Source organism: Maylandia zebra, linkage group LG16 (genome assembly GCF_041146795.1).
Source record: "Maylandia zebra isolate NMK-2024a linkage group LG16, Mzebra_GT3a, whole genome shotgun sequence".
In the NCBI taxonomy this organism is placed as follows: domain Eukaryota; kingdom Metazoa; phylum Chordata; class Actinopteri; order Cichliformes; family Cichlidae; genus Maylandia; species Maylandia zebra.
In genome coordinates, this window is record NC_135182.1 from 35281188 (window position 1) to 35353276 (window position 72089).

General features: G+C 41.6%; 4 protein-coding genes across 4 annotated transcripts in view; 2 read left to right on the top strand and 2 right to left on the bottom strand.

Annotated features, from left to right (window-relative positions):
• Positions 1 to 540: 540 nt before the first annotated feature.
• Positions 541 to 3588, top strand: cryba2b (crystallin, beta A2b). The gene is made up of 5 exons (XM_004566021.3): positions 541 to 676; positions 1403 to 1590; positions 2207 to 2348; positions 2753 to 2895; positions 3211 to 3588. The coding sequence occupies exons 2-5, from the start codon at positions 1433 to 1435 to the stop codon at positions 3356 to 3358; spliced, it is 591 nt and encodes a 196-aa protein (XP_004566078.1). The 5' UTR covers positions 541 to 676; positions 1403 to 1432; the 3' UTR covers positions 3359 to 3588.
• Positions 3589 to 7112: 3524 nt separating this feature from the next.
• fev (FEV transcription factor, ETS family member) lies at positions 7113 to 10420 on the top strand. Its single transcript, XM_004566022.2, has 3 exons — positions 7113 to 7159; positions 7779 to 7850; positions 8912 to 10420. Exons 1-3 carry the CDS (start codon positions 7138 to 7140, stop codon positions 9451 to 9453), a joined length of 636 nt encoding a protein of 211 aa, XP_004566079.2. The 5' UTR covers positions 7113 to 7137; the 3' UTR covers positions 9454 to 10420.
• A 9031-nt stretch (positions 10421 to 19451) lies between these two features.
• Positions 19452 to 22444, bottom strand: LOC101473581 (cyclin-dependent kinase 5 activator 1). The gene has a single exon (XM_004566023.5). The coding sequence runs from the start codon at positions 22152 to 22154 to the stop codon at positions 21267 to 21269; it is 888 nt and encodes a 295-aa protein (XP_004566080.1). The 5' UTR covers positions 22155 to 22444; the 3' UTR covers positions 19452 to 21266.
• Positions 22445 to 68277: 45833 nt separating this feature from the next.
• wnt10a (wingless-type MMTV integration site family, member 10a) overlaps positions 68278 to 72089 on the bottom strand; it is a 23461-nt gene continuing 19649 nt past the window's right edge. The window contains exon 5 of the mRNA XM_012923221.3: positions 68278 to 70730. Coding sequence (XP_012778675.1) covers positions 70227 to 70730 — 504 coding nt within the window. The 3' untranslated portion in view covers positions 68278 to 70226. The remainder of the gene's footprint in view (positions 70731 to 72089) is intronic.

Below are 72089 nucleotides of genomic sequence, written 5' to 3' on the forward strand. Positions count from 1 at the left end.
CGTCAGAATGCTCATGTAGGTGGACTCATCAGCCTAAAGACAATTTCTTTATGTGTATGATGTGTATGATACACCTCTATGTGTGTTCTCATTTGTATAATTAAAACTGTGATTTGGTCTGATCCTAATCTGAAAAACAAAGCACTGCAGTTTTTACTACAGCACTTCACCCTCCAGTTCCTTCCAGAGCCGGAGGAAAAGAAAGAAAAACATGTCCTAGATGAAAGTGACACATGTCCTGGGCTCAGTGTGTGGCATTCCTTGGACCCTTTGCCACCTCGAGTTTAGGATCCAGTTTACCTACTGCAAAGAGTGAGGGGGAGGGGGAGGGGGAGGGGATCAGCTCCCAGAATGTGTCTATTGTCCCGCTACACCAATCAAACTGTTGTGTCAGTGCGTTGCCATTGTATAGTCCTGGGTCAGGTTGCCACTGACCGTGGCTGCCATATTGATGACTAAGTCAGTTTGGGGCTCTGAGGACAATGGTGCTCTGGAGCCTGCACAAAGCACGAGGCTAATGCTCCCCTTTCAGCCGGCCCGCTCAGCTGCTGAGTGTGCAAGGCTGCTGGGCAAATGGAGTGGCTCGGGTCCAGGGGGCCCAGCCCTATAAAAACACAGGCGAGGGTCTCTCCCCCGACATTGATTATACTGGATCTGTCCCACCTCAGTACCGTCTGTAAGTATCTCAGCACTGCCTCAGACTTAGCTGCAAGAAACAGTGACGGTGACAGCTTTGTGTACTAGGTGGAAGCGACAGGCAGCGAGACGCTCCTCACACTGTGGCTTTGGTAGTTAGTCTATTACAGACGCACTTTGTTAACATTAAAGAACTTTATCATGAGGACAGCTGTGTATTCCTATAATAAGCTGGCAAGATGATGCCTTTCGGGTGTGCTTGTGTGTGCCTTTTAAAGACAATGCAGGCGTTTATCTGAGTGCAGTGTTGTGTGCTTTTCCACCACAACAAAATCAAACGAGCCAGACTAGAAAGAGATGAAACTTCATAAGCTTTCACTCTGATTCTGGCTGGAAGTGGTTCTATCTGCCACGCTGGAGTCTCACGGTGCAGTTTATGAGCTGGAAACGTGGTTGCTGATTGAATCTCCATCTGATTGAATCTGTGCTTTAAGGAAATGGAAAAGCAAAGAATGAATGGAATTTTTCACTTGTGACACCTTTGGAGAGTGAGCTAAAAATAGATGCAACAAATGTTTTATTTTTCGCCAAGCTTCCAGATAAAGATTGCAGTTTTAGGATAATTTAGAGATGTGCCTGGCTCGCTGACGACCTCTACCCCACTGATTGCTCATGCTACCCGGGGCTTTAGTTGTGATTGTGTGATGGTGTTATTCCTAATCTGTTTTATGCTGAGGGTCTTTATTAAACTCTGTACGTTGTTCAGAGAGTAACCCCCGAGGGAGAAGCAGCAGCCATGAACACTCAACAGATGGAGCAGATGGGCCAGTTTAAGATCACAGTCTGGGAGGAAGAGAACTTCCAGGGAAAGCGCTGTGAGTTCATGCTGGAGTGCCAGAACATCATGGAGAGGGGCTTCAACAAGATCCGCTCCATCAAGGTGGAGAATGGACCGTAAGTGAAAGACACATTAAAGCTGTTTATACCTGTAAGCGCATTATGGATCAGCACTTTTTCTTTTTATATTTCAGTAGCAACATCTTGTACATTCATGTTTGTTCTCTTGAAATTTGAATCTCACTGACCTGAAAAGGTCGGACTAAAGCAGACAGGAGTCAAGAAGTGGAGCAGACAGAATAACAAAAACTCTAAATTATAACCTGCGCTGTTATTAGTTTGCTGCTTGGCATGTACTGCTTGCATGTGTGTGTGCGTGTGCATGCATCCAAGTGTGTCCCTGTTGTGATATGAGTTGGCTGCGTGCAGCTGCTGGCTGTGACTCGTGATCAGATAAAAAGGCCGGGGTGGGCACAGCCCGGCAGCGGCGGTGGAGGCAGGAGCAGTATCTAATGTTTGCTTTGTGCTCTGCAGTCACAAAAGGAGCTGCATGCTGCTTTTGTGAGCGCTGGACTCTATTGTTTAAGAAGGACGACAGTGTCAATATCATTGTGTTGTGTATTTAGTCGTCCATTAAAAGTTTTTATTGTTTAGTGTTCTTTTTTTTTTTATTTGGGGTTTATTCTGTCGTTTCCAGCACATTTAACCTCAGTGTTTCTGTCTCTTTTCTCAGCTGGGTGGGTTATGAGTACCCTGAGTTCCAGGGACAGCAGTTCATCCTGGAGAAGGGAGACTATCCTCGCTACGAGGCCTGGAGCGGAAATAGCAGCTACAGAACCGAGCACCTGCTTTCCTTCAGACCCATCAAGTGTGCTGTGAGTCCCTCCTCCTTTTCATTTATCTGTTTTCTCTTTTTATCAATCAGTCTTTGTAAGCGGTCTGTCTTCTCCACGCCTCCTGAGACATTAACCTCCCTCCTTCTTCTTGTGAATCCTGCAGATGTGTTTGCATATATTTATTTTAATGCATCACTTACAGGCTACTCATCCTGTGACGCTTCCTATCCTGTTAGCTTTAGAAATGTATTTTTTAAAGGTCTCTTTCCTTGTCTGTTGTTCCTTTAAAATAAATATGGAGCCATAGGTTCTATATGGTTTCTAATCAACCCTGAATAAAACCCTCATAGTTCTTAGCATTAACGTCCTCTTTATTTCTCTAATTACGTACCAACTATAATGTAATAAAACAGCTTCTAAATGAGTTGTTTGCTTCTCTGCAGAACCACAGTGACAGCAAGGTGACCATGTACGAGTGTGAAGACTTCCAGGGCCGTAAGTTTGAGCTGTGCGATGACTACCCATCCCTACAGGCCATGGGCTGGTGCAGCAAGGAGGTGCCCTCTATCAAAGTCAACTCAGGAGCGTAAGTTACACGTTTTTCTCTGTGTTCAACGTCTTTCCTTAAAATAAACAACACGTGCACGTGCTTTTACTTACATATTGTGCTCTTATTTTACTCAAGTTAGTTTTTAATTTAACACGCTGCTGCAAAATATAGCTTGACGAGCTGCACAGTCTCCTGACTTTGTGCAGTGTTATAAAATATATGAAGGCTCAACCTTGTAATTGCACTGAATTTACCAAAGTGCATTAAACTTTAAAGACTAGCAGAACCCAAAGATGCTTTACTGAATCCTTTGATGTGACCTCGACTCTAACCCTCCCTCCTTCTTTACAGCTGGGTTGCCTACCAGTTCCCTGGTTACCGTGGCTACCAGTACATCCTGGAGAGAGATAGACACCAAGGCGAGTACAGAAACTACAATGAGTACAGCACCCAGGCTCACACCAACCAGGTGCAGTCCATTCGTAGGATCCAGCACTAAGCCTCCACACTGCCGGCCTGACCCCACCTGAAAAAGAAACCCCTCCCCATAATCGCTCTCTCAACTTGAACCCTGGACAGATCGCTGTCACAGAACAGTAGATGGACAAACTCTTTCTATCACTCTGTGGCTCTGCATGTATGGATATCTAAGTACCTACTTCTACTATCATGCTGAAGCATGTTCTTGAAATTCTTGAAATAGGAAATAAAGGCTTTTCTTCAAAACTAGACACTGTTTGTCGGTATTCTTTTTCTTTTTTCTTTTTCTTTACATGAAAGTTTATCAACCCAAATAGAATAAATGGAAATGAAGAGCTCAGAGAAAGTGGCTGTAATACTCGACTTCTACTAAGCTATTAATCTGTACCTGCAGTTAGACTGCAGGTGTCCAAGCATTGCAAAACCTTTGTAGCTCTATGAAGACGTTGTTCTCAGAGGCAGGTTTTGCTTTGTGTTTATTTGAAGTGCATATTTGGCCTTTCAGTGAACATCCCTGGAAAGATTTGATTCTGTTAGGCTTCAGGATGTATAATGTTGTTCTTGTCATACTGTATTCTTATTTCCAATAAACAAGAGCACAAGATCACTTTGGTTTCTATTATTTGTTTTTCAACTGTTTGAGGCACAGTTTGGCAAACTGACCAATAAAGCAACGCTCCGTGAAAGCAACATGTGGCAGTTGGCCACTCAAAGCCGGCACCTTTAGACAGCTGACACTCCTTAACAGACATATGTAAATAAGAAAAAAACATGGGCATGAGTGGCTTTTTATTTCATTTCAACTGACTTCCTCTGCTATGATGGTGTTAAAGTGCTATTAAAGCTAACAAACTTAATAAAAAATCCAGCAGGAGTTCCCCGAGAGACAAAACATCATAAATGTTATGTTTTAGTTTCAGATAAAAGTTTAGATACATTTTAGGTTTCACAACTTAATCGATCAGTTTGATCCAAATGAAAACTGCAGCCTCTGCAGTATAAAATCAAGAGATATCCGAAAGCAGCCCTTAATAGTGTGAACAGCATACACAGCATTACACTCAACCTTGCATACCGTGAGTACTTCATTTGAAAGTCTAGTAGCTTAGCATTTGTTTGCTCACTCTGATGTGTCACTGTGATGTTGATCTTACAGTCGCACTCCGGGTTCCTGGAGTGTGTTTACCTCCACCTACACTCCTCCTGTTGGTCCAGGACATAGGATTCCGTGTTACACCCCCAAAAAAAGCTTTCACAGTCCCACACCCAAAAAACAGGATCTTTATATAAATGTGTAACCACGCGGCACACACCTTTCTCAAATATACATTCCTCTGCAGACTGATTAAAGCCGCTGCAGCGCTGATTACAGAGGAGTGACACTTGAGTAGACAAGAAAGTTACAGCTGCACAGCTCAGAGCACCAAGGTAAGCTCGAGACTTTACAGAGAAAACTTCATTGTTACAGCTTTTCGTAATGTTTGCAGGGTTGATTAGTCTGTGGTTTAGAATTACAGCTTTAAAATATGAAGTTACTTCATTCGATTTGAATATTTAAAGTTGTCAAGTAACAAATTGAGTCCGGTGGTTATTGTGGGGTTTGCTAACAGTGACACTTTTGACTCTTTAGGTTTACAAGTGAGAAATGACACCACCTGGCTACCGGCTGATGCTAACTTTGCTTTTTATATTATAGATTATGTGCTCTAGCTCAGATAAATGACTTTTTTTTACTCTTTTTTATTTTTACTTTTAAGTTTGAATGTTCCTCCAGTGGATTTCTGTCCTCAGACTGAGCACAGGTGGACGTTTATGCATCCATTTCTCTTCCTTTCACTTCTCCAGTGGATTCAGTCTGGCTTTCGAGGCTTGTTTTAAGTTGCCTGTGAATTTTATCTGTTACACAGGCAGCTAAAGCAAGCCTTGAACACCAAAGACACACCTACCAGGACATCTCCAAACTGAAGGGGGACAAAATATGCTGTGAAATATATGATTATGAGCTCCGAACCAGCCAGTTACAAAGCTTTTCCTGTGTGTGTGTGTGTGTGTGTGTGTGTGTGTGTGTGTGTGTGTGTGTGTGTGTGTGTGTGTGTGTGTGTGTGTGTGTGTGTGTGTGTGTGTGTGGTGCTGATATTTTATTCCAAGCTGTCTGCTTTGACTGTGATAACTCACCATATAAAAATAAACAGCTGTACACTTGATGCTCTGGTGCTTTTTAAAAAATAAAAAATAAACACGTGTGCATTTGTGCGTGTCTGACCTCAGTCATGTGACTCATTATAAAGATGATTAATGATAAGCAGATATTCACTTTCAGTTCAGTCAGCACAGAGGACTGATTATATGTTATGAACTAAGATGTCATCTTTACAAAGGCCAGATGTATTTTCAGCAAATTAAAGGAACTAGTTTATGCATCCATGTCCAGTTCAGGGTCATGGTGGGCGGGGCTTTGAACATATCGCAGGTTGCCAGTTTATGGGCGGTATGGCAAACTTAGAATCACCAGTTATTCTAACAGGCATGTGAGAGGAAGTCAAAGAGTGGATTTGTTGCTGTGAGGCAGCAGCGCGAAGCCTTTTTTAAAGCAATGTATCTGTTAAAATCTTTGTTCGAGGTGGCAAAGAGGATGGCTCAAATGTGCCAAGTGACAGAAGTGAAAGTGCTTTTGTGTTTATGACCATGTTATTAACAGACAGCAGGTATATGCTGCACTGTCAGGTTATGATGCATTGATGCTGTTGTTGCGGACGGAAAAAGACGAAGAAAACGTGTCAGAGTCTTTGCATTTGGTGTTTTTAATAAAATGGATTTTGTTGGATGATATAATGTACTGGAACCAAACCAGGGACACTGAACATTTCTAAAGACATTAAGTCACCAGAACCTAAATAAATATTAAAATATTAAATATTTTGGTACATTGTTACTGCGTCTTTGACACACTATTTAAAGAATGTTGAATTTTCAAACTATAAGCTCCCCAGCGGAGGATTTTCTTAATAAAGGTAATGTGTGTTATTAGTTGCATAAAGCTCTATCATCAGCCCGCGTTGCCCGTATGATGCCTTATTTACGCCTGAAGAAATGCGCAGACTCTAGCACATGGCCATAAAGCCCATGGGCTTTTCACTCCACTGCTTCTAAAAACACAGACGTATAAAATTATGAGTGGACACGATAACGTCAACGAGCATCACTAGGCATGGTTTTAAAGTTACGACCTCATTACCCCCAGATTGAGGCCATATAACCTTAAACCCACACAGAGCAGGTTAGGAGGGATGAAATGTTCTTGTTTTCTCGTGGCCACTGAAGCGTATTTTTTCAAGGTAAATATTCTTTTTCCAACATGAAATAGGTCTTTGTTGTTTGCCGAGAGGTAAAGAGGCGGAAAAGTGAGGAGGATCTGAACTGGTTTCCATGTCAAACACTTCAATTCACCATAGAAACTCAGATCTTAACGCGGAAACTTTATTAAACTGTGATGGTGGATTGATAAGGGCCGAATTTCTATTGGCCTCTTTTTATTGTGGGCGCCAGGCGGGCTGACAGAGGTAAATTGCTCTTTTAATTAAAGCAATGCACCAGGGGAAATTGCTGTCTGAATATTGTCTCAGAGATGGGGGCCAGTGACAGTTGCCTGGAAACTTCAATCTGTCTACCCGCATTTATTCCAGATCACAGTTATGAGATAAAGTTTAATAAAAATCTTTTCCTCCGCCACCAACGAAATGAAATCCAACCCTTTCTGAACAAGTGAACACAATGAGACAGGACTGCGGAGGAAACCTCATGTTCAACATGTATCTCTCAGGTTCGTCATTTGGTCCCATTAAGAATGAGAGAAACAGCCCGTTTTATATATCTATCGAGATTTTTTACATTTTTCTCCGGGTGTCGGTGTCCTGCCGGCGATGATGCTCCGTTTCCAGGCCAGAGCATTGTTCAGCCTTTTCAATCTGAAAGCCCGTCTGCTCTTTTGTCGGAAATCGGAAATCCTTTTTCCTGGACGCGTTTCCTGGCTTCTAGCAGAGACTGCAAAGGCGACATGCTCCAGGCATTAGACTGCAAATGGACCAGGATACAATTGGAATTTTGAAGCTCAGTGTTTGAATTTTTAAACCTTATTTTGTTTTATTTGTATTTTTTCCTTGCGCTCCAGTTTGCAACATTTTAGAAAAATCGGAGCATTTTTGAGCAGCTCTAATCTCAGTCCTCCGGTTCTTTCAATGCATTTTTCTACTTTCTTGAGATATTGCGCTTCTTGCTAGATTGTGCCTATAAAATCTGACCATGAAGAGATTTTTGTTCTTCTAAATAAATATTAAATCATAATATTTTGAAATACAAGTGATAAAAATCATCTGCATAAGAAATCCTCTTGTCGTAGTTTCTGGATGAAGATGCTGAAAATGTGTCTGTTTTCATTTCAGATCCAACAGAAAGTCTGTTGAAAGAAAGCAAAGGAACCTCCTGGGCTCCGATAAATACAGGAGTTCAAAAAGGTAAGAGGACAAACTCAGAGCCTCGTCCGCAGAGACGCTAAATACCGTCACTGCGGAGTGTCCAGCTCCTAATTAGCAGTTTACTTATTTTTAATGGAGAGCGTCTTCAAACGCAAAGATATATGAAAACATAAAAAATGATATCATAATAATAAAAATGATGTTAGAAAATAGTCCCACAGAAACCTCTCAAATTATATCGCAAACGGGTCGATACATAAAAATAGTTTCTGAAATAAAAAAATATTGATCACAATATCATAATAAATGTTAATAAAACAAAATATATGACAATAATAGCAGGATTTTAATGCGTTTACTCTGCGTTTCATGTATTTCCTATAGTCGCGTCTTTAGGTTTAATAGATCATTCAGCCGGTTCTGAAACGTATTCAGTTCTTTTTCTCATGTTTTTTTTTTTTTTTGCACCATCACATTATTTTTCTTTTCTCCTCTAAAACAGATAATTATCAAAGCATCTCCGGGATCATTTCGAAAGAAAATAAAAATCGTGTTTATTTTATGATTAAAAAAACACAACGGCCAAAATGAATTTGTCACATCTTGTGTTGGACGCTAATATTCACTCTTACTGCTCTCAGGACTTCCTGCAAAGATGTTTTAATTTATTTTAAATTTCTGATGATTATGAGCAGCGTGTTTTTTAAATATATGTTATAGAAAATATGGAGAAGCTAAATATAACCGGACCCATTTAAGCTGCTTTAGAGGAGTAAATAGAGATTTGTAAAATGATGTCATGATGGAGTTATTATCTTTAATTATATGTAATAAAATAACTGCGTATCTTTTGCGTGTCTTACATTATTTAATACCTGAATTTTCAAATATGATGAAATTCACAATATTATCTTTCATGAACTGATAATGCTGAATTATGTAAACCGTTATTTTGAGACCAGTTATCTATCTATCTATCTAGATATATCATTTTTTACTTTCTAGACAAAATTTTGTATTTTTTGGTTTGTTGTTGTTTTCGGGATTTATTTCAGATTATTTCCGGACCAGTTGTGATTTTCTTTTCTTCCTACACTCAGGGAGTGGGCAGATTCAGCTCTGGCAGTTCCTGCTGGAGCTCCTCTCTGACAGCACCAACATGTCATGCATCGCGTGGGAGGGCACCAACGGAGAGTTCAAGCTCATCGACCCTGATGAGGTGGCCCGGCGCTGGGGGGAGCGCAAAAGCAAACCCAACATGAACTACGACAAGCTGAGCCGGGCGCTGCGCTACTACTACGACAAAAACATCATGACCAAAGTCCACGGCAAAAGATACGCCTACAAGTTTGATTTCCACGGCTTGGCGCAGGTGTGCCAGCCGTCCACCACCGAGCAGGCCATCTACAAATTTCAGGGCAACTTCTCCCCGATCCCCTTCTCCGGGATTTCCAAACTGAACCTCGTGGCTCCTGGCGTGGGGCCTTCGGGGTTCTCCTACTGGGCTGGCTCCACACCAGCGGCTCTGTACCACAGCCACAACCTCCAGCCTCCGGGGCCGTTTGGCACCGTGTCCCCGTCCCACATCGGCTGCGTCAACAACATCAGCAGTCTGAGCACCATCAACAACCACTACAACTGACTCTCGATGCGTATTTTAGACACACCGGGAAACCGACACACTGCAGTGAGGGAGGACAGACAAACAGCACAAACACGCTGACTTTGGTGTTTGGCGGGGAAAATATGATTTAGGCTCAAAGTGGTTCAAAATTAGATGTTTTTAAAATGTCAAGTCAGGCTTTTTAAGCGGCGCAAAGTTGTGTTTAAACTCAAGATTATGACTAATGACACCGGACGTCTTCTTGCATGCAAGTAAGGCACGAAAACGTAGAAATTAAATATTTAATTTAATTTAATTTAATCCTTGTGGAGAAGCGATTACGATCAGATTACGCACAGTGCTTTGAACCTGAGCGCTTAATTTGATCCATAAATATTCCAAATATGAAATGTCCTTATTTAGGCCACTATCAGTGAGACGTAATCGGAAACCAAATAAAGGTTTACACGATGCTTGTTTTTGAAACAACAAACAAATAGTGTACATATATTTAAAAACGTTGAATAAATAATAAATTATCTTTCAGATCCATTTCCTATCAGACCTCGGCTCCCTCGCTCTCCCAGCCCTTTCCCTGAGTTCAGTGTTTGTTTTCACATCTTCAGGTGGATTTGCACCGACGTGGGCGCGAGCTGCCAAACTACCATCGGACTAGTGGCGCCATCTTGTGGTTATGGATGAAAACAGGCTTGTTGGACTGGAATGAGACTCGCTTGAATCATGCTGTCACGTCGATCACCGTTTGGTTATAAATCAGATCAGACGTAATGAAACTCTTTGTAGGAAAAACAAACCTCACGCAATAAAAAATGAAAGCAGCGCACAGACACGGGGAACAGGAACTTTGTGTGAAATAGGCTGAGTAGAAACCGAAACTGTGAATTCCCAAACTGCTCTGTAAATACTGTAGAGTAGAGACCGGCTCAGACTATAGAAGCTCTTCAGTGATTTTAAAGTGAATTCATTCACACTGTGACTAAAACAACTGTACCAATAAAAATACATAAATAAACTCTTCTGAATAAAAATGTTGTCAGTATTGTGGGATTCATTTATTTGAAAGCGTGATCTTTATGTTGACCCAAACGTGGGTGAGCCTGTAAATGTCCTCCATGCGCCAAACCGTCAGTGCTGTTTCTCAAAATGCAAACTTTTATTTGGATTTGTGGACTGACCGGCTGCAGCAGTCTCGGTAATCAGAGAAAAGTTTGCAGTATTTGTCTTGATGCATGCTCAATCATCCAGCTAAATCCCAAAGGTTGATTCTGTTCACCTGGACGCAGCGTGACTTCCTCAGTCTCAGCTGACTGCAGGTTTCTTATAAACAGTACATTTGCACAATGACTGAAACCAGCACCACTGAATGAACAACGGGCTGTGAGGTCAGTTTCATGATCATTAATATGCAGATTGTCATGACCATTGATCATCAACCACTGGTCTAAGACCATTGATCAATGCCACTCTAGCACAACAAAGAGAGCTACCTCGTCAGCCAGGACTCTGCAGTCTATTTACACCAGGGGTAGGCACCTCCAGGCCTCGAGTGCCGGTGTCCTGCAGGTTTTAGATGTGTCCATGATCCATCACAGCTGATTTAAAGGGCTAAATGACTCCTCAGCATTTCTTGAAGTTCCCAGGGTGGGATCTAAAACCTGCAGGACACCGGCACTTGAGGCCTGGAGTTGCCTACCCCTGATTTACACCAACAGGCCAGTGGACACTCTTTCAATGATGAGGATGTACACATCGTGCGGAGCACCGAGTCAAAGAGGCCATTTACGTGAAAAGGGAACGACCATCTCTGAATCGAGGAGGGGGCCTAAGGGTCCATCTGTCACCATCTTACAATGCTGTGATTGCAGCCATTCCCCAACTCTCTGTGAATGGGACTCATGGCCATGGATCAGTGGGCTTTGATCAATGTGCATGTTAATGATCAAGGAACTGACCTCCCAGCTCATTGTTCATTCAGTGGTGCTGGTTTCAGTCATTGTGCAAATGTGCTGTTTATAAGGTTTGAAACCTGCAGTCAGCTGAGACTGAAGACGTCACCTGGATCAGTGACGAAACGTTTCTCTCACTGACAACGTCCAGATGAACAGAATCAACTTTTTGGGAGTCTCGCACATTACATCAGCATGAGCTCTGGCATCAGCCACACTTTATATTACTGGTTTGTCAGCATGATGGTGTCTATGATGCTGTAACTGACAAAAACAACATATTTCAGCTCATAATGTGCTCCTGGTCCTGCAGTGACTCATCCTGTTGGTCCAAACAGACCCACAAACAACCAGCCATCTTTATCACTGTGAATTACAAACAACAAACAGACAAGCTTTATTTGTCACATTTATTATTACAGGTGAAATGCATGTGTGGCTTCTTTAAAAAGAAGAAAATATTTATTGTTCTTTCAGCTGTGGAAGTATAAAAATATACAGTAATGTGAAATTGAAGCGTTTCTAAACATACGACTGAAAAGTCCATCAAATGTGCTTATGCTGTTTCAAGTGTCAGCTGCTGCTCATCGTGAAAGTGACTCCAAATAAGAGACGTAAAATAAGGGCAGTAAATCTTTTCATCCATGTGGGGGCAGCACAACTCTTCCAACGTCAGGATCCAGCTTATGTAACCAGGTGATAACAGAGCTGCTCTAATATAGAACATGGAGCATTTGCAAATAGCAGATTAACCCCAAACCTCATTTTATGAAAGTGCGAGACTGCAGAGGTTTGCCTGGGTGAGCACGACCAGTGGAACAATGGGACGTTCACACGTTTTACTGGTTATATATAAATAATTAAAACAACATTCTTAGCAGATAATGTCCTTTATCAGTCAGACTGATCAGTGATTCAGAAGGAAGGGATGTGTGTGTGAGGGAGGGAGGGAGAGGAAATAGAGAATGGTCCGCTCATTCACAGCACTGTTTGTGTGTGTGTGTGTCCTGCATATCAATTGGAAAGACATGGAGTCGCTATTGACAACTGAATTTCTCTCATGCCTTGGTCCCTTACCAACAAAAGAGTCATGGCACACACACACACACACACACACACACACACACACACACACACACACACACACACACACACACACACACACACACACACAAAGAGAAGAAGGGGGTGAAAAGGTATGGATGCCTCTTGTGTTGTTTACCCCAAACTGTGCTTCTTGTAATACCAACCATGGAAACTCCACGGGGATTGAGTCACTTCCACAGCACCGCGATCGTCACTGTCTTCTCCGCCAGCAGCTCTGCCACTAATCTGCTGTGCCTATTGTTGCTGATCCTCATCCTCGCGCTTCTTGCATAACAAACTAGGTGGGTGTTTTCCTGCAAGCCACAGGATTAACAGTGTGAATGCAGACGACCGAGGAGCGAAAAGAAAACACACGAAGGAGGAGGAAGAGGAGGAAGCGAGAGAAAGAAGAGCTAACTGTGTTACTTGGTGGCACCCAGGTCATTAGTGAAGCTTCCTTAAAGGTCTTGTTTGTCACTTGAATACTCGAATTCAACAATTAATCGCGTCATATCTGGATGTGCTGGCAGTCATTTAGAGAGGAGAGCTTATGCAAGCTGTCCACCTCAAACGCTCCATCGATTCTGGGCAATATTAGTAAAGGTTTCATTTACATGAACTTGAACATAGGCTTCAGCTTCTGCTGTGTAAAAATGGATTTGTAGACGCTGAAAGCTCCAGAAATGATAACATGAGCTTATTTGAGCTGCAGACCAGCAGTTTAAGTGGTTGATGCATTCACTTGTCTTATCAGACCAACGGTAAACATGTAGTTTATCAAACTGCAGCAAAACAAAAAACTATTTCCTAAATATTTGCCTAAATCCGTCACATACTCGGTGAACAAAAGCAGGTCCCTCCATCACAGCTGTGCATTATTAGGACAGAGTAAGGCAGTCACTGGGACTGGGTTGCTGTGTGTGAAGTGTGAAGTGCAGTCAGTGAGTCATTCCTCCAGCAAGAGAAAGTGGTAAGAAGCCTCTTCTAATTTAGAACAGCACACCTACGTGGTGCTGAAATAGACTTGAGAATCACAGGGTGAGAGAAAGAGACTGGAGGATAGGAGAGGCTGAGAGAGGTGAGGGAAGGAGAAACAAGAGAGGTAAAAATCAGAAGGGAAGAACATTTAGACCAATGTGCTGCTGATTTATGTCCTTTTATCAGAGACACCTATATTTTTAGACGCTGACCTTGATTCTCTGAGTTAAAAAATAAAAACAAAAACACCCAGTACTTATTTGCCCCCATCTGGAGAAGAATGTCCAGAACACGAGTGCATGAACCCACTGAAGACACGTTTTTAGCTTTAACAGTGGACTAATTATTAGCTTTTATTTGAGGTTTGGTGTGTTGAATCCACCTGAAACCAGTGTAAACATGTAGTGGAAGGTGAGGCTCCCGTGCACTCTCTGCTCTCCCACACCTGTTCGATATCGGACTGCATTTCGAACAGTTTGATGTGGAAAATTAAATAAAACATATCAATGGTCAACGTTACACTGAATACAAAAGCTTCAGTATTTTGCTTGAAATGTTAATTTGTCAGTTTAGATAATGGTCTGGGATCAGAGCGACCTCTGCGCTTCAAAACCCTGTTTGGGATTTTGGCTGTTACATAAAACTAAATGGATGAATAATCATGCAAATTGATGCGGTGTGAAATGATTCACCGGCAGAGAAGACAAAATAACAATAAACCCTGTGTAGGTGTGTGATGAATGAAGGAATTAACATTACGTATTGTATAACTGGGTTAAATGTAAGAAAGCGTCATGCAAATGCAACAGCATCGCCTTACGTAACGCGGGTGTAAGGTGAAGGAAATAAAGTAAAACGAGCTGATCAGTGAAGCGATTGAAGATTTCTGGGATCCTCACCTTGCTATTTAACAGTGGTGACACAGTACCTCTCGCAGCAGCCCGTCGCTGCAGTAATCTAGTTAAAGAGATTAGCAGAGTGGTTATGTAGCAAGTCGACAGCAAAATAGACATAATCCCTGTAAGGTGTTGTCCTGGCTGGTCCCAGTTTGGTCCTTTTTCCTCCCATACGAATGAAGATGGCAAATGTTAGGTCAGAGGGAATCCCATTACATGGGAGAAAGAAATAAAGTACTCAAAATAGGAACTAAGGTTAACTAAGCCGCCTTTCTACTGGAAACATCCAGACTGATAAAATGCCTCCAAGCATGCAAATAAAGCATCTTTAAAATCTAAGTCACATAAAATAAAAACTATTATAATCACAAAGGTTAGAGTAGTAAATAAAATGACATATTGTAACAGTATGAACTGTTTTACACAAGGCTAGCTACAGATGGGTGACAAATTAAAGGGTCTTTGCAAATCAATGCAAAAGTTGTTCCAAGTAAATCATCTGTATCCAGTAGTGTAAAATGTTTATCTTGACTTGTATTTATTTGATTAGATTGGTGCAGATAATCGCTCTGAACCCAGAATTTAGTAATTTTGACATTTCTCGAGTCTTGTCCATAGTTCAGCTTTCAGGACCATAGTGACATTCCACCCATGCATATGGCTCGTGGGGGTCCCTGACAGGTAAATATGAAATTAAAGTGAACGGTTTGTTAGGGCCTTCACAGTCTTCAGATCCTTAATTCCGTTAAACCAAAAAGCTAAATCAGAAAATACAAAGTCTGTTTATGTAAAACTGAACAGAGAACAAGGAAGCATACAGGGAACGGTAACAATTCATGCAAAACAACGGAAACCAAAATATACACAAGGCCAGAGAAACACAGTGGGCTAATTCCACAATACAACACAGGTGGGAACAAGAAACATGCAAAAGCAATCAAATAGGCTACAGCTGGACAGGTCGTCAGTCTCTCGCAGGGCCAAGAGAGACAGGCACATACAACACCGAAAGAAGGAAAAGATCAGCAAATATAACTCATACACACATGAAAAACTAACCTTCAATGTAAAGCAGGAAATGAATGAGAGACAAATAACTAACATGAAACAAGATAACGGAGAAAGACAGGAAGCAAGAAAAGCGGAAACACAACAAAACCGAACTAACAATTTCAATGTATTTATTTACACAGCACCAAATCACAGCAACAGTCACCTCTAACAAAGCCCCAACAATCACACGACCCCTTACGAACAAGGAATTGGTGAAAGTGGGAAAGAAAAACTCCCTTTTAACAGGACGAAAGAACCAGGCTCAGGGAGGGGCGGGGCCATCTGCTGCGACTGTTTGGGGTGAAAGGACCAAACACAAGAAAAACGATGACTCAAAACACTAAATGAGGGGGAAACGTTTGGAAGAGTTTCATCTGTCAAAGCTGCAGCTCTACAGACTGCACTCGAGTAACAGTTCCTTATTAATATACTTTCTGCTTTCCACTGTCTCAAGCACTGATTTACTCAATAATACGTCACGTGTCATAGTCGTAGATTTCTGGAAATGTTTTATAAAAAAGAAACATGAAAACTTTTAAATAAATGATGGAATAGGAAGTTTGAAATGTACCTTTGAAGTGTGGTAGACTATAAATCCACAGCAGCAGAAAATGAAAATTGTTCACTTGCAGTACTGAAATTACAACAAGAGATGCACAACTTCACAAACCCAGTGTAAAAACAACAACAACATGTAACTGCAAGTTTCTATAAGTTACAAACTCACAAACTCATGTTTCATATGCAATAAAACAGATAAAACACGTCAGTGTTTGAATTGGACAAATGTACAATTTAATGAAAAGTATGAGCTTATTTTGAATTTAGTGGAAACAACACGTCGTTGACTCCACGTTTCCCACTGTGGAGCGTCCCGTCTGCTTTCAGCAACAGTCTGTAAAGATCTGGGAACTGAGGAGAGCAGCTGCTGGACTTCTGTTGCCCCGTTCTTGTTTCCTGTCCTGTCACGATGGGACAAATGTTTTCAGTCGGTGAAAGGTCTGGACAGCAGGCAGTTCTCAGCTGGACTTTTCTACTAGTGTACAGTAGATGAGTTGTGCTGTTGTAATCGCTGAACTCTGGAGTTTAACATCCTGAAATATGAAGGCCTTCCCTGAATGTCATCTGGATGAGAACATAAGTTGTTCTGAAACCTGTATGTTCCTTTTAACACAGATGGGGTCTTTCCAGTTGTGCAGACTAGACAGTTTCACGGGCACTAATGCACCACCATAGCATCAGACATGCAGGCTTTTTGTCGTGGTTGTGGGTTGTTCGACATGGTTTTTGTGGGGGTTCTGGTTTATTTATTTATTCATGTTTATTAATTCCTCCCTCTGTGTTCTGTCCTGTTGTGTCAGGTCTCCCATATTAAGTTCATTCATGTGTCTGCTTCCCCCGTTTAGTTATCACTGCTTGTGCTTTGCTTTTCACTTTGCTTCCCTGGTTGTTGTCGTCCTTGATTTGGTTCAGCTGTGTCTCATTGTGTTCAGGTGTTTGCACTTCCCTGATTGCCCTTCTGTGTGTGTATATATATATATATATATATATATATATATATATATATATATATGTATATATATAGTGCACTCTTCGCCTCATGCTTTGTCTGAGAGTCTGTTCACATTTGCTCAGTAGTTTAAAAGTTTCAGTTCCCGTTTGGTCTTTGTGGTTTACCTGCCAACAGATTTAAGAAATGGCTCGTTTTTCATTAATTCCTGCCTGTGTTTGGGTCCAGATTCCAACTCATGACACTTTGAAATTGGGTGCTAATAACAGGCTGGATGGTCTCTCTCCTCTTCAGTCCAGAGAATGTTTGTTTTCTAAAAATAAGATTTTGATTTGTCTGATCGCAGAACAGTTTTCCACTTTGCTTCGGTCCATTTTAATTGCGCGTCGGCTCAGAACGTTGTTTTGGTCATGTTCACTTATGGCTTCCTCTTTGCATGAAAGAGCTTTTAACACGCATGTGTGGATAAGCTCCACTCAGTTCTTTCTGAGGTGTTAATGAGCCCATGCAGTGATTTCTATGACAGGGCCATACCTGTTTTAAATAGAGTTGAGGTTTGAAACTCTGAGATGCTCCTTCTCTTGTTTTGTTTCTTACTGATTACTGCTCCAGCCTTCTGTTGCCTCCATCCCAACTTTTTTGAACATGTTGCTGAATTAAATTCAGAATGAGCAAATGTTTTTCTTAAAATGTTACGAATAAAATATAGATTTGTGAGACTCGCAAACCACTGAATTCTGTTTTCGTTTACATTTCACAGCGTCGCAATTTTTTTTGGACAGGATCGGTGTGGAGGAGTTAGAGACGTGCCTGCACCGACAGACATGCACGAGCACCGTGTGCACGTCCTCTGCTGATCACTGCAGTGTGTATGTGTTGTGCAGTGGTTCAGCCCACGCTCAGCCCAACACAGCTCACTTTGCCCAGCTCTCATTCACTTACCTACCCGTTACTATAGAGACGCAGTGGAGAAGAATGCAGAAAGCGGGCTGGCAGACAGATATGCAGGAGACCTGGTTTGAATCATAATAACAAAGAGAAGGCTCTCGCATAGCATTGTGAGACTGTTACATAACGACTGCAAGGATTCTGCAACCAAGTCAACCTGTCAAGAGTTAGGGGAAAAAAAAAAAGAGTCTATAACCGGAAAGCTATTTCAACCACGATGACGTGCTGTTTTCCATTTTATTACTTTTTGACCTCATAGATCAGCTCACAGGATCAATACAAGAAATCATACAGCAGTGATGCTTCTGTGTTTTCCACTAGGGGAAAAGAATCAATCAACGAGCTGCATTAAACACAAACTTTCCTGGTATAGATGTTATTTAAACTCATGAGTCAAAACAGACTTTCATTAAGCAGAGCTAACTTAATACAGCTGAGGCTAAAATGCTTGCTTTAAATAGCTTGAATAGATAAAGATTAGATGTTATTCTTTATTGGAACAAACTGAAACCTTGTCTCTAATCTGTTTGTTTGGCCCCATTATGATTTCTTTTCTGCCTCTGCAAGCCATTTCCAGCTGCTTCTCTTTCTGCCATAATGTCTATTTTGTCCTGTTATCCTGCCTGCCGTTCTCATTTCTACTTCTGTGTGCAGACTGTATGTCCCAGTAAGACAACCGAGTGAGAGCGAGTCACAGACAGTTCTGAGACTGCAGCAGATTCTAACCAATCACATTAAGGAGCCCTCCAGCCCACGTGGCTTATTCATAAATCCAGGAGGAAATCCTTATCAATGCAGCTCCATTCCGTCATACAGTAAATCTTCAATGTACCTCTGATCTGAGCTGAAATAAGCTTCTGAAACTTAATCATCTCAAATCGCTTCATCAAATCAAGTGTGGCATGTCTGTTTGTAGACATGTTGCATTTATTTCTTTGCAGATTTTCAAAACTCATCAAATATACATTCATGCCAGAATCATTAAATATCTACTGCTAAAATGCCGCATTATAAATTTTGCTTTCTTACAGTTTAGTCGTCTCTGTTCTCATTTCGGCATCTGCCCCTGATTAGAGAACCCAGGAAACCCAGATACGAAGCCAAAAATATCCCTTATATGTGTCAGCATGCTTTGCAGTCCTCAGTGTATAGAGCAGCAGTTAACTACACCATATTGTGAGATGTACTGTTCCTACCGAGCTGCACCCACAGCCACATAAACCTGAATCATTATCTGTAACAACGATCCCAGCAAACCTTCCCATACACCTCTATCTGAATTCTAGTTTCATGGCAACCAATAAACTCTCATGAGTTTCAGTCTCATGGCAACCCATGATAACATCCCGACACATCCCAGTAAGCATATTCGTCATGGACTTTTTCCTATTGCATAACCATGTCTCAAGGGTTCCCTGCAAATCAAGGATTAGTGGGGGGTCTGCATGGATAAGAGGCTGCCCAATTACTCCTGCAAGAAACTGCAAGGTTTGTACAAACAGACTCAGCAAGCATGTGTGGATATATACTGGTATGCACATGCACACGCACACATCATTGAAAAATGATATAAATAAAAACACTGCAAGAAAGACGAGATCCCTAATAAGTCTGGATTTATTTCAACATGGTCACCATAAACAATTACTATACTGACCTTTTATTAACATGTAAGAGAGAGTGAATGCAGCTGTGGTACATCTCCACAGACAACACACACACACACGTAAATAACACTTTCCTCGATGACATTTAGGAAAAATTAGCTGTACAAAAGATTTTTTTCCACAGAAGATCATCCTAGAGCAAGAGCTGGTCACAGTAACTGCAGACATAATGGCAAACACTCCAGCGCCTGAGAGGAAACACTGGTACATCACCATTATCATTAGCACTGTGCAAAAACATCAAAGGTTTGTTCACAGCTGTGCAAAATAGCAGCATTTTAATTCACTTTCCAAGCAATGGATTCACAACACCACATCACAATGATCACCCAGAAGGACCATGTCAGGACTGAGCTGTAGGTTTGGTTTCAGAGTCAGATCACGTTTAACTTATAGAAACTGCAATGACACGTGTGCAAAGTATACTCTCCTGTCACTCCGTAATGAGATCTTTACATTAAATATTTGTACTTTGAAGAATCCTGAATCGACTGCACTGAAAGTGAACTGAAGCCAGCAAATGGAGGCGAACAGCACAGTTACAGCACAGGACGAAATATCTTTTGATCATTAAGCTCTATTTGTTTTTGCTCAAACTACATTGTACATACCGACCTTCAAAACAGGTAGAGGGGGAAAAAAAGAGCAAAAACATGGGTTATGTACATGTAAACCACAGAGTTTCAGGCCATTCATTAGTTGGCACATATGAAATTCAACAAAAAAAATCTCCTGAAAAAACCAAAGAAAACCTGTACAATCGATTCAGTCTTCAGTTGACCTCTGCAATGTGTTGCAAAGCAGTTCATCGCAGTGGCCAACACAGTTTGGAAAGCAATGCACAAAAGAGGCCTTGCATGCCCACTCAGGGGCTCTTTTAGTGCAACATATCACATTCATGTGGGGCACCTCTGCCCCTTGTCCTCATGTTCCACTTGAAGCAAAAGCCTTTGTACAGTTACATTACTACAGAATCACACTGCTAATGCAAACTGAGACTGCTGTTCATTTCATGAGGAACTGAAAACGGCTGCATGCCAACCAGATGTTAAAAAGTCACACATGAAGTATGGTGGTGGTGTTTGTTTTCTGCAGGTGGACCTTTTGTGTACCTCGAGCCAGTGTGTACAGATTGAAACGATGTTCCCCACAGACTCGTATCTACAGTTATTCTAAGCAATGTGTTTTTAACCCACTGGTATGCATGTTCAGCAGCTTACTTATCAGCTGACTGAGATGTTTAAAAAGCACAGTATATACTGGCTGTGCTTACAAGGCTTAGGCTTATGTGCTGAAAGTGTACTGGGCTGATTTTGGTCCTCTAAGCCAAGCTTGGCTCTGTTGTGGAAAAGTGACTGAAGAGCAGGGATGGAGTAGAAATGGCTGCACAGGTCAGCACCCTGGACAGCTCCACCTCTTAAATCGGCTCAGACATCTATTCCGGTCCTGCCTGGAACCACATCCATTCACTAACTCACAATATAGGCTAATCTTGAATGAAATGGAGATTCAAGTGCCAACCCCTGCGTCACCCAAGAGACAAGACAAAAGGGACAATATTACTACTGGCATGCATTTATGAGATTTCTTAAACTGTAGCCTAAACACCACACTGAAGTTGTGTAACATCATGAGAGACTATTTCAGCCCAGCCAGGAGAATCCTTCCAGGTTGGCCTTTCCGTCCAAAACCACAGCTGTGTGATTTCTTTACATTCATCTTAGACCAGTGTCTGTTCGCTTCCATGTCAGCGGTCCAGGTTCGACTCGCTGCTGTCGCGCTGGTTTTTGAGGTCCTGGAAAACCTCGGTGAAAAAGTGTGGGTCTGCATTCAGCTGAAGCATTTTGGCACTCATCCTGTTGATGATCCGGAGCGATGTCTCCCAGAAAACGTCCTTGTTCGTCTCGTTCATGAACGGCTTGAGCGGATAGGAGATCTCGTTGCCCATGTACGAGTAGGCGAGGTAGAGGCAAGTCTGAAAGGTGCCCTGCAGCTCGGCTGGGCTGTCGGTGCTGTCCGATATCGTGTCTTCGCACAGCAGGTACACGAACACCACGTTGGCCGGCGTGATGAAGCCTTGGTCCTGCCAGCCCTGGAGCAAAAGAGTCCGGTCAATGTTTCGGAACCAGAGGATCACCTCTCCGCTGCTTAACTGTTTCAGTTTGTAACACCTGCGGCACAAGAAGTCCCCCAAACAGCGAAGCAGCTCGCCGGTTGAAGCCTGGATGACTATCCGCCTGGGTGACACCAGAGACACGCTGCTGGGCTGCTTCTGGACCGAGGACAGCCTCCCGTTCTGCACGACAGACTCGCTGTTCTGCGTGGGGACCGTGGGCACCGGGACGGGGATGGGCGCTTTCGGTTTCTTCTCTTCGGTCTGGTGCGTTTTCCTCACGTTTTCGCTGTTGAGCTGAGCCACCTGGCTGGACGGCAGCTCTCGAGTGGGCAGCGGGTTCGGGGTCACTTTCTTTGCGCTCTTCTTGGCCGAACTAGCCACCAGCTTCTTCCAGGACAGAGACACGAACATTGAGTGGCGTTTGAGGCTCTTGTCGTTTTTCCCTCCGTCTCCTGCGACCTCGGCATCCATGATCGACGCCTTCTTGGTCGCGGGAGATATAGAGAGAACGGTTCCCATGTCTGCGCGGTGGAGAGATGCGGGGGTTTGGATGCTGCTGCGGCTTGAACGCAGAACGTCGAGCAGAGTGAGAGGCGGCGAACAGCAGTCACGACAGCGACTGAAACTCCATTTACACGCTTACGTGTAACGTCTGGTCGCTCCCCGGAGGAGATGAAGGAGGACTGCGCGTTTTTGTTCTTCTTCTGCTGTTGTGTGAAATTATGTCCCAGCAGATGCTCTCTCAGTGCCGCGCGCGGAGACGCTGCGGCACGATCCCGTCTGTGAGAGGAGCGAAGATTTGTGGCTATGCGTAAATCTCAGGCTTAAACGAACCAGCAGGTTCAGCCTCTGACTGACCGTCGGGACAGCCAATCAGAAAGTCAACCAATGGTCCAATCACCAGGGCTGTTGTTTTTAGGTCTCGGTTGCCATTGATAGCAGCGACACTGACTGATTTGGTTCGTGCTGTTCTCCACCAGTCTGGTTACTTTGGGAAAGCGAGGTTATTTATAAATCAGGTCGTCTGCATCTGACCTGAGCCTCCCCAAAACACAACACAATTTTACACTGACTACTAATGAGTCAGTGTAAATTACTAATGAGTGACCCCCCACACATCTGTGGGGGGAAACTCCCACTAGGTTTATATCTGGGACTCTCCACCATTTGACCTTAGAACTGAAGAAGCTTCTCGGATGAGAGGTGAAACGTCTTCAAGCAACTTAAAGAAGTCCAGACGCTTTTCTTTGCAAGCTCCTTTGATTCTGTACAAAAGTTTCTACCAGCTACAACCAGCCTAAACTTTTTTGTCTTTCCAGACACCTGGACAAAGTTTTCAGAACAAAACACCACCTGCATTTGTTTTACTTGGACAGGTAGGAAAAAAAAACTCCCACTAATCAAAGCAATAATGAGTTTTCAGCTGAGCTCCAAATATCTTCTGCCTTACAAAGCAGTTACAATTGTTGCTATTTTAATAAAGCAGGAATTGCTACTGACCTCATGTAGTAGCAATTCATGGGAAACACCCACTGTAGGTGTGTGTAACATGTCCCTGGATCCAAAGAGACTTATCCAATTACAGTCAGTAGAACTGGCCCAGCTTCACCAGGTTACATCACTACAGTCTGATATTTCCATTCATCTTAAACTGTAAACACACGTAAATAGAAGTGAATGTCCAATGTAGTGGAATATTCAAAGCCTTTGTCATACAGTTAAACTATGAAGAGCTAAACATGACATGTGACCTGTAACCTGATGTTCTGAGGTCATTCATCCTAAGTTTTTTTTTATTTTTTATTTTTATATCAACATTTCTTTTATTTTGAGAAGTTCGGTGATCTGCTGCTCTACTGTGCTTTCATGGCATATCAAACCTTTAAACAGATGGCCTGCAGCAGAAGGACACACTGGGTGTCATTCCTGTCAGCTAACAACAGGAAATAATTCACACAAGCTCACCAAAACTGGACAACAGAAGATTGGGAAACGTTGCCTGGTCCGAGTCTCAGTTTCTGCTGGGACATTCAGATGGTAGAGCCAAGGTTTGGTGTTAACAACATGAAAGCATGGATCCTTCTAGTATTGTATCAACACTTCAGGCTGCAGGTGGCGTAATAGTGTGAGGGCATGTTTTGGTTCCCTTTGTACCAACTGGATATAACGCAAATGCCACAGCCTACATTGGTATTGTTGCTAACCACGTCCATCCCCTCATGACCACACTTCACCCGTCTTCTGTGTAAAGTTCAAAACTCAAACTGTCTCACACTGGCTCCTTAAACATAATGATGAAGATTTCAGTCCAGCACAGCACCTTTGAAATGCTGTGAAATGATTTGCATCATGGACGTGCAGCTGAGAAACCTGCAGAAACTCTGTGATGCTGTCATGTCAATGTGGACAAAAAAAGATGTACCTAATAAAGTGACCAATCTCTCTCTCCACAAATAAACTGACTCCAGATACACACAGGATTTGGAAAATGTGAAAGAAGATCTTGCACCAGTTACTCGACACTTCCAATGATTAAAATCAGTGAAATGATCTGGCCTGCATTCATGTCAGGGGGTGGCAGTGGCTCAGGAGGTAGCACAGCTCATCTACTTATTAGCGGGTCAGTGGTTCAATTCCCCTCCTACTCCAGTCTGCATGTTGATGTGATGAAGTGGTGGAGCCACAGTTTGTAATAAAAAGGAATTTGAGTGCTCAGAGCATAAATACCACTTACTATCATGGTATCAACATAAGTTTAAAGTATGCTACAGAGGTCTCCTTTGCAAAAAATATGAAATATGCTGTCTTTCACTTGTTTGTAAGTGTAGAATGCAGAAGTTGGAGGCGATGTTTATCCTTAATTTGAACGTACCAATTTCTCTGTACTTACTATGTCATCATCATAGTTAGAAAAACAGCAGCTTTAAGTATAATTGAATTAACATCACTGTTGTTACAAGTCCCCCCCCCCCCACACACACACACACAAACTTGTTGTTATTATGTGCTACATGTGACAAAGGCTAACGTACAACAATGTCCTGACCTAATTTCCCAGCATTAAGTGGAGTTCCAGTCTGTCAATGCAGCCGCTCTCCCAGCTTCAGAACACCAGATTTAGTATGACAGTATAACAACAATCAAACAATAAAGCTTTTCTGTTACACCGAAGCAGCAGTGACAAGAAAAGAGACTGAATTAGGAAAATAACCAAACCAAACTTAACAAATTAAGATCAAAGACAGTGACGTCCCAAAACTGCAGAGTGCAACCCGTCGTACCCGTCGCTTTTGATCATCCCAACGTTTGATCCAAAACATCATAAATCAGGTGGTGATCAAAAGAAACTCTTTCATCACAAATCAAACAAATTGAGACAGGATGTGCCAGAGGAATAATCTCAACATATTAGACATGAAGCAACAACTCACAAAGGTGGAAAAAAACATGAATCACAGGACTGGAGACGGAGCGCTGGGAGGAAACGGCTGGATGATGGGAGGGAAGTGTCTTTTAAAAGATTTATCAATATCTTTACCTGTATTCCCTGTGATATAATTTAGATTTGGAAATGAAGAAAATTTCATATGCGATATCTGTTTTTTATTCTACTGACCACTTTATTAGGTAGACCTCGCTGGTGCCAAGCTGTATCCCATTCTGCCTTCGTGGCACAGATTCAATAATGTGCCCGAAAAATGCCTCAGAGATTTTGATCCAAATTAGCATGACATCATCACACAGTTGCTGCAGATTGATCAGCTCCACGTCTGTGACGTGAGTCTCCTTTGCCACCACATCCCAAACGTGCTTGACTGGATTGAGATCTGGTGACTGTGGACGCCATTTAAATACAGTGAACTCATTCTCATGTTAAAGACACTAGTTTGAGATGATTTGAGAGGAAAATATCCCAACACCATTAAACCACCGGCTGAAGCATTTATACAAGATTACCCCAAAATCTGACCCCATCTGAATGTCAGAAACGGGGAACCAGTCGGTGCTTTTTACTCAAAATATTTGAGTGTTTGTGGATACAGTTTAAGAAAAAAGAAGGGAAACAAAAACTGGTTACACTGAATAAAAAACAGAACTTCTCATGTTAGAACATGGGTAAAGAAAAAAACACAACCCAGGAGGGGCGAATAATACTAACAAACCCTTTCCTACAAACCCCACAGAAGTTAGCTGCAACGCCACTGAGCTTCACATTAACACAGACACACATCAGACATCTATGGAATAAGCAGATCAGTTAGTAAGCAGGAACATCCTTAAATTGAAGGTTAGAGAAGTTTGTCTTTAAAAGACCCCAGATCATCAAATGTGCCCGTTTGCTTCTGGATTGGGCAGTGGGACCAGCTAGTTCTTTTCCAGCCTTCTGTTATCCACTGAATGCAACATTTAGACATCATCACCTTACAAAATATGTACTCTGATCTTCTTAGCAAAAAGCTGTTTGTATATCCAGAGCAACATAAGCATTCACGTAGCTAATGGAGGCCTGTGGAGTCTGAGGTGGAGCTCATGGCCGTCTGACCTTGGGATGAATTCGCTGAGATGTCCACGTCTGGGAAGACTGCTGGTCTGGAACTTTTAGGTGTGTGTTAAGAAGATGCCACAAACTGCAAACATTTCTGCTTTTACAGAGGTGCTCACAGGGTTCTGTGAAAACATGACTGTGAGGCTAAAATATTGACTTTTTTTGGCTTAGTTTGGGGTTCCACGGATACTTTATTTGTGTTCCTGATATTTTCTGCCTTTTGCAAAGAACAGATAACAGTGAATATAATGAGATGATTCAGAATGAATTAAAGCTAGAACATCAGGAGATGAGTCTGAAGTTTGTTGTGCATTTCAGTTGTTCGATAAACCACTCCACGAGTTCATGAAACAAAATATAAAATCAGGCATGTTCAAATACAAGTTTCCACTATTGCAGTATCCACCTCCTGCTTAACAATTATACTTTCTGTCATAATTTGGAATATGTATGTATGTATGTATATATGTATGTATATGTATGTGTGTGTTGTGTAAGGCACTAAATGTGCTTATGCTAAATACTAAAATCACTTTAAAAAAATTGCTCAGGTCTAAGTTACCAAGGAGGAGTGAGAATTGTAGGGGAGGACATGAAAAGAACAGGAATGGGAGGTGAGAGAAAGGTGAGTCATACATGGTGACAAAAAAGAGGAAGCTGTGGGTGGAAAAAAAAAATCACTGAATCCCAGTTAATTCATCCCAGTGGAGATTTGTGGTGCTTCCTCAGCAGTGTCACATAAAGTTTGCAGTTAATGACAAAAACCAAAAGAAAGAAATGGCAGTTTTATAACATTAATCAACAGCAATCATTCCCTGTACAACTGTTATCATAACAGCACAAAAACAAAATCACACATTAATGTGAAGTTGTTCTCTGTCCCTGCTGCTCTTGCAGATTTCTCATCTGATGGTGAATGCAACATTTAATTTAGCTGGACAGCATTCAGAGGTGAGAGAACTTCGTCCACCTGCTTTCAGCACAACGGTTCACTGTGTTTAGTATTTGATATTGGATATATATACAGCAAAAGTCTGGACAGCCAGTCAGAGGAAAAACGTGTGAGTCCAAAATACTATCTTCCCTTATAGTGTCGTCTAATGCTTGTTTTTTATCACATCTATAAATTCTTTTTCCAATTTAAGTTCATACTGTTTATGTAATTGTGAAATTTGTATGTGTGACAGCAGTGTCAAACTTTTCGTCCTTGGTATTATGTTGCTTTGCAAATCAAAGTCTACCACTGCCTGAGCTGAAAGGATAAAGAGTAAAACATCATCAAAGCTGCTGTGTGCATGTTTTAGGATTATGCAAGAAGATATTTTAAGTTTCTTTGCATTGTCTGTGGCAAGGCTGCCCCCTGGTGGTGGGTCGTTGCAACTGTAGGAGATATGTGTAGCGATCTCTTTCAGCCTGATTCCATTTTCTGTGTGTAACAAAATGCATATATTATGAGAGTCACTTTATCCAGAAATTGCAGAGAGAAAATTTTAATTTTAATTAAGGTTAGACATTATAAATTTTACTGGTTCTCAATTAGTATTTTCATGTTCAAATATTTCAGCTCTGGAAGCAGAGCAGTATATTTTTCATCAGCCAGCCATAAAAAAATAAAAACAAAAACATACAACTCTGTTTCTGTCAAGTTTTACATGGACAAGTGAAAGTTGACCGCTAGAGGGCAGTCACACCCAGCTGACTGCACATAGTCTGTGAGTGGAGATGTTTGTCATGAAGGGAGGGCTCAGCTGCTGATATTTCCTGTCAACAGGCATCTTCACCAACTCATCCTAACATTTAATTAGTTCTTGTGAAGCTGTGGAACGACAGATCAGGCAGAACAACTGAAGAGCGGAGGAGTGAAGGTTTCCCAGACCTCTGACTATCTGCTTCATTGACAGAATTCTCCCATCAGCGAACTGAGGGAGTGAACAGGGAGACGCAGGATGATGGAAAACACTCAGCAGTCACAGGAGGAAGATGCTGCGGTGCTTTAAGTCCTTCGAGTTTAGATGACGTTTGCATGGTATTTGTACATAAACGTAAAGCTTTAATGTAAAGGCTGTAGATAGAAATGTTGGGTCTGTGTTTCCACAAGCCCCGCTAGTTTAGAGATGAAGAAAACAAGACATAACAGAACATCTTCAACCCGCTAGCGAGGGAATATTTTGGTCAAGAACCAGCTCTTGGAGCTCCTAACCCGTCTCCAGCCCAAAATCCTTCCAAGAGCAGCTTCCCTCACAGCTATTTATTGACAAACTGTTACAATTCACACAATACACATCACAGCAAAGCAACGCCCACCATAAAACCCCCCAAAGGGTTCTAAGACAAGGCACTATGTGTGTGTATGTGTAAACATCTGTATGCATGTGAGAGTGTGTGTGTTTGAGAATGTGTGTGAGAATGTGTGTCTCTCTGTATGCATGACTTCCTGCTCACCAAAAGGATCATAAAAGCAGGAAGCAACATCACAAGAAACAGATCTTCCAGATAGGATGTATCTGCAATAAAAGCCTCTCCAGCCAGTGGTCAGAGACAAAGGAATGTGTTGATCCTTCAGATTGAACTCAGACCTTACAAATTTAAGAACATAATGACAACATTCAACAATTAGACTTAACAGTAATAGTAAATGTCTTTATGCTCAAAACTTGAAAAAAATAGTACTTTATTGACATTGACATATCTAACATGACTGATTCAAGAAATGTAGAGATCCTTATATAAACTTTCACTGGAAGAAAAAAAAAAACTTTTCTACTTATAAAAGGATTTCTCCAGCACACATCAGCCCTCACCATGTTATAAAACATGTCTGTTTTAAATGTGATTTGGTTTTGAAAAGCTGCACAGAATAACTGCGGAAAGTCTGACACGAGGAAAAAGGGAAGAAATGATCAATGCAGTATTTGGCCTGCTTTTCAAGACACAGAGAGAAGGCTGTGTGTGCGTGTGCGTGCGTGTGTGTGTGTGTGTGTGTGTGTGTCAGATCAAACAGTAAAAGGATCATGTGTCGTCTCTTATCGAAGACGTGCCTGTCAGAGCTGGTGAGAGGGATTAGCACGGCTGACACTGACAGGTGGAGAATACAATCTGAAGAGAGCAGCGTGAGACAGGTGGGATCATTCAATACAAACAGAGTCAGACACACACACACACACACACACACACACACACACACACACACACACACACACACACACACACAGACAGGTGGGTCACTGTGAATGCGGCAGACTTGTAAAAAGAGCCTGCTCTCATCCCTTTGTCTGCAGCTGCACGCTCGTGGAGCTGCTAACAAAACCACACACACACACACACACACACACACACACACACACACACACACACACACACACACACACACACACACACACACACACATTGTGTCTATCAATAGGTCTATTGATAGACACAATGTATCAATAGGTCTAAGACATATGAAACTAGCTTATAGCTTGGAGGTAAACGCTTGTCCAGTAACACACACTTAAAATAAACGTGACAGTTGCTACACGATTGTTTTTCTATTTGAGCATCTTGTTCCTAAATGTGTGTCTGTATCCAGCTAGGCCACCATGACAACCTCCAGTCACTAGGGAATTTTTCCCGACCTGTTGGTGCTGGAGGTCGCTGGTCACAAACAGGTATGTGGTGATTACTTTGTCCAGTAGCAGATCTCTGCCGTTGGCTGTAGTTTGCATAGAAGATGCTGGCTTGTCTGCAAACACTCACAGCTAATGACCCACTGTAGTGATCAGTGCAATCACATGGAAACCTTTGGTGCAGCACTGTAGATCTATAATGGTGTCTTCCCAAAAGTTTGGGATTGTATTGTTTTTTTTTTTGGTTCATTCCTTTTGATTAGGCATAGGGATCCTGTAACGGCTGCACTTGGAAAATCATCCACAATAAATCTCCTCTTTCATAAGTACATCACAAAGAATGGTGTCCCCACGTTCATCTTCATCACCAAAGTAAAACGAAGGCAGAAAATAGGGAACAATAAAAATGAAGCACAGCAAAAGAAGAGAGGACAAAAAGAAAGCAGACTTACAAATAAAGTATGAACGGGAGATTCACAGGCAATAAAAGCTGTTTGTTTGTAATTCTCTTTGACATTATTACAGGGATGCCTTACTTTATAATGTGTTACTGTAATCACAATGCTTTTTTTAGTAACAGTACATCACAATCATGTTGCCACTTTGGTTACAAACGTTCTCAGCTATCTGTGCACAGGACGGATAGAAACAACAAAACATCCATTTTCTTTTCTTGCACGTTTACTGCAGTCAGCTGATTTCAGTTCCTGTGTGGGAGGAGGGGACGGCAGAGTGGTGCCACGATACAGGGTTTGAGGAGAGGTGATATCAACATCATTTACATTTTTTTGCACAAAAAATGGAAACAGCATCCAGGACAGAAACGGCTGTATACTACATACTGCTAACAGAACCTCAGCATGCTAACACAAACCTGGCCAAGAACCCAGAGTGATGTTAATGCTGACCCCAGACCAGCAGCCAGAGCCTGAACTTCAACAGGTAACAGACTGGTGAGCAGTCAGGCTGTAGCGTCTGTTTCTACCTGTTCACGTGGCGACCAACTGTGCTGGTTTCCACCTTTGCTTTGTGTTCATGCTTAAATACAAAGAGAAAGATCACGTGTATCCTCATCAGGACTGTGTTTGTAGAGCTGTAACTGTGACTCGTGGCCCATCCATCACACACCAATAAAACAACATATAACCACTCATAATACGGCCTGTATTTGTAGGGAGCATTGCCCGCTTACTTACCCCGTTAACTTGCTCTCACAGTGGTCATGTGATCACCCGAACTTCACTGACACAAAAGCTGCTGACACAGTAAAATAAAGTTTTATAGATATGATTGAATCTGTGCAACCAAACAATAATTCCTGTAAGCTAGATCGCTCAGTGCTTCAAACTAATTTACTCTGACACAGAATTTTAAATGTCACCTGTAAACTTGGTGTAGGTCTATCCGTGCTACCACTGATTTCTGTGAGAACACAAAGCCGTGATTTGACTGGAAAGAGTTGATTTTGTGTCTCTAAAACTACAAATGCATACCAGCGAATCACATCAAGATGAGAAGCGCTCTCTAGTCATCTCCAGTGATGCTCTCGTGATGTGGCTACCTCCTTTGAAGCGGTAGCTGACAGAGCTTCTGCATCCGGCCATGCAGTACGTAACATGTAACAACACAAAAGCCACATCTGGTGATTAAGCAGCCCCACCTGCTGCTTCCTGTTGAACGATATCCAAACAAGGCTTTGGTGGTGTATCATTTCAATCAAACTTAGGCAGGTGATCAAAGGCTATGATCTCTTTCTCACATCCACACAGAGTTACGGGTGGATGCAGGGCTTTCCTCTCTCATAATACCAGCCGCCAGTTTTATCCTTTTACTGTTGTGGCTTACTGCTATAATTAGAACAAGGGATGATAAGAATACAAATGCTTTGATGTGCTTATCTGAAGCAGCCAAAAGGCAGATGAGGACATGCACACAGCCGAGGCTTAGCCTCTCACTCATGCAGACACTCAAAGATGGGTACATGCATACACGCTGGGTATCAGTACAACTCTCTCTTAACATGTTATTGCTGTATAAGGATAAGGAAGAAGTCTATTTACATGCACAACTTACAAAATAAAGCACTGGATTTACTGCATATGTTCAGCTATAAGAGTTAACTCAGTTCTCGCCCTTTTTTGGAGAAAATTAGTATCTATAATACAATAATGTCATAAACATCATGCATATTATTGTATTGATAATTTGACCATTTTTATATATTTATAGCAAAACTGTCACACAGTCATGTAGTCATTAGGATGTATTACCTAAAGTCTTTCTTAGTGACCAAAAATCTTTCAAATATCCTAGAATGAGCACATTTACGTTGGCTGCGCGCATGCAGACGAGGAGACACTACCACTGACTCCCACCAGGCTGTGCCCTTGTCTGACTCTTATCCAAAGCCATGTTTTACTCTAAGGGTTTGTGAGCACTACAGTGATATGAACACCAGTAATTTAGGTGCTGATATGAAAAGATACACATTCAAAGAGTTTGTTAATCTTCAAGGCCCTGTCCTCCCCAGACAAAGCCCAGAGAATCCATGAAAGTGCTCATGTAGATAAAACCACTACAGGCAACAGCCACACTCCCTGACTTCAGCACACACATGCTCTCTGTGCTTGTCGTCAGCTCCTGACTTTGATGACATACTGTCTAGTCCTAATAAACTCCTCTTTGTTCCTCCAGAATAACCCTCTTCTCCTCCCGCTCTTTAATGGCTCACGCTTGGTCCTCTGACACATTCATCTGAATAGTTTAGAGATTGAGCTCAACACCAACAGATGGAAATGAAGTTTATCTGCAGCGAAACACAAAAAATGCACAACAACAATCTTAGTCAGACATCGCTTTCCATTCGGGGTTTGTTTTTACTAATGAGGGTAAATCAGACGACAGACATCTTTCCATCCACGCCTCTATTTGACTTTTTTGATTCCGTATAGATGTTAAGGTTCACACGCAGGTTCAAATCCAATCTGTTTCTCAGTTGGAAAGGACTGCAGCGATGTTTACACAGTAGGGAGATTCCTGCTCCGTAGGAGCGCAGAGAGGAGGCTTTGATGCTCAATAGGAGCTACTGAAAGAGAGCAGGAGGAAGACAGAGAGAAACTGCAGTTGGACAGCGAGCAAAATGATGATGACCCTTCTACAGAAACCTTGGATTGCTCCTCTTGAAACAATCACAAAATATGGGTAACAGATGTTTTCTGTTTTTGTCTGTGGGCTTATCGTGCCCACAGGCCAGCAGCACTGTGATCTGGCCTCGTTTCTCGGATTCTTGGACATTTAAAATATAACACGGTGAAACTCTTGATTCAGAAACAGACTCCTTTAAGTAAAAGACGCTGACTTGAACGTCATTGTTCCACAGGGGGGAAAAAAGCTGCAGGTGCAAGTCCAACTCACACACCTGCCATAATCTTCTCCGCTGTGAGCCGCAGACAACGAAAATACCCTCGATATCCACGGTAACGGCAGAAACAGCAAGCCGAGCTTCGATGCAAATGGACCCTCTTCAGCCCCCTCTGCCCTCTGGCTGTTGTATTTTCACTGAGCCAGAGATCAGGGAGAGCTCTACAGTTCTGTGGATGCCGGCCAGCTGGCTGATACAACCAAGTGGTGGCTATCTAACTTCCCCTCTGTCCCACATCCTTATCTCCCTCCTCTCTATCATTCTCACATCATATTAGCTCAAAAAATGTGCGCTTCAGAGTTATTTACATTTGTTTAAATTTGAAAGTGTTTGGAGGAGAGATTACAAAAGTAAAATATGAGCTAGAAGCCAGAATTATCTGCAGATAATTGAGACAAACAAGGAAGAGAAAAGCTGTGGTTTCCATCTGATCCTGCAGCAAGAGTTCACACTTAAAGTGCTGAAAATTAACACTCTGTCCTCATGCCTGAGCAAAATAGGCACAATAACATACACCAGTATCTGTTTTAGTGAATGCTTTCAAAGCTGCAGTGCTCGTGCTTCAGGTCAGGGAATGCAAACCCTTTAAAAAATCCACAGTCTGAGGAGGAAGCTGACGTGATGGTGATCAAACACAAGGAGATTCTGGTTTGTGTGACCTGTGGGATTTAAGACAGTTTTCTGAATTGTTACTTTCATTTATGATCTTTATTTGGTAAATATTACACAACAACACTAGCTGGGATTAGAGAAACATAATGCTAATCTTTCTCATCTTCACGTGTAAATTCTTGGTTGACACTGAGATGAATCCCACTGCAGCCACACTGAAGACTTCCGGCTATGTGGCTGTGAGAGCTATAGACTGCATTCACAGGTGAAGTCGTGCAGCTGGCTTAAGGATGTATGAATGGTGCAATTTAGTGACTAATGAATAGATTAATGCAGGTTATTGATTACTGCTATATCGTGTGAAAATCCTTCATTTCCAGCAGCGAGACACAGATTTGTCCATTTTTTCACCCAACAAGAGAGGGCAGCATTGCATCCCAGATTTCTCCCGTTCTGCGTGTTTGTGTATTTCTCTTTTTCTCCCGCTCTTAAAGCTGGAACACATGACATCAACCCCTGCATTCTCCCATGTGAATTACCAGAGTCCTCACCCAGGGGTAAGGAGTCATCCAAGGAAAACAAACCAAAGCAACCAAAGGGCTCTATTACTGGAATGTGGGTTTGTTACACCCACAGTGGTCTGCCATCTCTTCAACAGGTGCTGAAAATATGTGCAGGGCAGTTTTCATTAGTTTGATTTCATATGTGTTTTATTTAAATATGGAAAAGTAATTTCAGTGTTTAATTTTACACCTTTTACATTTGGGTGACTGAACGTCTTTTTCCAAGCTGATAAATACTTCCACTTTTCACATACAGCTGAGCAGAGAGCCGTAACCTCTGACCTCTCCACTGCGAGAAGGCGAGGAGAGAAACGACAACACTGGCACCAGATTTAGGACAAAAGCTTAGTTACACGTCAGACAGCGAACGCAAATCTTCTGTTCCGCTCATGTTAGATTTCCTGTTGCAGAGCAGCGGCATCGCATATCACACTGCAGGCAGCAGCACAGCCTAACACGCCTAACAGATCACATGCCTGCTACTAGTGTGGATCTTGTTATTGCAAGGGCACTCTGAGGAGCATTTCAGCCCCACAGTGGGCCTCTCTTACTAGGCTGCTATCGTCCCACATCAGTCCTGGGCTTCTTGATGTGGTTTGGGAGGACGTGATGGGGCCGAGCGGGGCCCAAAGTGATCAGTCGTGCAGTAACATCTGAAACCCATTTCCCCACAATTAAAGAGAGAGAGAAACTATCAGGACCAAACATCGCCTGTTTCCACGGCATTGAGTCAAACATTTGCATGTGTGTGTCGATGTGTGTGTGTGCTTTACATCCCCGCCACAATCACTCCCAGACACGCGCGCATACGCACACTCCTTTCCCACCCTAAAACAGTGACGGAGCATTTCCAAATGTGTTTACTTACAACGAAAACCGCTCGACACCAGAATATGACACACATCCAGACAAAGAAGCCGAGCGACACAAAGAGCCGGGAGACAGGTGGACGAGTCGGGAAGAAAGGTACTACCTTTGCACACTTGTGCTACAGCCAGTGCAGAATATGCTTGCTAAACCGTGTTGAAACTCCTTTCCACCGTGTGTGTTTGTGTGTTTGTGTGTGCGTGTCTGTATCAGCGAGCTACGCCTGCTGAGCCGCTCCGTCTCGATGCTCGTCGGACATCAAACACAAAGCGGCGAGCGGAGCGGAGCTGATTGCTATCTGAAAACGTAATCAAACCAATTCAACCCACTAAAGCACACACACACACGCACTCACACACACACACACACACACACACACACACACACACACACACACACACACACACACACACACACAGATGCACACATGCTGTCCTTGTCCAAACCCAGAGTAAAGGCTGCACTCTTCCAGTCATTTCTCAGAGCCTCCCCCTCGGTTCAGATCATTGGTCACGATGTGCTCACCATGTCCTTGGCCTGTGATGTACAGCACAGTCACCCAGGGCTTCTCTTTACTGTGGGATCGGTGGTCGGCCGTTTTACAAACATCCTCCGAGAGAACCTGTCAACGAAGTTCCTATCCAGTCGAGCCAAGAACTGCAGCTTCCCATGACCCTCGGCTTTCACGGGTTAGGTTGAAACCCAAAGATGACCTGTAGGAAAAGCTCACGGTTTTTGATGGCTTTGTTATGAATGAGGCATGAACATGATAATATCAGACTGTGTAAGGGCTGCACTCTGCTCTGAGAGCTCAGCGGTTCTCCATAATGACCTCCGTGTGCACGTGTGGATAACAGATATACAGAGAGAGATGGAAGCAGAAAAATGCTGCATGTGTGAGACAGAGATAAGTTTCAGGATAACTTTAACTACACAGTGAAAAGTGGATGATATCTGACACCAAGCAGAACATACGTTTCATTTTGGGATGTGAGGAAAATCTTCTAAATATCGCTTCTGGATGGATTTGGCTGACAGGTTGTGTGAGAAGCTCAGAACTGGTCAAATCTCTTTTTAGCTCTATGATCATGTTTGAATTAGCAAGCTCTGTGTGCGGGTGTGCATATGTGTGTGTGTCAGGGCATGCTTCATCTGTGTTTGGACAGGTTTAACATGAAGAGGAGAAAGACTGACGAGAAAAGAAAGTGGAGACGGAGGAACACAGAAAAAGCCAGAGATGAACCAGAGGTACAGATGAAGAAGCGCAAGCGATGTACAGAGTGCTGAGATAAAAACCTTGAGAGAGGACGAGAAGGCACTGACTGAGACGAGAGCCAAGCGGACACGCAGCCAAATCACCAGTGTTTGGGTCCTCGCTAAGACAAGCATGATCCGAGTATCTAGGAGTGAGCAGTACTTTCATTGGCCTTCTCTGAAAACACCATCACAGGGAGAGGCATTCCTTAACCTTTCACCTTTTGTAACTTGGCAACAACCAGCTATCGTCTCCTACTGCCTTCCTCGGGAGACGGGAGGGGAGCCGACAAGCATGACATCAATTTGTGGCCGGGGAAAATCAAAGCTCTGAAAAGAGCCGAGCCAAACTAATCTGTTGTGCGTTTGGATTATAAGGCTTGCTTCAACTGCTCGATGTATACAGGCCAGACAGTTTGGGGATAATTAAGATATATTATAACCAAGAATAAGCTAACAGTGTGATGGAATCAGAGACTCAAACACACACAGTTGTATAAATTGTGCATAATCCAATCTCGTTTGTTTGGTTTCTGCATTTGCATTCTGTTTAATTTATTTATGTTATGCCTGTCATCAGAGAGGAGGTTATCCGTGCTAAGCTGACCCAGCTGAAAGGCTTTCCAGACAGGTTGCACTACTTTCTTCAGCACTAAGCGCACAATAAAGCCAAACTTTGGAGCAGTAAGTTCATATGGAAATGACTTTTTCCATCTTTACATTACAGTACGCTGGTATGGCTCAGATCATTCTGATTCATTTTCTCTGCAGCACAGTGTCGCACCTGTAGTGCTGACCTCTGCACGGGGCCCCTCTTGCACAGTCATATGAATCAGATTTACCTGCCCAGTGCATGAACAGGAGAACTGCAGCAGGAAGAAAGAGAAGACAAAGCAGTAAAGAACGTAAAAGGAGGGAGAGAGAGAGAGAGATGGGGTGAGGGAAGATCCTCTGAGGGCAGCAGCTCTGGTTTCATCCAGCCACTGATGATGACTGGCAGCCATGTCAAAAGCTAAGAAGTCAAATGATGCAGTCTCAAGTTCATCTTTAGGGCATGACAAACTAAAGCTTATAATGCATGGTTTTGCAGGAATGTGCAAATACACAAACTCTCACACACACAAATACCTACCTGACTGATTTGAGAAAAAGACACACACACACACACACACACACACACACACACACACACACACACACACACACACACACACACACACACACACACACACACACACTGCTCTTTATCATAAGATCTTGACAGTCTGCATTTAATGAGCAGAAAAAACTTTCGGGGTTATTATCTTCACCTAGCGAGTGGATTAAACATCATTACTGCTCTGAGAGCTTCATCTGGAGATTATCTCTGTGATGTACAGTGAAAAACTCAGGCTTAAAGCTTTGTTAGGGCCCAGGGCTCACAGGTAGCAGTGGAAAGATAATTACGTGCACTCTTGCTTTTCTCTGCGCTTGAGGTCTTTTGTAACATTTACAGGTTATGATTTATGCCATGCTTGGATTTGTTCCACCTTTCTAGGTTGAAGGTTTCCAGCTAAAGGAAAACTGTGAACAAAGTCAAGCAAAGTTACAAAAGTGCGTTCATCTTTGCACTTTGTAAATATCTGCATTTCTACAGAAAAACAAGGGACTTTCTGTCTGGGGTGTCTTGACCAAAACCCACCAACACAACACAAACCACTTTTTAAATAGAAATTGGATGATTGGATTTAACTGTGGGGCAGACACATGCATACATAACCGCTGTGTGACAAAACAAAGAGTTATAATTCAAATAGTTTGTCAGTCCAATCAATGCTTTTTAATTCAGTTGTTATTTTTTATTTGCTGTGGTGATTTGATTGATTAAAGCAGCGTTATCTGGAAATGTGTTTTTTCAAACTCCAAAACATTTCACTTTTTTAATCTGCGTATACTTTCCAAGACTCAGATTCAAATTGCATCTTTTGCATACGAGGACACATCTGCCCGATGATTTACTGCAGCCATAAAAGTGCTGCGTTTGAAGCCCTCAACTACAGTTTGGCTCCAATAATTTTGTGCTGTAAAAATCTCTTAGCAACACATGACGGTGTAAACAGGTTTCCATTTTTGCAGTTTTTTAAATGTTGCAACATTTTTAATGCTAACAAGTATGACACACATGCACGTTTATCTGAATTTATTACAGATAAATTCACACAGTGGATTGTATGAAATGAATACTGTACTTTAAATAGTTCCTGAGAAGTTAAACAGCACACACACACACACACACACACACACACACACACACACACACACACACACACACACACACACACACACACACACACACAGGAAAGCTTTACAAGACAGAACAAATCACCGACCTATGGTATTTTTTAGCCTACTTAAGACATGCTGTGTCACGCTGAGATAGTTTTTCATCTCCTCTTTAATGAGAATTGCTAAGCATTGCTGCCAGGGCAACGAGACGTGTTACGCAGTGACGGTAAAGGATGCAGATTTGGCACAAAGCTTAGAGACTAAAAGAACATTATCTAACACCCAAAAGCCATTTCTCCTGTGAGACTCATCATTAACTACATTTTTGTTTCTGGCCTTTTTTTCATGATGCCATAAACATGCTTTATTGCTCTTTACAACATCACACTTTGTTAGTGTCTCTGGCATCCACTGCGTTGGAACATTTTCGAGCTGTCGCTGCCGTGTCATTGTTACACTTTCTTTACAGCACTGGGACCAGGCACAAATGTTTCAAACTGAAAATTCAAGTTGACACACTCCATTTTTATCTTTATTGCCCGTCTTGATTAAACGCAGTTTGACACCTGAGTCACCTTGCACAGCTGGAGGGCAATCTGTCCTCAGACTGCCTGGGCATGTCTCGGCTTATCCCTGTTCTGTAAGGCGGAGTGTAATGTTTCCCAGTGACCTGTAGAGGGCGCAGTTACCTATGCTCTTGCACCGTGTCTCTCTTACGACCACAGCTGGCTGCAACACCTGCTCTCCAGATGTCTTCTTCTGCAAGAGGAGAAAATGAGTTTGATTTCAAACTTTGTCTCTCTCCTCACATAATCCTAAAAAAGTGCCCTCACAAACGCTACCTTGTCCACGAGCTGTGGCTTTCTCTCTTTCTCTGACCTTCTTTTCCATTCTGACATTGTTTTTATAAGTCTTCATTACACCCAAGGTGCTGCAAGCAAACTTCAAGTGAACGAGGTGAATCATTACCTTTTGAAAGAATGCAATGGATGACCCACAAGAGACCCTCTGCACATCACTTTCTCCCACATGCCTTCTTCGCTTTCAGTGTAGCCCCTCGGGCCCATGAGGTACGATGAGGTATTCATTTTATAATCCCTGTTTTATACAGGTCAACACCTAAGCGCACCAAGACTGAATTATGTGTTTGTTAATATATTTTTTACTTCAAGGATTGTGAGAAGTTGGGAGTTACCACACACAAATGTTTCATGAGTCACATAATGGTTCACAGAGAAAATTAGTCCTGACTTGACTAATGGATAAAGTGCTACATAAAGCTGGCTAAAGCTAACAATGAATCTAGCTGCAGCCAGTGTCTCATATGATTTTACGTTGTTGGGGAGTAAATCCTTTCGTCTTAGTGCAATTATCCTCTGTGTATCTGCTGCAGAGCTGCACGCATACTGCCCTGCTTTGAGGACGCAGCTACTTATCCCATAACCTTGTGCGAGAAAACCGGAGGAGGGAGCAAAAAGAAGGACAGCAAGAGAGAGACTGCAATGGTTTCTGTAATAGCATTTTAAAAAATGCATTCTCATGTTTTAACAGGAGCTACGATGGGAAAATAAATGAAATTAAGCTTCCGAAAGCGCTTCAACAGATGTTGATGTTTTAATGTGCTTCTGTTTTCTTGTATTTTTGGATTTTGCAGTATTCTTATAGATATTAAACACACATAATGGGGTGTTCTATTACACTGACTTTTTTCTTTTATTTACACCACCACAAAATGGCACGCAAATAAAGGGAAGCAGAAATGGCCAAAGTGGAAGGCCAGGTCTTTAATATTTGTCATGAGAGGGAAGCCGCAGGGAGGGTGTTTCCCTCTGGCCCATGGGCCGGTGCTGTGGTGACCGCTGCCTGCCTGCCGGGGCCTCCTGTTAGCAACGATGTTTTATCCCGGGAGCCCGAGATCTCTGGAAAAGCAGAGCCCCATTTGCCTGGGTTGGTTGACTTCTGGAAGCAGAACAGTCAACTCAGCAGCGGATTGGCTCTGATTCTGTGCAGCTGCTCAGAGAGCAAACACCACGAGAACCGCTCAAGGAACCACTCGGGGAACCGCCACAGGACCTCGTGGAGAACCTCGACATGTGTCATAGCCACAATTTACAGAGCTGTGTGTTGTGAAACAGATATATGATACCACGACACTTAACAAAGTTATTTTGGAAATGGTATATAAGCCTGCCGACTACGAGCTCAGCTGCACTGATGTGAAGTTTCTCATTAAAGCCTTACAGTTAAAGCTGGGAGCAAATGCCAATGCATGCACGTATGCTTTTAGCAAATATTGACATACTTTACATGTTTGTTGACATCCAAAAATTTCAGTGTATTTTTTGCACATCTAAATGTTAAAACTTTCTTTTCATACGGTGCACAAGTTGGCATTCTGACACATGCATGTACCTCCTCTGTGCAAGGCTATTGGTTGACATGTGCCCATTTTTTTCTTTTTAAATAAATGACACTGTTATTTTAGGGTGGATGACTAATATTGCACTATATCATTCAGGTGAAGTATTCTGTGGTCATTCGTAGCTCTTCTCTAGCTCTTTGTGTGATATTTCTGGTCATTCATTCATTCAACACATTTGTGTTACAAAAAACCCTTCAGAGCTGAATGTGTGTGTGTTTACATTTGAAAATAAAAATAAAAATAAACAATCCACCAAACCTTGAGAAAAAAAAGAGAGAAAAAGCACTCAGCCACTGGTTTTAGTAGAAGATTCCTTACTCTGCCACATCTCAGCTGCACTTGAGTCACACTGCCGCCACATGAAAAACACAAAAGGGAAAACACGGGCTTCCCTCTATAGCGAAAACACATCTGAAATGATATAAAGCATCATATATCAAACCCAATCAAACCACACAGGCAGTTAAATGTTAGCTGTCAGATTCGTAGTATGAATAACATCAGTGAAATGCACAAACAGAAGAGGAAAATGTCCATATTCATACAGTGGAAGAGAAAGATATTCATAGGAAGATTGATAGTGATAGTGGTGTACCATTGGGGGTTAGCAGGCCAGCTGTTCCTAGTGTATGGAGCAAATATTCCCAGGCCATCGTGCAGACATGCGCACCCATGCACTTACACCGACACAGGAGGTTCCCAGACACTCCTAATGAGCGTGTGCAGCTTCATGTCCCCCTCACCATGTGTTGAAGTAGCGCGTAGTTAACCACATCAGGGTCTTTTGCCCTACCCTGCTCACCCACAGCATCAACACATGCGCAAACACAGTCGCTCACGCACAAAGGCTCGCCTCGGTGTAATATAAATGAACACAAATATGCAAGAACAACATACGCTGACACCACTTTTATCTACGAGTTTCCTGTGTAAACGTGCGCAGACCACACACTCACGCACGCTCGACCTGACCAAAGACATATGGAACCATGCAGGGGTTCAAACCAGTAATGTGTTTTTTCCAACTAAGACATTTCGCTGGCTGAATCTGGTTGATATTACTGTGGTTTTGGTTGGTTTTGGAAATCTTTGGAAATCTAAAAAAAATATGCTGTGGGAAAGTAATGCAGCAAGAATTCTAACTATATCTGCCATTTTTTAAATGTTTAATGGATGTTTTGTGCTTTCTGCAGTGTTTGGCACTACTTTCACTTCTAAGTTAATAATTCACTAAACAAAGCATTATGTTCCTGAATGTTTCAATTTAATCTTTTTATAATGTCACTGTTTATTGGGCCAGTGACTTAAAGAGTGAAAAAATGGGATTTTATTCTTAAGAGACTGGTCTTCAGTTACTAATATGTGCATATTACTCTCTTATTACAGTAAGATTTATGAAATCACAGCTGATTTTGTTTGTTGCATATAGCTGATCCTCCCTGAGCCTGATTCACCGGGAGGTTTCTTCCTGTTAAAAGGAAATTTTTTTATTCCCACTTTTGCCAAGTGCTTGCTCCTAGTGCGTCATCCGGCTGATGGACCAAGCAGAGCACAAGGAAGAGTATATTCGCATATTTTTGGCACTGCTCTCATCTAATAACAGTTGCTCTCTGCAGGTAGACGAGCAGTCCAAGGCTGCCCGCGGACTGTCTGCATGCTGCCACCACTCAACCATAATTTCCCCAAAAGGCAAGAAAGGAGGAAAAGGTCTGAGTGAAGAAACGGAACCATTGCGACCAAAGGGGAAGCCAGAAAAAGCACATCTTTCCAAAGTGTTTCCACTTGAGGGACGACAGTTAAAAAAATAAAAAAGTGAGACTGTTGGTGAAATAACAGTTTCCCCTTTTCCACACTCACCGTGGCTCAAGTAAAACAAATGTTTGCAGTCAAAGTTGATATAAAAAGAAGAAGATGGTCGGTCTGCCCACGAGGAGAACCTCAGTGAACAATAATGAGAAGAAAACTCCGGATTGTCCTGCATCCGTGGGGTAGCACTAAGAATCAGAATGTAAGCGATGACAAGATACAAGCCATTTTTAATGAAGGTTAACAAAAGTATTTTCTTTACATGCAATTCATTTTGTATTTGTTTTTCAACATCTTCTGGCTTCTGGTCTTTTGGAAAGCTTTTATTTAACAGCATTGCAGAAATATGCTTCTTGTGTTAGTGTTACTGCTTCTGGCAATGATGTGTACTTGTATGCATTTGTTTAATGGGCTGCAGCTAATTTTTTGATTGCAAAACTATAATCCTGTGTATATTAGATCAGTTTCTTTTCCTAACACGTACAGCATTCTTGGAGGGAGTTCAAGTGATTTTTCTGTTGCTTTTCTCCGTGTAATTTTTCTAAATACGCTCACATAGAAAGGTACACTCCGACAGTCTCACATTCAGCTGGGGAACTTGTAAGTACCTCAAACTCAAAAGTCAAACCAGTGCAGATTCCCAGGTCTGAACCTCTTTGAGTGATGGTGATCCTCTTTGACCCTGCGGAGGACCTGCCGGGGTCATACCTATTGGAACGGTTTTGAGTGCTTTCAGTTATTCGCTCTGTCTGTAATTAAAGCTATAAATTACCTGGTAATGGTGGCAGGGTGTTAACAGTGGCTTTACAGGCTCTGTAACATGCAGGTGCTGCCTTTAGGCGCGCAATATCATCAGACATTTGTTTACAAAATCTCAAATAAATAAATATCAGGGTTTTTCCATTAAAATTGTAATGATAATTTTCATTGTGGGAGAAAATGTTAATTGTGGTCCTTCTGCAGTCAACACTAATGTAGAGTGGCATCGAAATTTATAAACTATAAAAAGTTTAAAAAAACGCAGATAAAGATGAATTTAAACTGTTACAGTTAAAGTGATAAAGATATTGACTAATGTTTGCAATACTTCTGCAGTGTGTAGCATGTTTGTGCTGCATGCAGTGTGGGCTCTTTAGAGCCTGATGTGAGGTGTTTCTGTCTGTTAGCTGGCAGCACACCAGGGACGAAGCCACGCTACACTGATGGCAGCAAAATGTAAGGCCGGTGTGAAGAGAAGGAACGGCTGACTTCATGGAAATATTGACCATGTTGTCAGCATCTCACCCCACAGTCTGGACTTGTAGTTCGCTCGATAAAAACCTTCCCATGATACCACGTGTGCACACATGCACACAAAACCATGATCGCATTTTCATCAGCGTCTGTGTCTTGCATGGTTACTATGGCTATGAATAGCCTCGATTTCAACCGTAACCAACCATACCAGAGATCCAAGATCCAAAAAACATCATGATAACCAGTGACTGTATATTTTAGAGACTCGGCTTTGTTCTTTCCTCCAGTTCTGTGATTTAAAGTTCAAAATAACACATGAAAATGAGAAAGGATGGAAATTACACTAGATGGTTGGCTCACGGCTGGTATGTTTTACTCCAAGTCAGCGCAAAATGTTTGTGAGAGAAGGCCTAACTGAGACGTATGGTTGTTTGAGTGTCGCTGATTGGAATTACGTTGAGGGAACCGGCTCCAAATCGGAAACAGAAACTGGTGGGTTTGTTCTTTATGCATGGGAGGATTAAAGGTCTACGTTATGGATTAGATGGGCCACACTCAGTTTTCTTTGTTGTGTTTAAAGATTGCATTTTGGACACTAGAACAGCTTTGGTTTAAACTGATATTACAAACAGACCATTTAGGGCTAGGTTCAGCTATTAGCTAAAAACCTTCATGTTATGAAACATATTGTAACTGAGTATAAATTAAGGTCTAAAACTGCAACGCTATTGTAATGGTCCCCGCTGGATACTCAGATGTAGTAGCACTAGTTTGTGTTTGGTCGGTGGATGATGAAAGCGCCACCTAATAATCACTGTTATCTCAATCAGAGGCTTTAACTCCATTTGTCAGGTCTGTGTGTGTGTTTGGGTCAGACAGAGCAAGTAAACATGTTCCTGTGAGAGAAGACTTTAAAGAGCTCCTCCCCTCCATCAGAATCATCTGGATACAATTGTGTCATTATAGCGAACTCCTGTGTGCGAATGAGAGGACGTTAAACACGATAAGGCTTCTGAATGAAGCCTTCGCTTTCAGTCACTGCCCTGCTTGGCTCTCGGGAGCCACACAAGAGACTGCAGGAAATAAGGCTGAGCCAAGCAGAACCTGATTTGACCTTTGACCCCACTTTGCGACTGGTTTCAGAACGATGACTCAACTCGCACACAAAAACACTTACTGTGACTCAAGACTAGTTCCCGTAAGATTTTACAGCACAGGAATGTTCAGAGACATTTCTTGAAACCATTCACCATTTTTCCCACAGCAGTGACCAGAAATCACAAATTTATCACAGGAGCTCCCACCGCGTACTGAAAACACTGTGAGAGTGCTGATCATACATACAGCCAATAAAAACAACACTACTGACCATTATTACACACTGCATCAACAAATGGAAAAACGCAGTGTTCAGCTGCTTGTAGGTCATATATTTCTATCCCCAAATATGTCACCCTACACTCCTCTCACAGTCTGATTAGTGGGATTAGCAATTTATCACCAAAAAAAGCTAAAATAGAAAGACTGAAAGAGTGGGAGAAGCAGAAAAAATGATCGGAGAATTTCCTTTACAGTTAATGCACTCATTTTTTTTTTAATCATGAAATTGTAGGACAATCTTTTTTCAAACAAAAAATTTCCCCAAATTTACAGATGAACACTTTTTGATCTGAAGCAATTTGAATGAGCGGAGTCTAACTGCTCAGTAAACTTGCATAATAATTTGATCACAGTTTTCTGGAGAGAAGCCGAAACAACATCTTTTTCCCATTCGTGTGATCACATTTTTAACACAAAGAACACAAAATGGAAACATTTTGACCGTTAATCAGTCACACGGAATGCTATTACCATGGTAACTGTTCCTCAGCGGTCACAGGTGAAAGAAAATGAGTCTTTATCAGGAAGTCAGAGACCAAGTCCAGCCATAGCAACAATCCCACCTCAGACAGTATATAGTTAATATTACACGGTATTATTGACAGACTCATGTACTGCAACTATTTCAGATGCACAGATGTGACAAATAAACATGTCCAAAGCTTTGTGTGTATTATTTGTACCCTATTTGTCTGTATTTTTGTCATGTAACATGAAATAAGATTGGAAATGAGATTTTTAATCTCAATGAGATTTTTAACCTGGATAAATAAAGGACTAATAATAAGAAGTAGAAGAATTAAGTATGAATTACCAGAAAACAAAATTGTATGATACAAATGTGAGAGGAGAAACTTTCTGGAGTACATCAGTGACAAATGTGAAAGTCTCTTATCTTATCTAATCCACAAACTGTGAATACGATAAACTTTGTGAACATTTCAGAAACTACAGTAGTCCTATAATACATCGTGTATCTTAAAAGAGAAAAAACAGTTTACAGAAACCAGCCTCTATAAACGCCTGTAATTTTCTCCTTACTGAAAAGCGCGTGGGTGTTATCTATTCCTACCAAACTAGTAATCTCCACAGGAAAAATGACTCAGTTAACATAACTATAGAGATTTCTCTAGTTCAGCTTGCTATGACTGCGGATGTAATTGTGGATTTTATGTAAATGTATATGCCTGGGGCATGAATGTGACTGTAATATACCTTCATGTATGTGACCCACACTCGTGGGTCATTTAACAAATAAATTCCCCTGATCCTCAAAAGTGACAACCACTCATTCACCTGACCTGGGAGTTAACTTCACCCTTTAATTTAGGTACAGCAACAGGCTGGTCCCCTCATCACAGGCCAGTACCTCTTCATTTAATGGCTCTCTCATTTTTCAGGCTCGTCAATCTTTGTCCCATATGTAGAGCAATTTGTCACCGGAGATGTCTCCATCGCCAGATGCTGGATAAACGTGCAGTGGTTGATTTTACTCAGGAGAGCAGTAGTGATCAACAGGGTCAAGATTCATTTGTTAAATCGTTGCTTAAAATCTTATTTATGTAAAGTGTATTGAACAAATTTTAGATACAATTACGAATTAAAATCTATTTGTTCTTTTTATTCAGCAAATTTTGGATTATGGATCAGTTACAGTTTAATTTGATCTTGTTAGAATTAGAGAATTTTTATATTCAAATCTGAATATTTGCTTACATTCTTACAGCTAATACAGGTAAAAGCAACTGAACAGCCTTGGTAACCAAAGCAAACACTGAACTTTGGACACACTTGATCTGTTCGAGCCAAGTTACAAAATATATCTGCTGAATAGTTTTGTAGCAAAGTTTCTCATCCTCTAATATTTATTCTACTCTACTATTTTATTTAACACTGCTCTTAAGTACCCAAGTAAAAGAGGATTGAATTAAGCAGCCACTTGAACATCCCATGAACGGAACATAGCTCCACTTTACCTCCACTTTACCCTCCCCTGCAGCTCTCTGCTGCTGATTAACAACATCCTGAATCCTGTGTGTGTGTGATCAGTTCTGGTGTGGGGTGACATGATGGCTGCTTTGATCTCACCATCACCTCCTATGAACAGACGCAGCTGGCTAGGTGTGGGTGTGTGCACGCTGCACGGGTGTTGTTTTTAAAGTATAATAGAAATGTGTGATTTTGAATTTAAATTATTTATACGAGGATGCAAACCTTCCGTTATTATGAGCAACTTTACTTTTCACCATGTCTGCTATAGTTGGTTCTTCAAGTAGAACCAGTCCACCACCAAAAGCACCTGCAGGGGGTATATGAGCACTGGGCCATCCAGCAATGGAAGAAGGTGGCCTAGTCTACTGGCATTTTTTTGCAAGCTGTGAAGGATGGTGTGTTGTACTAGACTTATTGAAGAATTATATCACAATCCTGACAAATAGTTAAAGTTAATGATTTAGCCTTCAAAATTCCCAAATCTGAATTTGATTGAGGATTTGTGGGATGTGCTAGAAAAAACAAGTCATGGAATTTCCGCCTTGCAAGTCACAAGACTTGAAAGGATCTGTCACTAACTGCCTCGGCGCTTAATACCACAAGACACATTCCTGTAACTAATACTTTATGTACTGTAAATAACCATCAGTTCTCCCACGTTGGTCATAATGAGAATTTATTCCTCTGTTATACAGATGTTGCTGATAGTTCTAGCCGATGGCAATATGAAACAATATTATCCTGCTCTCTTTATATAAACCTAAGCCTGACTATACTTGCTCAGAGCTTTCCTCATCACCCGGACAAGCAGGTGAAGGCAGAGAACTGCATAAGAAAAGAGCCAAGCAATTAAGAAACTGAAAACATGTCAAAGTTGTTGAAGCTGTTGTTGAAGACAGCAGCTGGGAAGATAACCGAAGGACAGATCAGAGAAGGGAAGAGAGGTAGCTGTAGGGAGACTGGATCTAAGGTCTGGAGAGGAGGAAACCACAGAGAAAACCTCTGTGGTCAAAGCATCCATCATCCTCATATTACTGCGATGGGAAGAGATTGTTGACCTCACCAGCAGATGTGCAGTCTGCTGGGATGGGCTTGCCAGGGTTGGGCATGCAAGGAATAGTTATATTCTTGAGTTAATACGGATATTTCCATTTAAGTTCCCGAATAGCCGATTTGCTTGAAGGCTTATTGCACGTATGAATTAAAGATCATTTAGACATTTGCACTAATGCATGACTGAGTGCTAAATAGTTTCTTCATTAAGTTAGCAAAAGATCACTAATGTGGGGGACGAGGCAAAAGCAAAGTTAGCTGAAGCTAAGAAACTTTAGAAAAGACAGAAAAATCCAGAAGGTCTTGGTTTAGATCAGAGAAGGAAGGGGGAGACTAAAGAGGCACCGCCTTTTGAATTTGGGATGTGTAATCCAGGACGATCCTTTCATAGTAAGACCCACCTAAGAAAACTTTTACCTTTGACTATCATTCCTGGTACGTTCAGCCAGTTGATACATAGTTGAGTAATGCCACCATTCTTTCCTTCTCAGTGCTTCTGAATTTCCCCCCAACTTTTAATCTTTTTCTGTTTTTTCTTACACAAACATACCTTCTCATCTTCTACTCTTCCCACTCACCTCTCTTCTGGAAAGTCCCCTGAGTTTGGAAGTAGTACCAGGAGCTGCAGCAGCACTGTTTGCGTCTGGTGAGGGGAAGGCACGCCACTGGCAGCTGGCCTACCACATTAGAGGACTTTGGTGTATGTATGTGTGTATATGCATGTGTATGTGTTCTTGCATGTGTGTGAGTGCATGCATGTCTGTACAATAATAAGAGCCCTGCAGTCTGTCAGCCACAAGGCAGCAGCTGCTCAGGCCCACAGATTAGAGACTTGCACTGCACTGGATGCCCTTAGTGAGTGGTTAGATGGATGGATGAATGAACGGATAAATGGACGGATGGATGGTGGTGAGATGTTGGGAATTGAATCCCTTCCGCTCTTAGAAACAATTTCTACACCTGCCAAGCTACACAGCAAAAAAATACACTCATTTATTTTTTCAATTAAGTGCCTTTGTCTCCGTTTCTCCTCAAACCATTTATCCTGCCACTGGTGTCAGAACAGCAGAGGTTTCTACCTAGAGTGGTGTTCATTCAAAAGCTATTGTTACATGTAACTTATTCTTAATGAAGTACAAAAAAATGATACAGACGTGATGCTGTAATTCTTTGTTTTATCTCATGGTGCCAGTATTGTCTCATTTTCACGTTACTTAAAACCAGACACAGATAAAGAAGTGTTTCTTCCAGGTGTGCAGTGTGACATGATGGCTCTGAGGTTTGGCACAGAGTAGCACTTTATTAATGTTATTTATATTTTATCAAAAATCTCAACCAAAGAAGTCTTTTGCTTGTTTTAATTGTTCAGCTTTTCTCAAGTAAAGTCAGTTAAACTATAAATATAGTTTTTATTGTTTTGTTTACTTGCACTTACATGGTTTCCCCTAGTTTCACTTTTGGGCTAGCTGATGACAAAAGTTATGTCTCTGAGACCCGAAGAGCACCGAGCAGACTCGTGAACAAGGGAGGTATAAACAGGAAACGCGTCCATGGATGATGAATCTGGAGCTTTGGCAAGTATAGAGACTCTGATATGTTTCCAAACACATCTATAAATCAACTCTTCAAAATAAATTAAGAAATTGAAATTGAAATGTACATCAAGATACATTATAAGGAAGGGAAAAGAGGAAAAAACAAGCAAACCATACAAAACATGTGAGATTGACCACATGAACTTTTTTCTTTTAAATTTGTGCTACAATTTACTACACATTCATCTCACAGTGTGACACAACTGAAAATGATTTTTCCAAGAAAAATACACATTTTTCTTTTAAACCATAATGACAGAACAAAGAAAAAGCTAGAAGAAAACTACCATCACAAAAAGAAAGCAAACAACAATTGTCTCCTTGTATTTAACAGAGGTGAAAGTGCAAACACAACATCTGGAGAAAGAAAATATGCATAATAAGAAAGGGCTAAAAAAATGATATTTTTTGGACTTTTGGAAAAAAATTAATAGAATTTAAAAAAATCAGTATTTCCCATATTAGGGTACATGAGATGAAGTGAACTCAGAAGTGGTCATCACACACAAACTGCTTCACTATAGTATCTTTGTCATGCATTCAAAGTGAATTCACTGCTATAAAAGATTAGATGTTTGCTATATTACCCACCTGTGCATAAAATCTGTTTTACGGTGGAATTCCCCTTTAGGCGGGAGTGATCATTCATATACCAATGAGGCATCCCGCTGCCCCCCATATGCCTTGTTGTGGTTTGTCTAGGTGAGATGAAGGCTATTGCTGTGACACTGGGAGGTAGGCACACTCTTAAATACTCCCTCTTTGTGTCTGATCCATCTCTGATCTCTTTGTTCCCTTCACTCTGGAACGCGCGTGTACACGATCGCAAAGTACATTAACACTAGTGAGTGAATGCAAGTGTCTGCAAGCACGCACAGACCCACAAACATATGCACACTCCTGCTGTTTGTCGATCCCTGTAACAGTATACTCCTAATGTCATAACCCCAGCAAAAGCACAGCCCTCCAGATGTCTGGTGCGTGTGGGTATCAAGTATTCGACTGATCACATAAAGTGACTGCTCCCTCACTCACTACATCAGACATAATGTTCAGTTACCTCACGCACACGTCATCCAGCCAAAAGGTGTGATTGTGTCAGTGGTACAGAGGTGGTTACTCACAGCAGCGGCTGCCTCATACAAAGAGGAATGCTGTTCGCAAGACATTTGGCGCAGGTGAGGATGGGCCAAATATGGTGTCATCATGTTCAGGTGCTGGAGATGACACGAATGAAATAAACATGTCGAACAATGACATACTGTGCTAGTGTACTGCAGCCAGTCAGGTATTTAGGGTCATTTTCTTTCATGGCAGGAAATCAGCTTCAGAATTGCAAAATTACATTGCAAACATTATTCTGCGCATTTTTGGAAAAACAGTCAGGACCAGAACTAAACAGTTGAAGAACATTTTTAACGTAGTCAACCTTACCTTTCTAAGTATGTGAACACAAACGCACTGGAATTTGATTGAAAACCATTAACCCTTCTGAGCCTGTGATCTCCTGGTACAACTGCAACCAAATAAGGTTGAGCAATTAACATGTCCCAGGTCGCAGTTTTCTTCCACTAATGGCTTTGCCAAAATCAGGTCAAAACCGCACGCAACAACAAAAACATATAGTCCAGGAACAGGCTTTGTTGATCTCATCAGCTGTTCATAGCACTTCCTATGTTGGAATAAACGTAATCCAGCAGGAACTATTGCTTCCGCCTATCCTTTTTCAGGGTCGCAGGAGCCTATCCTAGCTGTCTTAGGGCAGGGTATACCCTGGACAGGTCACCAGTCTGTCACAGGGTTAACACATAGACAACCATTCGCACACACATTCACACCTATGGGCAATTTAGTGTTTCCAATTAACCTATCCCCACTAACTGCATGTCTTTGGACTGTGGGAGGAAGCCGGAGTACCCAGAGAGATCATGCAAACTCCACACAGAAAGACCCCGGCCTGACGGTGGAACTGAATTGCTGTGAGGTACTACAGTGCTAAACGCTGTGCGGCCCCTATTGCTATTGAAAGTTTGACTTTGTACCTTCTGTATAGTTCCTAGAACAAGTTGGAAATAGTTTATTTTGACGTTGTTTTCTTTTCTTTCTTTTTTTTTTTCCGCAAAACATGCGGTGGTTTACGACACCAACTCTCTGCCATCTATAATCCAGTTTTGAGATCCCTTCCCAGACGCCTTAACGCCCACTCACATCCTGGGCCATCCGATCTCAGGAATTCGCATGATAAGGTGGGGCCAGGTTTCACAATGAACTCACCCGAAACTCTGGCTGATTGGGACCCACACCCAGTTTCACACCTTGGCTCAGGCGATTAGAGGATCATCAGGGGGTCCTTTTGTCCCTCTGTGGGGGGAAACTCCCACTAGGTTTATATCTGGGACTCTCCACCATTTGACCTTAGAACTGAAGAAGCTTCTCGGATGAGAGGTGAAACGTCTTCAAGCAACTTAAAGAAGTCCAGACGCTTTTCTTTGCAAGCTCCTTTGACTACGATGACCTGGATGACTGAGAACCTTCACAGACAAAACATGCGAACATTTTGAAGACATTCAAAAACATTTCCTGTAGTTGGAAACTATTTCAGGCAATTTTATTTTCATTTACACATTTTAGGAATATACCCGTTTTTCAATTTCTTTGTAGTTTATTGCACCTTTTAGCTTAATTACACTAGGTAACAGGTGTTTTATTGAATAAGATACTTGTATCGCCTAACTCATACAAAAACAGTTTTTGTAGCTTTATTTTAATATTATTGTAGCCACAGTGGAGTTACTATCATACTGATCTTCTTCAATGTTGTCACGGATCTTCATTACGTTACTGACATGTGCACATTACCACCATATTGTATTTCCCGGCTGGTTGTCAGAGGCTCCTGGAGGTTGCTGAGTGAAACTGGTTGTAAAAAAGGTGCTACAACAAAACCCGGTAGCGAATGTTTTGGTTGCTAGCAGATTGCCATGGCTACCTGTAGTTTTTCATGTCGGTCTGTAAACACTCGCTAACTGCTAGCCGAGCTGCAGTAAAACTTTACTTCAAAGTAAAATTTGCAGCTCAGTGTCACAGTCAACTTGTTTCAAAAGGTGCAACTTTTACTTTGAAGGCAAATGTGTGACTGGGGCTGTAGCAATCATTTTCCCAGTGACTTCCATCAACCTCCAGAAATTTCGCACATCCAGTCAGAGAATGCTGGTGGTAGCCAGATGGTCACTGGCTGGGCTGTTTCACTTGATCCTACATTGTTACCATGATTGTCACACATCCACGGTGGTAGGCAAGCTAACGTCATGGTAAGATTAGTGATCATGAAATACGTGAGGTAGCAATCGACTGACCTTGAGATGATAAATTAAGTCTCAAGTGGGTAATTAAAACTATAATCTTACCTGCGGACATTAGTCATCATCATTAGTTAATATCCTAGTGAAGACAAAGAGTTGTGTTTAAAAGTCTGCCTGTAGGTCTGTGAGGTCTCTGGACTGTAGAGGTACATGCTGTATGTGTGCGTACATATGCAATCACACACACATAGCATGGAGCAGGTTTCAACACTGTGGTAGCAACGCAGCCTTGGCACTCCCCTCCTGACATGTTCAAATCTGTCCTCATCACTGATTCTCCTCTTAATCTGTACCTGATCACCTCACTCTGTCACACTTGAAAGGGAAGGGAGGAGCAGAATAGAGAAATTATACTTTATCTGTGTTCCTTCATACAGTGGCTTGCAAAAGTATTTGGCCCCCCTGAACTTTTCCACATTTTGTCACATTACAGCCACAAACATGAATCGATTTTATTGGAATTCCACGGGAAAGTCCAACACAAAGTGGTGAATACGTGAGAAGTGGAACGAAAATCATACATGATTCCAAACATTTTTTACAAATAAATAACTGAACAGTTGGGTGTGTGTAATTATTCAGCCCCCTTTGGTCTGAGTGCAGTCAGTTGCCCATAGACAACTGACTGCATTGTCATTGCATTAACGCCATAACGCGGCAAACCTCCGTTAACGAGTTACCGCGGATCGCCCCGTGCGTCAACACGTTAACAAGCTAACTGCGCTAACGCACTAGTTCCCACCAATTGAGTGTCACATCCGACATACTGTTTTACTTTTGTCCATGGCACGCTCACCATCAGGGTCATGCTTCACATGAAAACCAAAATAGGTCCAAACACCAGATCTGAATGAGGGTGGGGGAGGTTCAATTTCAGGTAGCGTCCACATTATTTCCTTAGGGATTAAAGTATTCTGACTCTGATTGTTTCAGGATGACCTGCCATTATCCAATCACACATCTGCTTACCTGCATCTTTTGCTCGTTTCTCCTCCTCTTCTTTTCTCTTTTTTCTAAACTGAGCAGCTGATGGCTTTGAACTTTTCTTGTCCATCTTCCACTGGTTTTAATTTTGCACTCCAGTATGAACACCCATCCCCCAACCCGAGGATCGCCACAACATAACCTAATAGACCTGCACCTTAGTTCACAGATTCACTTTGTCTAAGGTTTATTTCTGGGAATTCGCACAACCCAGGATTCAAATCATGAATACATGATGGGCTTGGATTTACAACATTATGAATGAAATGTGCTCTATTTGGAAGCAGCCCGCCCCCTTTCGACAGGTTGTGTGAGAGACTTTAAATCATCAAACTGTAAATTTTAAATTGTTATTGATCCTTTACCCCGAGTCCTAAAGTGTATATTTGTTTTCTTACTCTTCTTATATTTATTGTTTGTTTACTGCTGTAACTGGAGCCTCGTCGTCTCGTCTCTATATACTGGACTGTATGTAGCGGAGATGACAATAAAGTTTACTTTGACTTCAGCAGCGAGCAGGCGCACCGAGGGCTCTCGCGCTCACTTTTCGCGTACAGAATCTCGAAAAAAAAACAACAAAAAAACAACAACATTGGTGCAAATTATAAGTCTGTATCATGATGTCTGGTGTTTTCGTGTTTGTTGGGTTGTTTTTATTTTGTTTTATTTTGCGAGTTGGTTATTAGATGCTGCTCCAGCCGGTCAGAGAATCCCCCGCCCTCTCCTCCCTTTTTTTTTTTGTCAACCCCCAGAGCATGATGCTGCCACCACCATATCTGACAGTGGGGATGGTGTGTTCAGAGTGATGTGCAGTGTTAGTTTTCCGCCACACATAGTGTTTTGCATTTTGGTCTCATCTGACCAGAGCAGCTTCTTCCACATGTTTGCTGTGTCCCCCACATGGCTTGTGGCAAACTGCAAACGGGACTTCTTCTGGTTTTCTGTTAACAATGGCTTTCTTCTTGCCTCTCTTCCATAAAGGCCAACTTTGTGCAGTGCACGACTAATAGTTGTCCTATGGACAGATTCCCCCACCTGAGCTGTAGATCTCTGCAGCTCGTCCAGAGTCACCATGGGCCTCTTGCTGCATTTCTGATCAGCGCTCTCCTTGTTCGGCCTGTGAGTTTAGGTGGATGGCCTTGTCTTGGTAGGTTTACAGTTGTGCCATACTCCTTCCATTTCTGAATGATGGCTTGAACAGTGCTCCGTGGGATGTTTAAGGCTTGGGAAATCTTTTTGTAGCCTAAGCCTGCTTTAAATTTCTCAATAACTTCATCCCTGACCTGTCTGGCATGTTCTTTGGACTTCATGGTGTTGTTACTCCCAATATTCTCTTAGACAACCTCTGAGGCCGTCACAGAGCAGCTGTATTTGTACTGACATTAGATTACACACAGGTGCACTCTATTTAGTCATTAGCACTCATCAGGCAACGTCTATGTGCAACTGACTGCACTCAGACCAAAGGGGGCTGAGTAATTACGCACACCCCACTTTGCAGTTATTTATTTGTTTGTTAATCATGTATGATTTTCGTTCCATTTCTCACCTGTACACCACTTTGTGTTGGTCTTTCACGTAGAATTTCAATAAAATTGATTCATGTTTGTGGCTGTAATGTGACAAAATGTGGAAAAGTTCAAGGGGTCGAATACTTTTGCAAGCCACTGTAAATACTGACATGATTTTAATGATGCTGCAAAACCAGAGAAATGACAGATCAGTTATTCACTCCAGTCACCTGCATGAAACTGAAGGTGAAAGTTTTAGACACTCTTTCCTTTACTTTAACAATAGACTTCATGCTGCATATGTATGAGTAAAAAAGCAATGTGAGTGTGTGCGTGCTAGACTCAAAAGGCTTGGACACATAATCAAAAATAATATTGGTTTCTGTTGCCAAAAAGTTTATTTGACTTTGAAAAGTTGTAGAAGCATGTACTTAAGTGGGCGATAGTTAGTTTCATAGTCACGTATGGAAAGTAAAAAAGTGGATGGTACAATAGGATAAATATAGTTTAGGTAGTATAAGTAAAGCCAGAGTGTAAAGTATGTGTGAGCAGACAACTAAAGACTATAAACCCACAATAAGTGGAAAAAAAGGCCAAGTGTTCCAGTCATGTTGTACCACAGTCTGCAGGCAGGGTTGCCCTGCGGGATCATAGGAGAGAGAAATGAGGGATGGACAGGAGGGAACGGAGGACGGAAGAATGTGAGGAATGAAGGCTGAGCTCAGCCTGGCAGGTCTGTGCAGAAACAGCATGCACAGTGAACTTTAGGTAAGGTAGTAGAAATGGCCTAGGGACATGTCTTTGTCTCGGCTTTTTTACCAATAGATTGCTACTGATTATCCTACATCTAATCAACTCTTTCACCCGTTTTAGACCACGCCTCTGTTTGCAGCTCACTGAAAAGGAGTGAAGGGTACAGAGAAAAACTGGGCAAGCGTGACATCTGTCTGACTCAATAGCACTTAATTAATGAAATGAAAGTGCTGAATAGGAGAACATGTAGGAGAAATGTATGGTGTGGTTCTCACAGTAGCTTACAGAAACTTTTAACATCAGCATGCGGCAGCAGCAGCACCTTCAGCGCTCACACACAGTGCAGGATAGCTTCAGGAAGGCTTAAGAGTGTGTCACTCTCATTTTGGCAGCTGTACAAGTCAAACACACACTTGATGTATTTATGCATGTAAAATGGACTATGTGGTAAATCATCATGCACACCAAAGTCTTTCATTGTTCCAATCACACTGTAATTTACAGCCTGTCCATAACCACGTATTCTTGTATTAGTCACTGTAATGATTATCTTATGGACCGACAAAGAATGAAAAAAATCTTAGAAATGAATTTATGATATGTGACAAGTAAAAGACATCACTTTTCATGTAAGCGTGTAAGAACTGCAGCTGTTCTGTCGTGTATAGTGTATTATGTATGAGTATTGGATAGTGAAGTCCCATCTTGGAGCCTTGAGCAGACCCTTTTGGTCTTCGCTGTTTTAGTAATTTGACACCAGACAAGACACTCATATGCTTATTGTTCCTTCTGACTGTGTATTATGGGGATTATAATAAAAAAATGAAAATAAAAACTCATCAGTAAAGGTGTTGAGGCCACAGATTAAGGGAGCAGGGTTGTAGTTTTCCCATAAACTTCTAAAAAACAAACTGCAGTCCCACATGCAGCCACTTGAAGCCAAAGAGAGTCAATCCAGAGACCCGTCTGTTAAAACGGGTCCCCGTCTGTTTTTAGTCTTGTACTAAAAGTGGTTTGGATTTCTGTACCGTATCTCTTTCTTTATAGTAACTGTACAGGAGCTGTGCTTCTTTTATAAACTTTATTAAAGCTCAAAGTTAGGGTGTGGCTGCTATGACTGTCAGGTGGATGCCAAAATAAAATGATGCCAACACTAATTATCTGTGTCTGTGATACACCCAGTCCTTTCTTATCAACATTTCTAGCCTTACTTGATCAGCAATGCAGGGGTGTACAAACGTGGTGAGGCATCCTCCAAAACCTCCGACGTGGCAGAAATACAAAAGCAGAGCTTCACAAACCACTGTGGTGGCTGCGTTTATCTTTTTCTTGCAATCCATGCTTGCAACCACAAGAGTCTGCCCCTGCTGGCCATTAGAAAGAATGCAGAATTAAGGCAGGTTTGCACTAGCTTCTCTTTTTACACCTTAAATTTATTTATTCCCTAGTCTATGATACATGATAGGGTGGCTATCAATCATAAACAGCCAGAGAAACTAGAGCTTTTTATCACAAACGCACTGATGCATTACTGACAGCAACCACTAGTTTACCTCTTGCCTCTCACTGATGTGCATCAGCCAGTTTTAGTGCTTTAAATGGTGACCATTTGGAGGGGATCCAAACGGTGACCGTTTTTCTGACATGCCGATTAATTAGAAGTGTTTTTGATGAGTGGAGCTCAATATTTAGATTATAAGAAGAAAAAAGGTTTCTCTCAGATTCCCATCAAAGCTATGTGCTCACTACAGCTGAGAACAGTTTTCTTAATGACCATGACTGAGATCAGTGCCATGAAGTTGATGATAAGGATTTTGAACTTCCCAGCAAAAGATAAGTGGAATTCCTCCACTGCATTGAATCTCCATTAAAACCAGAATAATAATTATATGACATTGTTCTGCGAATGCGCAGGTTTTATTACAGTGCCTTTTTTAAAAACTATAGATGTATCCTGAAGCATAATGCAAGTCACGCACGAGTACAAGCAGCTTGAGCTGAAAAGTACATGACAAGTCCATAACAAAGCATGCAATTTTGTTAGACTGGGCAGACAATCCGAGCAGACCACCAGCTCTGCAGACACAGTGCCGCTCAGTTACTTGAACTCCTCTACTGATCCTCAGTGTCCATTATAATGTTTTGATGCACTGCAGGTTGCAGTAGAATTTAACAAGGAATTACAGAGCTACAAATGAGAAATTACTGACAAAGTTGTTTGGCTCACCACTTGTGTTCTGATCTGTCTGCAGGGCCATACACACCCTTTCTTTGAGGTTAAGCGTCTGGTCTGGTTAAAAGCTGTGGGCTGCAGTCTCTCATGGGTCAGTAGAAAGAAGAAGGTAGGAAGCGGAAAGGAGAAAGGACATAAAACAGCCCTCTGAACAGTTTAAGATTAAAGGGTAGCACTGCTTGTTCCTCACAGTGTTACTAATGCTCAAATTACTAATTATAATGTCTCAGATGTTTGAAGGTTTAGTTGATGATGCAGCAGTTTGACTGGTTTGAGGAAGACAACTCATCCCCGCCTGGAAGCAGAGAAAAGAAATCAAATTTCACCTTGGAAAATTTGTCTGATTTACATTAAATGTTGTTTCCTTGTCAACTTTGTAGGACTGTTGAAGGTGCTTTTCCAGTCACGCATGCTTGATGATGGTCAATCCATTAATATTTCTTATTACAGCTTTGTTGTAGAGTCATGAAATACGGTAGATAGAAAAATGTCCGTGTTACTTTCACCTCATGTGGTGACAGGCATGGCGGGTAGCACAAGGTTTTCCAGCAACTCGGGAGAATGTGTGACAGATGAGGAAGGAATGCAGAGATAAAAGAACAAATAATGGCACATTAAAGTCATTCCTTTGTTTGGGGGAAACAATCAAGATATCAGCCATCTGAGATGAGACTAGACCGCCGAAGGTAAAGCCACAGTTTTAAGGAACAAGAGGTCATTTGATGCCTTGCTGGGAAAATTGATCCCATTCTTGTCTTTATCCAAAACAAGAAAATCTGCCAACTGGTACATTCAAAGTTTATTTCTATAGTCTACGGGAAAAGCAAAACTGCCAAATGTAGAGCTTTGGTGCTATTTCTTTTCTTTGGGAGCCGTGACAACAGTGCATTAAGGCACTTTTTAATACCTCAAGCATTCATGTTTGTTTGCTATTGCTCAAACGAATAGGCAGTGGCTTGACAGGCGTTTCTCAATCTTTTGTTTGTACTTTTGTTCTTACAGACTTGTGAAATAATCATGAGTCATTTCCCAACCACTGTCCTGATTTGAAGTCAGCATTTTAGCCTAGCCCGACCCAAATTTTGCTGTCTTATACTTTGTCGAGCTCTAAGTGCAATATTTCAGCTGGATCACGATGCGTCACTGAAGCTAAAGGATCTTCCTCGGGAATACCAGTGGACCAGAGGGGCTAGCCCTTTTCCATAAATAGCCCCTCTTGTGAGGCGATGCTTGACCCTCGCTGATCAATATTTTAGAAAATTGCTCCTTGTGTCACTCCCCATCTCCCAAGCTGACAAGGATGAGATTGTACTATGTGTATTTGTGTGTAAGTGTGTGCCTGTGAGGCTGAGCGAAAGTGATTTCGTCAGCAGGCCCATAATGTTTCTCTACACCATCTCATTCCCTCTCAGGCTTCAAGAAAGTGGAACTCGGATCCAGCAAGTGTCAGCTTAGGTCGAGCGGAACATGTTCCAAATGGTGTTAAAAGCATGTACTTGTTGGCCTCTGTTTTCAATTATTGATGAGAAAAGGCACGCTAAAAATGATCCCTGTTTCCTTTTCGATCCTTCCCTGGTGGAAGAGCGCATGAATTAATAACACAGATCAAACTGCAGCGTTAGCGCAGATCAAGCATTTGTAAAGAAGCTGAAAGGACTGTATACAGGAGAGGCCTATGATATAATGTGGCTTTACCTTGAATGTTCTCTGTTCCTGTCACATCCCATTTAATTTTGGAACGCAATTCCTCGAGGTGTAGGAATGATGAATTAGTAATCGCAACATGAGGCTTGGGAAGAAATGTCCTGCAAAAAGTTTGAACCGAAATCTTTGCTGCAAGAATTGGCAAAGAAAGTGTTGCGATCTATCATGTGGAGAATAGATTTTAGCACAGTACTTTCCATGTTACCATATCAGTGTATACCAGCCGGTATCGAGCAAATCATCAAGTAAAGATACAAGCTGACAGACAAGATACATTTATTTATAAGGACAACTATTTCAGCTGGAGAAAAAGTAAAAGTACATATGAGCTTTGGCTGATGTTTCAGCAGAGTAATCGGGTGGGTATGTTCTCCGTTATACTTGCATTTCTCTTTATTTGAAGGTATCGCATGACTGATACATCTCTGTGTTACAGTTCTCCCTACGGCAGTCTACATTTGCTTTGGTGAGTGGTGCAATGGAGAACTCCACTGGGTAGTGAGGAAAACAAGATCTCTCTACTTCCATCAGAGGACGCATGTAGTAGTCTCTTACTATCAAACATGGCACTCCATGTTCCCGCTGGACACAGAGACTCAACAGAGACAGACAAGGACCGAAAAGGAACTCAAACAGAAAGAAAATTGGCAATAAATTCAGTCGGGAGAATGCTAGATTAAAGTAGTTGAATCTGAGAGCTCATGTTTCCATCCTAACTAGCCTCCAAACACGTTTTCAGCCACCCTTGCTTGTGCCAGACAGTTCACAGCGACTAATGCAGTGTGGGGGAGGTTTGATATAATGGCTGACATCTTTACTGTATCAACTTTTCAATTAGTTATTTCCAGAGATGGAATCCGATTACTTTTTTCAACTAACGAGTAAAGTAAGGGATTACTATTGCAAAAATGGTAATTATATTACTGTTACTTTCCCGTAGGAACGCTGCGTTACTGCGTTACTAAAACCGTGATTTTTTTTGCGAGAATGTCTCACGACAGTGACGTAAGCGAGTGCGACGTTCGTGACAACAGCTGTGTGCAGATCAACAATGGATCACATATCGAGTGCGGAGAGAGTATGAGCGTGCAGCGTTTAAAGCGTGGAAGTACTGACCTTACTTTGAGTTTGATTCCATAAAAAGTGACAAAAACATTAGTGTCCGCTGTGCGTGGGAAGAAAACTTCTTTTTACAGCGAAAAAACCCCTAAACTTCCAACAAGCACCGAGTAGCTACGACGTAATGGGAAACTCACAGAGAAACTCGCGGATTCTTCCACTGACCGCGGCACACCTGCACCAGGGTAAACCTCCGCCTGCCCCACTCCTGCTTTACAGGTGAAAATAGAGCAACAGGACCGCTGAGTCTTTGACTTTATTTATTTTCTGCTGTGTTTTACTTGCATCTATTTGAAAGACTGAGTGTAAACACAAAAAATATTTTATTTTATGTGCTGGAATGTGCAGAAAATAGGTTTAAATGTTAAACTAATTTCTTCCAGTCAGAGAATGTTGCAGATAATTAAATTTTTGCTTGATGCATAAAGTTAAAAGATTAAAACTAATAAAACAAGTTTTAAAAAGAGACTTTTCCATTTGATTACATTTTGTATGATGGATTATGTAGAAAAAGTAGAATTGGGCTGAAAGAGCTATCACTTTATCACCTACTCAGGTTGTAAATCGTGTTTTTAAAAAGTAACTAAGTAACTAAGTAATTAATTACTTTTGAAAATAAGTAAACAGTAAAGTAACGGGATTACTTTTTTGGGGAAGTAATCAGTAATTAGTTACTGATTACTTTTTTCAAGTAACTTGACCAACACTGGTTATTTCACTGCTTTTATTGTGGCTAAAGATGAATCCAATCATCTGACATGGTGTCAGTTGGATTACCTCCATTTTCCTGGCTGTCACATTACTAACCGCTGAAGAGGTGGAGATACAGAATCATCCCTTCCATTAAAACACAGAAATTGAGTTTTTTCATCATCTGTCTGTTGTTTCAGAGAAATCAGCATTTGTGGGGGAGCTTGTGATGATTATAGTTGACTAATAAGTTGTCATCAGCTCTGGTCATTATCTTCTCCTCACCCATAGACAAGGGTAGGATAGAATAAACTAGAGCAGGGTTGGGGGAACTCCAGGCCTCGGGGGCCGGTGTCCTGCAGGTTGTAGATGTGTCCTTGATCCAACGCAGCTGATTTAAATGGCTAAATTACCTACTCAACATGTCTTGAAGTTCCCCAGAGGCCTGGTAATGAACTAATCATTTGATTCAGGTGTGCTGACTCAGGGTGAGATCTAAAACCTGCAGGACCTGGTGATTCGCAGCACACTTTGATCAACGCTGTGATATCACTTTAAGTCAGTGAACTCTTTTCATAGCACATAACTTAGAAATAATTTAACCCTGAAGGGCTGGTCTGCTTCAGTTGATGTGATTAAATTTGCCACTTGTGTGGCCTTCTCTGATCTGCAGAGTATCTATGATGTTGTTCTTCTAAAATGACATTCAAGAACTTCCAAACTTTATTGAAACATGCATTTTATGTAGTCCCTTCAGAGTTTGGTCTGGTTACTCATAGCAAATTATTAGGAGTAAGCCATGAAAAGAAGACATACTGGCTAAATGACTACAAACTTGTTCTTGACTAAATGGTACTGTGGGCAGCACAGCATGAGGGCTGGAAGCCTTAATTGCATGGAACTTTGCATATGTGTGGTAGAAGTGTAATCAGTGAGGGAAAACAAACTTTTGAAACCTTATTTTTAAGGGAAGAAAATACTTTTCAAGTAGTTTTTATCCCATTGAGATTATGACTGTAAATCATGCATTGACTCCCATGCAGTTGTCTGCCTGCTCTGAGAACATTCTGAATTTCCACATACTTGGTAGGATGCTAATGTTGCCCGAAGGTCTTTTTATTCCCAGGTCACACTGGAAACACTGCTTTTTTCCAGCTTTATAATGTGAAATAAAATCACAAACACTGGCGTTAGCAACGTAAGAATTCATATTAGGAGTATCTTCATGGTTAAATTTTTAGCTCTGTATTTTTTTCCTCGTTTTGGCACGATGCATTTGGTTATGTAACCTTGATGTAGTGACTTAATGTGGAAATAAATGCACAGAAGTTCTTGAGTTATTTATCTTTATATATTACTGATCGTTGGCTGAATAAATCACCATCTGCCAGCACTGAACTACAGACAACCAAACTGCACTTTTATGTCTCTAATTCTATTTGATTGAAATAGAATTACCATCATACCACTGTGCAGAAAAGTGGTGTGATGGTAAGCACTGCAGCCTCACAGCAATGACATCCAGGATTTGAGTCCACCAGCTGGCTGGGGCCTCAGTCTCCATGTTTTCCCACACGGGTCAAAAGACATTCCCGTTGCTCATGGGTGTGAAAGGTTGTCTCTCTCTCTGTGCACTAGCTTTGCTAAACTGGCAACATGTTCAGGTTGTACCTGCCTCTCACTCCATGATAGCTGGGACCGGCTCCAGCAACCATCAAAGTGGAAGAAAATGAATGGATAAAAATCCTGTTGCAACTATGATAGTACAGAGCTTCAATGATCACTGTTGTAGTGTATCACTTGTGCTAATATATGATACTTTTGGCCACACTACTGATCCATTTTACTCAACTTGCTGTTTTGGCATGCGTTACTGTTATAATGTTCAGTGAGTTTTCTTGTAGAGACTGGTCCCTCACATTTGTTCTTTTCCTGCAACCCTTGAGGGAAAAAGCAAAAAAAAAAAGGAAAAGAAACATTTATTCCTCATCCAGCAATGAGCTGTCTGTCTCCTTGTGTCTGACCTCCTCTTTCACGACTTTCTTTTACTATTGTTTCTTGATCCATCTCTATGTCTTTATTTGAAGTGATTATTTTTACTAGGAAGACCCGTGGCTCGATTCATGGTAATGCATCTACTTTCGGTTGCCTACTCAAAACAACCCAGCATGACAGTGGCTGAGGATACAGCTATGGGTGGGAACAGGAACAGACAATAGAGACTAGATTTGTTGTGAATTGCAAAACTTTGCTACAAAAAGGCCCGCACACTGACATGAATACAAGCATGCCCTAAAATGAAGAGAAAGAGAAACACTTACATGCGTAAATGCTCATGCACAAAAATATAAGGTGCTAGAAAGGCATGACTGGACTCGCTATCGTTGTCGTTATCTCCTGTGTGCATACACATCCACAGCAGTTACAAAAACATAGTTATAATTGTGGCCTTGTTGCTCGAAGTAATATGCAGAATTTTATTACAGTAGTTCGTTTACATTACGAGGCATCTGATCGAACAACGTCAATTAAGCAATTAGATTTGAAGTTGATGAATGTGTTTGCTCACAGTTTGATATGCAGAACATAACCAATCAGTCTTCTCGAAATGCATTATCCCCAGAAGTGGCAGAAAAACCTGTGCATTTCCCAACCAATGTTACGTAGGAAACCCAATATTTTCATTCACAGATGTTGATTTACAAGATTAAGCCCTGGTTTTGCCTAGTGAAGACAGATGTCACTTCCTGTTATTTATATGCATGGTGAGTATCCAGTTAGGCTTCATTGCAAAAGAACCTGACCTTTTTCTTGAAAACATAAGAGAATGTTTAAGAAGTGACATGCCAGTTCATGTCAAGGGATAATAACATAATAAATCTCATTCACCAGCATGATGTTGTTTCAGCTCAAATCTGCAGTCACTTTGCAACCTGCTCTCTATCAAAATAACAGCCACTGTTCAAATAAACTCAGCACACAAGCCCGGGCCTGGTGTTTCTGACGTTCACAAGCTCGAGCTATTCTCATGAAGATTAATGTTTTTCTCTCTCTCGCTCTTTTAGGTAATCTAATATCAAGCACGTGTTTACCAAGGATAATGATATATGTTTATGATATATCAAATACGATAAGGTTCTTACGTGTCCATTTTGCCACGCGTTTCTTTCCAAGTAACCTGAAACCATTAAAGCAAGAAGTAAGCATTTTGAATGTCTGTGTAATACTTCTCAGATACAATAGAGAGGATCAGCTGAACTTTGGCTTGGCTGCAACTAAAGCCTGCCGCAGCAGTTGGAGTTGGTTACTCAGCCGTGGCTTTAGGTTGTTGTGAACACATAATACTAGCATGCATACACCCACCCTGTCACTTGTCACGCATGCAAAAAGAAACACACATGCTTCCATAAACAAACACTCATGTGGCGTTCACACTGTGTCACTGCAAGAACACCGTCTCACATAAACTATTTATCGTGCAGCTTTTTTACCAGGCAGCACAATGTAAGAGGGACCATGCATGCTACACGTGCAGTTGGTGCTCCGGATAGCGAGAAGAGTTGTAGGTTTGGTTAAGAATAGAATCGCACGACTCTGAAACAGCACCGTTTTACTGCACATCTGTTTACTTTGAAAGTGTATCTCTTGCATTCTTACACTTGAGTTGGTGACTTCATCACTTCCCTTAGGGTGCAGAATATATAAGTGAGTCAGGACACTCAACAGGATTTCTCTCTGCACGCAAGCAGCAACTGGTAAGGGAGGGTCTACACTTGACCACAGACATGTGGTCTTATCTGTTCTGGGTATGTGTCAAGATTCCTGATAAAATGTCTAGTGCAGTATTAATGTAATTGTTGTAATTACAATTATGGTTTCAAATAAGGGTATTTTTTCTAGGCTTTATAAATAATGTAGAAAGAATTAAAATTTCTATGCACTTGCTCACAAAGCACTTGCTTTCTTTTCACAGAAACACATATTCACAGATTACATTTAACATAATGTTGAGTCAAATTAAAGGTATGTTTCTAGCCCTCTTTTGCCACTCAGATTTTCTTTACTTGTGTTTCAAATGCTAGGTCGCAACATTCAATGGACTTATATCAAAAACTGAATAGTGGCTACCAAAGATGAATTAAACTTAATAATATTTATGATGTGGAGGAAAGCCTGTATCAGTGTAAAGTGGTGGATGGATGAGTTGGCAAATATGGGACATCATGTGCATCCTAAAAGTAAATGTAGATAACACAGAAGAAAGAACCAAATGGGGTTTGAGGTGGTGCAAGCATTGTTACAGGACCAGAGTGAAGATGGAGCAGGTGTGGAGACCAGGAAGGCTTAGAGAGGCAGAATTTTAATCACCTGGGCAGAACACTAGCCACGGGTTTCTTGAATCTCTGTGAGAGGTCCTGGGTTCAAATCCCGGATGGGCCCCCAATTGTTTCAACTAGCTCCGAGGTCACAACAAAGAACAGAGACATGCTACCCATTGAATAGGGATTACCAAAGTTTGTTTTTTCTTTAAAAAATGTAATATTTACCATTATGTCCTTATTAGTGGGTAAAGCAGTGCATAGATGAGTTGTCAAGTCTATAGGACATGATGTACAAATGAGGCCCAGAGACTGCTGCAGGACCAGAATGAAGACGCAGCAGAAGTGGACACCAGGAAGGCCTAGAGAGATTTTAAATACCAGGGCAGGGCTCTAGCCAGGTGTTCTGCATTTTTAACCATCTCCTGAATCTCCACCCAGGAAACTCCTGCAACACAAAAACACATGTGCACATTGCAAACCCGCACAAAGGCCTGGGGCTGCAACAAACTAAGTTATTTAAAAGAAAACTCAGCAGATTTTCTTTTCCTGGCTCTGATCTTCAGAAAAATCACTGGAAAAAAAAAGTTTGAAATGATTTATGACCCCCCTCCCCCCCTACACCAGCACCAGCCATTACCAGAGGCTTCGTGTTGTCTGCTTGTCTAGCTGTGCATCTGTATGTGTCATTCTTGTGAATGCAGTATCTTAGGAATGCCTTGAAAGAATTTCTTTAATGCTCCCACAAGTTTTAACTTTTACATACTAGACTCTTAGAAATGCTGCTCTGTAACTTAACATGGTTTTCCACATTGTGACTGAGTTGCTTCCACTTTGATAAAACCACTTACAGTTGATCGTGGAAGTAGGGAAGAAATTTTACGAATGTGTAATCGGAGACCGACCGATTACAATAGCACGGATTGACTGAGATCTTCAGAATGACCCATTTTTCACAAATAACTACGTGTTTGATTTTTTCTGTCCTGTCTCTCTTCCCTAATTCGCAATCAGTCGGCGCAGATGGCCCCGCCCCTCCCTGTGCCTGGTTCTGCTCGAGGTTTTTTTCTGTTAAATGGGAGTTTTTCCTTCCCGCTGTCGCCAAAGTGCTTGCTCATAGGGGGTAATTTCATTGTTGGAGTTTTCTCTGTAGTATTGTAGGGTCTTGACCTTACAGTATAAAGAAAGATCTGATCATCAGGGGGATTATCGACTTTTCATGGAGCTGAAACTGAAGAAATAAAAATCCCTGACGCCTAACATACTGTAGCACTGAGTAAGCAAAGAATTCATCATCTTCAGCATGGTTCATGAAATAATAAACATTACATGTTTCTTTTCCCAAAATCCACTGTTTTCAGGTTCTTTATTATTCATCACATTAAAGCTTCTTTCATTATTATGGTCTGTCTTTATTGTCTTACAAATATTAAGTTATCCACAAAAATAAAATAACTTAGATAATAACCATATTAAAACATACAAATACACACATACATACATTTATGACATGAAAAAATGCATATTGCTGATATCTTCCCAGAGTTTTCCTGGACACAGTTAAGTATGTGCAAACTACTTATCAGGATCAAAATAAACTGTTACACTGGAAATATAATCCCAGATTTTTTTCTCTGCTTTCAACACAGAAATATATTTACTCAAAATAAATTACACTGTCTGATAAGGAGCCGTACTCATACAGGTTTCATGAAACCAAATATGATCTTATAAATGTGTACAGGCAGAAATCCATATCAATGTTCTTTTTTTCTTATAGATAGTTAGAAGTTGACATCAGAATATCCCTGTAGTACACATCAAAGAAGTGTGAAGTAGGTGAGTGTAGATATATTACACAAAGCTTACAGTGTTGCACACATTACATTGCATCACAAAACAGGAAACATTTGATTGATGACAGTTTTGGATGTTTATAGTGTGAGGAACTGGAGCGTGTTTGTGCGCACTCAGTTTCCTGAGGCACTTTAAAAATTATTGATGGTATTCGGTGCAGCATTATTCATTTTTATTTACAGTGCTGTTCAGATCATGTTGACGATGAAAACCGTTCTCGGTCCTCTTACATTACGTACCACACACAACACGGACCACACATTTTGGATGACATAAATCTGGAGCTGTGCGACATCTTCAAGGATTTCTGAATACACGGGTACACGTTTGTGCCTCAAACGGTTTTCGAACAGGGACTATGAAATGAATCTTATAGTGTATAGACACGGTTCTTGGTCTGTCTGAAGCTTATTAGTGGAAACATTTACAGTATCTAGACAGCCACCATGAGAGAAAAGGAAGTGTTTTTTTGATACTTGGAGTCAGCGCCACCAATCCGGGTTTCAGATCACACTTTTGATCTTTAGACTTCAGCCACTCAAATTCATCGTTGCTGTTTCTAAAGAGGTCATTGTTGTGTTCTGCTCATGAAGGCAGCATTGCAATCAAATCAGTTCTACCTCTTTTTTAACATTTTTAACATTATTATTAGTGTTGGCAGGGGTAGTAACACTGACTTTCAGTTGAGCCAGACAATCATTCAACGTATTCCATGTGCAACATGATAGCTGCTATAAATAAATATGGAAAATTCTGAACTGTCCTTAAACAAGGTATAAAATCCTTCAGTGCCCCAGATATGTAAGTGCTTTGTCAAACTGTGTGCACTATGAGTCCTGACGTTTTGCCTCTACATGTAGCAGATAAAGACAAGGAGACAAGGTAAATAATAACCATGGCTGGATTTATGCTATGCTATAAGTGATGGTACTTGCAATTGAGGATCGAGGGACAACTTTTTGGTGTACGATCTGTTTCAGAAATATACTTGAGTTTAAGTTTTGTGCAGATCTTATGTTCCCCCTGCAAACTTTCTCTCTACTACTTACTTTAAACTTCCTCTTTGCTCACTTGACTCTCATGCAGCTCTGTGCCAGTCACAATATATTGAATTTATTTCAGATTTGTATCTTTAAATTACTATGTTCCTCGACCTCGTGATGAAGGCAGTATACATCCAAGGTCTTTGAGTTGTGGCACCTTTTCACATATGCTGCATGTGCACATTCTTTACCAACATACACTTCTATCTTTCTGCTGGCTCAACTGCTTCCCACTCTGTTCTTGCACATCTTCTCTGCAAAGAAAAACTGCAGTCCACCGCAAAAAAGAACGGGCACACAACTTATGGTCACGTCCCCATTTCAAAGTAATATTCTGACTTAAAAAATGTCTCTTTCTCTCCGTTTTGTTTGTTTAGCCTTTTGGTGTGTGTTTCTTCATTTACAGACGCTGACCCACTCTGTTATCCGGCACTCTTCACAGACCACGTAGCAGCACCAGTGAAACTTGCAGTTGCAGCGTTCGCTTCGCGTCTGCTGCAGAATGTTGTGGCCCCTGCCGCAGCACAGACTCTCACAGTTGTCCATGCCCGGGCTGGTCTTGTTGCAGATCCGGCCCTGTGTGCCCGCTGAATCCGAGCCCAGGTCTCGCTCGCAAAAATCTGGTGACTTTTCAAAGTAGACTAGTTCGTTGATGCTGGGTCGCCGCCGATGGTGATGGTGATTGTGCTGATGATGGTGATGATGGTTGTTGTGATGGGAGTGGTCCAGCTGTCCAGTGTTCCGGTTGTGAGCCTTGATAAGCGTGGCAATGTGGAAGCGTTCTTTGAGGATTGAACCCACCACCCGGAACTCTGGAGTGACCTGCCAGCAGGTTTTCAGCTGGCAGCTCCCCGAGGTCCCATGGCACTTGCATTTCCTTCTCATGTGGTCGAGCACCACCTGGGAAAAACGCAGAGAAAAGGAGAGAGAGTAGGATGGAGTGAGGAAGGAAGCAGAGGCGAGGAAAAGAGCAGAGAGAAGAAAAAAAGAAGATTAACACCTGCCTCGATTACTGGTTTTGTTTTAAGGTTAACATATACAGATGAAGGGTGTTGCTGTACTGACTTTATTTCACCATGCAAGCCACTGTCCTAGTAATGAAATGAAATGCTTGAAGGAACATTGGCTCCATACTGAAGAATCCAGGTGGTCTGACTCTCAGTATGTTGTTAAATATGCTGCTATCAAATAACACACATGGATGCAGGTATCACCCAAACAGATAGCGCTGTCATTATTCATCTTTTGGCATCAGGTAGAGACTCTGAGCATAACCCACATGTAGCTGCACATTAGGCATCAGAGCATAACACTATTTACATATTTTCACTTTAATAGTTTAAGGCTGTCCAATGGAACTGCACGGACATCAGCAGCTAGATCTGCTCATTGAGCAGGCCCTGATACAGTATACGAAAACACTGCACTACTACACTGCACACAATTTAATTCTTACATTAAGCCTCAAAGAATGTTTATGGAGTCTACAATCCAAATCTGCACACATAAACAAACAAAATATCCCGTTATAGCGAACGGTGCGGGATCTGCGTACACATATATCACTCATGACAAACCCTCGGTGCATCTCAGTGCGTGTGTGTGTGTGTGTGTGTGTGCACGTGAATGTTTATCAGTCATCACCAGCCCTAAACTTTAAGATCCAATTACCAACAGGAACACCAGGCCACCCAGAGTACTGACAGATGATACTGCTGCCACCCCTATCAACACACTGGCGCAGGCTGGACACTCGCACAATTAAAGACATGCTACACATGTGCTAGCAATAAGGGTGCTTATTCTCTCATACACATGAAAAAACAAGAACTTCACCCACACTTGTTCACTTTAGGTGGAATCAGACAAAAATCAATACATGGCTTCAGAAAAGGTGTTTGTGGCTATTTGTCTATATTCACATTTTTATGTATGTGGTGAAAAGCCTGAGCTGTTCCTCTGCTTTTGTATTGTTAAGCTCTGTTTTTTGTGTTTGTAAATTTTATGGTAAAACTACCATCTAATCTTTTAAAGAGGAAAAATAGAAAGTACAGAAAAAACATGAGATAAACCTTTATTGAGCTTTTTAAGTCTTAAAATCTTGTTACCTACCAAAATTGGCCAATTAGGATGGAAGCCAAAAATCAAATACCCAGTCGTCTGTTTTATGCAGAGGTAGCAGGACCAATTTGTAAACGTCGTAATGTTTTGAGGGTTTTTGTGTGTGTGTGCAGCACACTGTTTCATGCTGTGCTTTGT

Excerpts from the sequence above, each read along its gene's own strand:
- LOC101473581 (XM_004566023.5), bottom strand. The coding sequence starts at position 22,154 with ATGGGAACCGTTCTCTCTATATCTCCCGCGACCAAGAAGGCGTCGATC.
- cryba2b (XM_004566021.3), top strand. The coding sequence starts at position 1,433 with ATGAACACTCAACAGATGGAGCAGATGGGCCAGTTTAAGATCACAGTC. Across the intron at positions 1,591-2,206 it reads ATCAAGGTGGAGAATGGACC|CTGGGTGGGTTATGAGTACC; the intron begins GTAAGTGAAAGA and ends CTCTTTTCTCAG. Across the intron at positions 2,349-2,752 it reads TCAGACCCATCAAGTGTGCT|AACCACAGTGACAGCAAGGT; the intron begins GTGAGTCCCTCC and ends GCTTCTCTGCAG.
- fev (XM_004566022.2), top strand. The coding sequence starts at position 7,138 with ATGTTCAACATGTATCTCTCAG. Across the intron at positions 7,160-7,778 it reads GTTCAACATGTATCTCTCAG|ATCCAACAGAAAGTCTGTTG; the intron begins GTTCGTCATTTG and ends TTTTCATTTCAG. Across the intron at positions 7,851-8,911 it reads AAATACAGGAGTTCAAAAAG|GGAGTGGGCAGATTCAGCTC; the intron begins GTAAGAGGACAA and ends TCCTACACTCAG.